Here is a 72,089-nt window from a genome sequence, read left to right as displayed (position 1 = left end):
ATAATAAAGAAGAAACAATGGATGTTAGAACTAGAAAAGACCTCAAAATCACATTAAGGGGCCCCATTATAACTGACGGTTAGAATCCCTGGGGCTAAGATTCAGAAATCTGTTTTTAAAAATCCCTAATGAGTTCAATTGATCCTCAAAACGGAAGCCCATGAGTCACTTCTTTGTCTCCTTCTATTACAAGAAGAGTTAAGGTAGCAAGGTAGCTAAAAGACCAAAAAAAAAAAAAAAAAAGCTCATTCTGACTTCGTTTAATTAGAAATTAGAAAGCTCTCCTGTGTAGATTCTGTAACAGCTGTAGTTTCTAAACAGCTGAAAGAATCCCTCTTCCATCTTGTACATGCTGAGGATCAGAGTGCCAGTTTAGGATTTATGTTTGACATGAATCAGAGGATCTGTGCAATCCCACTGAGTCAAGGGAGGTGAGCCCAGACATGAAGCTTTATTGCCATCGGGAAGAACGTATGCTCTATACGTCCCTCTGGACTCGGGTATGGGCTTTTATTGTTTTCTTTAGCACTTCTCAACTCAGCAGCAAGAAGAATCTGTTACTTGGGACAGATTTAATTTGGCAAAATCCACCCGTTATCCTTATCAGAGTACTTGGGAAGCACCTACTTTGCATAATGAAGTGCTTGGCACTGAGATTCCCACATGCAGGCGTTGGGATGGTTAGGGTTTTGTTCCATTCCCCTGGACTCATGTCCAGTTTGGAAATTGCATTCCGAAGAGTTATGCAGTCATCATTCTTGTCTTCATTCATATCAGTTTCAATTGCTGATATTGTAAAGATGCTCCTTATTCGCCTCTGTGGGTTCAAAAAAGTGGCAGGCTATGGGAAACACTTGGAAACTATCGCATTCACTTGCTTCAATAATGACTGGATAAGAAACATGTACAGGTTACTCTCTATGCCCAGGAATTGCAGACAAAGCAAAGAGAACAGAAGAAATTGGCTCCACTTTGCAAGTTGATGGGTCTATTAAAGAAAAGCATGATTATGTCTTCATATTAATTAGCAAATTGTATTTCACCTATTCTCTATTCTTGCCTCTTGGCCTATACAACCATTAGTTAACCCAAAATCTGCTTTCTACCCATCTCTATCTCTGCCACATGCTAGCTGAGAAATCATGAGCAAGTCACTCACACCTTGGACTCTTAGTTTTCTCAACATTTAAAATGAGAACAGTAATACCTAACTCAAAGAGTAGCTGTAGGAATATGAAGTGTCAGGCACACAACTCTCAATCAGTGTTGCTTTCCTTGGTTTTGAAAGGATGGGTGTATTAGTCCATTTTTGCACTGTGATAAAGAAATGTCTGATACTGAGTAACTTATAAGGAAAAATGTAATTGGCTCCCAGTTCTGTAGTCTGTACAGCAAGTCTAGCAGCTTCTGCTCAGCTTCTGGGGAAGCCTAGGAAACTTACAATCATGGTGAAAGGCAAAGTGGTAGCCATTGCTTCACATGGTGGGAGCAGGGAGAAAGGGTGGGGGGGCAGTGCCACACACCTTTAAACAACCAGATCTTGTGAGAACTCTATCACAAGAACAGCACCAAAGGGATGGTGCTAAACCATGAAGGATCCACCCCATGATCCAGTGACCTCCCTCCAGGCCCATCTCCATCACTGGGAATTACAGTTAAACATGAGTTTTGGGTGGTGTCAACTTGGTTGGATTGAAAGATGCAAAGTATTGATCCTGTGTGTGTCTGTGAGGATGTTGCCAAAGGAGATTAACATTTGAGTCAGTGGACTGGGGAAGGCAGACCCATCCTTAATGTGGGTGGGCACCATCTAATCAGCTGTCAATGAGGGTAAAATATAAAGCAGGCAGAAAAATGTGAAAAGGCTAGACTGGCCTAGCCTCCTAGCCTATATCTTTCTCTCATGCTGGATGCTTCCTGCCCTTGAACACTGGATTCCAAGTTCTTCAGTTTTGGGACTTGAACTGCCTCTCCTTGCTCCCTGGTTTGCAAACAGCCTATTGTGGGACCTTCTGATGCTGAGTTAATACTTAATACACTCCCCTTCTATCTATCTATCTATCTATCTATCTATCTATCTATCTATCTATCTATATCTATCTATCTATCTATCTTATTAGTTCTGTCCCTCTAGAGAACGCTGACTAATACAGATGGGACAGATATTCAAACCATATCATTGGAATATTTGAACTCATTATAGGAATATGTATAAAGCAGTGATAAGACCAATACTCTTTTCTGTAGTGTTGGAGTTAATGTCCAGCTAGCCAATATGCTTTAAATATTTGCTGAAATATATAAATAATTGAGTCCCCAGCTCAATCACATTCTGGTGTTAAGGACTTGTCACTTCCCTTATAGCTTTTCACCATTTGATCTTGAAATACTGGAAAAGAGTCAACATGTAATGGGAAATGTGTTGGAAAGATGCTAGGAACTGTTAAAGAGCAAATTCTTTTGCTATCATGACTGCATCTTCCAAGAGTCACCAGGAAGCAATGGCAGCCACAGCCATCCTTCTACCCCAGAGCTCCTTCACTATGACTTGGGCCCTTTAGAGCTTGGGACTCAAGAGAGTGCTGCAGAAATGGGGTGCCCCTGAGGCCCATCTGCCAGCGTCCCCACTGTGGGCTCACAGGTGTCTCAGGATGGACCCATCCCTCTGACTCTCTTCTTCTTTGGAAACTTTGGGCTGTTCCTCTATGGCCCACTGTGACTCCCACCCCCCTCTTCTGTGCAATTTTTCTCCAATGAAGAAAATGATAATATATAAAGTTTCTAAATCATCCTCTTGGGTCCCCAGAATCAATAAGAGGCTGCTTGAGTTTCCTAAGCATTCGAGGCCAGTAAATATTAGGAAAGAGATGGGGTCAAAATTAAAACAAGCAAAAAATAAGGACACCTAGGAGACCTCTCCCAAACTTCGTAAGATGTTATTTGAAGTAAATTAGGGCAAGGACTCACTTACCTGTTTTTTTTTAATCAATGGAGTTAAAAAAGAAAACTTATTTTTTTGGAGAATCCAACCCTAGCTTACTCTCTGTGCATCCTGTTTCCTTCCTTTAGCTGAGTCCTTGTGACTCCCAGCACCTTCCTGAAAAGTCCTTTGTGGTTTTCCCTCTCCCCTCTTTCCTCTTGTGCCACACAGCACAATAAGACAAAGGTGAATGGCGATTTACTTACATACCAAGTATAACTCCAATAAAATACCTTTCCCAGAATCCCATATTTCATGTAAGAAAATATCTTTGTAACATTCATAAAATATTTTATAGGCCAAACAACTAAATACAAAACAAAATATAAAATCATAAAGATATACAAACATTAGTTGATAAAATAATCCTTCACAGAGAATTTGAGTTATATCTATATAATTTCAATTCTATGCTTATTAGTGAAAATACAAGTCATTTGGATACATTTTTTAAAATTGCAATTATTGGATTCTGTTCCAAGATGGCCAAATAGGAACAGCTCTGGTCTGCAGTTCCCAGCATGACTGATGCAGAAGACGGGTGATTTCTGCATTTCCAACTGAGGTACCTGGTTCATGTCATTGGGACTGGTTGACAGTGGGTGCAGCCCATGGAGGGCGAGCTGAAACAGGGCAGGGCGTCGTCTCACATGAGAAGAGCAAGGGGTTGGGGGATTTCCCTTTCCTAGCCAAGGGATGCCGTGACAGACTGTACCTAGAAAAATGGGACACTCCTGCTCAAATACTGTACTTTTCCCATGGTCATAGCAACCAGCAGACCAGGAGATTCTCTCCTGTGCCTGGCTTGGCAGGTCCCATGCCCACAGAGCCTTGCTCACTGTTAGCACAGCAGTCTGAGATTGACCTATGAGGCTGCAGCCTGGTAGGGGGCGGGCATCCGCCATTAATGAGGCTTCAGTAGGTAAACAAAGTGGCTGGGAAGCTCGAACTGAGTGGAGCCCACTGCAGCTCAGCAAGGCCTACTGCCTCTATAGACTCCACCTCTGTGGGTGTGGTGTAGCTGAACAAAAGGCAGCAGAAACTTCTGCAGACTTAAATAGTCCTGTCTGACAGCTCTGAAGAGAACAGTGGTTCCCCCAGCATGGTGTTTGAGCTCTGAGAATGGACAGACTGCCTCCTCAAGTGGGCCCCTGACCCTGTGTAGCCTAACTGGGAGACACCTCATAGTAGAGGCTGACTGACTCCTCATACAGGCAGGTGGCCCTCTGGGATGAAGCTTCCAGAGGAAGGATCAGGCAGCAACATTTGCTGTTCTGCAGCCTCTGCTGGTGATACCCAGGCAAACAGGGTCTGGAGTGGACCTCCACCAAACTGCAACAGACATGCAGCTGAGGAACCTGATGGTTAGAAGGAAAACTAACAAAACAGAAAGGAATAGCATCAAAATAAACAGAAAGGACATCCACACCAAAGCCCCATATGTAGGTCACCAATATCAAAGACCAAAGGTAGAAAAAACCACAAAGATGGGGAGAAACCACAGCATAAAAGCTGTGAATTCTAAAAACCAGAGCAGCTCTTCTCCTCCAAAGGATCACAGATCCTCACCAGCAATGGAACAAAACTGGATGGAGAATGACTTTGACGAGTTGACAGAAGTAGGCTTCAGAAGGTCGGTAATAACAAACTTCTCCGAGCTAAAGGAGTATGTTCTAACCCATTTCAAGGAAGCTAAAAACCTTGATAAAAGATTAGATGAAGGGCTAACTAGAATGAACAGTGTAGAAAAGTCTTTAAATGACCTGATGGAGCTGAAAACCATGGCACGAGAACTTTGTGACTCATGTACAAGCTTCAATCGCTGATTCGATCAAGGGGAAGAAATATATCAGTGATTGAAGATCAAATTAATGAAACAAAGTGAGAAGACAAGTTTAGAGAAAAAAAGAGTAAAAAGAAATGAACAAAGCCTCCAAGAAATATGGGACTATGTGAAAAGACTACATCTACATTTGATTGGTATAACTGAAAGTGATGGGGAGAATGGAACCAAGTTGGAAAACACTCTTCAGGATATTATCCAGGAGAACTTCCCCAACCCAGCAAGGCAGGCCAACATTCAAATTCAAATTCAGGAATACAGAAAACGCAAAGATACTCCTCAAGAAGAGCAACCCAAAGACACATAATTGTCAGATTCACCAAGGTTGAAACGAAAGAAAAATTATTAAGAGCAGCCAGAGAGAAAGATCGGGTTACCCACAAAGGGAAGCCCATCAGACTAACAGCAAATCTCTTGGCAGAAACCCTACAAGCCAGAAGAGAGGAGAGGGGCAATATTCAGCATTCTTAAAGAAAAGAATTTTCAATGAAGAATTTCATATCCAGCCAAATTAAGCTTCATAAGTGAATGAGAAATAAAATCCTTTACAGAGAAGCAAATGCTGAGATATTTTGTCACCACCAAGCCTGCCTTACAAGAGCTCCTGAAGGAAGCACTAAACATGGAAAGGAACAACCAGTACCAGTCAATGCAAAAACATATCAAATTGTAAAGACCATCAACATTATGAAGAAACTGCATCAATTAACGGTCAAAATAACAAGTAACATCATAATGACAGGATCAAATTAATACATAACAATATTAACCTTAAATGCAAAAGGGCTAAATGCCTCAATTAAAAGACACAGACTGGCAAATTGGATAAAGACTCAAGACCCATTGGTGTACTGTATTCAGGAGACCCACCTCGCATGCAGAGACACACATAGGCTCAAAATAAAGGGACAGAGGAAGATCTACCAAGCAAATGGAAAGCCAAAAAAAGAGCAGGGGTTGCAATCCTAGTCTCTGACAAAACAGACTTTAAACCAACAAAGATCAAAAGAGACAAAGAAGGCCATTACACAATGGTAAAAGGTTCAATTCAACAAGAAGAGCTAACTATCCTAATACAGGAGCACCCAGATTTATAAAGCAAGTCCTTAGGGACCTACAGAGAGACATAGACTCCCACACAATAATAATGGGAGACTTCAACACGCCACTGTCAATATTAGATAGATCAATGAGACAGAAGGTTAACAAGGATATCCAGGAATTGAACTCAGTTCTGCACCAAGCGGAACTAATAGACATCTACAAAACTCTCCACCTCAAATCAACAGAATATACATTCTTCTCAGCACCACATTGCACTTATTCTAAAATTGACCACATAATTGGAAGTAAAACACTCCTCAGCAAATGTAAAAGAACAGAAATCACACAAAAAAAACTGTCTCTAAAACCACAGTGCAATCAAATTAGAACTCAGGATTAAGAAACTCATTCAAAACCACACAATTACATGGAAACTGAACAACCTGCTCCTGAATGACTAAATAACGAAATGAAAGCAGAAATAAATATGTTCTGTGAAACCGGTGAGAACAAAGACAAAATGTACCAGGATCTCCGGGACATTTAAAGCAGCGTGTAGAGGGAAATTTATAGCACTAAATGCCCACAAGAGAAAGCAGGAAAGATCTAAAATCAATACCCTAACATCATGATTAAAAGAACTAGAGAAGCAAGAGCAAAACAATTCAAAAGCTAGCAGAAGGGAAGAAATAACTAAGATCAGAGCAAAACTGAGAGAGATAGAGACACACAAAAAAACCTTCAAAAAATCAAGGAATCCAGGAGCTGGTTTTTTGAAAAGATCAAGAGAATTGATAGACTGCTAGCCAGAGTAATAAAGAAGAAAAGAGAGAAGAATCAAACAGATGCAATAAAATTTGATAAAAGGTTTATCATCACCGATCCCACATAAATACAAACTACCATCAGAGAATACTATAAACACCTCTACACAAATACACTAGAAAACCTAGAAGAAATGAATAAATTCCTGGACACATACACCCACCCAAGACTGAACCAGGAAGAAGTTGAATCTCTAAATAGATCAATAACAGGCTCTGAAATTGAGGCAATAATTAATACCCTACCAACCAAAAAAGTCCAGGACCAGACGATTTACGGCTGAATTCTACCAGAGTTATAAAGAGGAGCTGGTATCATTCTTTCTGAAACTATTCCAATCAATATAAAAAGAGGGAATCCTCCCTAACTCATTTTATGAGGCCAGCATCATTCTGACACCAAAGCCTGGCAAAGACACAACAAACAAAGAATATTTTAGACCAATATCCCTGATGAACATTAATGCAAAAATCTTCAATAAAATAATGGCAAATCGAATCCAGCAGCACATCAAAAAGCTTATCCAACACAATCAAGTCAGCTTCATCTCTGGGATGCAAGGCTGGTTCAACATCCACAAATCAATAAATGTAATCCAGCATATAAACAGAACCAAAGAAAAAAAACACGTGATTATCTCAATAGATGCAGAAAAGGCCTTTGACAAAATTCAACAGCCCTTCATGCTAAAAACTCTCAATAAAGTAGGTATTGATGGAACGTATCTCAAAATAATAAGAGCTACTTATGACAAACCCACAGCCAATATATACTGAATGGGCAAAAACTGGAAGCCTTCCCTTTGAAAACCAGCAGAAGAAAAGGATGCCCTCTCTCACCACTCCTATTCAACATAGTGTTGGAAGTTAGGGCAATCAGGCAAGAGAAAGAAAGAAAGCATATTCAGTTAGGAAAAGAGGAAGTCAAATTGTCCCTGTTTGCAGATGACAGGATTGTGTATTTAGAAAACTCCATCGTCTCAGTCCAAAATCTCCTTAAGCTGATCAGCAACTTTAGCGAAGTCTCAGGATACAAAATCAATGTACAAAAATCACAAACATTCCTATATACCAATAACAGTCAAACAGAGAGCCAAATCATGAGTGAACATCCGTTCACAATTGCCACAAAGAGAATAAAATACCTAGGAATCCACCTTACAAGGGATGTGAAGGACCTCTTTCAGGAGAACTACAAACCACTGCTCAATGAAATAAAAGAGGACACAAACAAATGGAAGAACATTCTATGCTCATAGATAGGAAGTATCAATATTGTGAAAATAGTCATACTGCCCAAGGTCATTTATAGGTTCAATGCTATCCCCAGCAAGCTACCAATGAGTTTCTTCACAGAGTTGGGTAAAACTACTTTAAAGTTCATATGGAACCAAATAAGAGCCTGCATTGCCAAGACAATCCTAAGCCAAAAGAACAAAGATGGAGGCATCATGCTACCTGACTTCAAACTACACTACAAGGCTACAGTAACCAAAATAGCATGGTACTGGCACCAAAACAGGTATATAGACCAATGGAACAGAACAGAGGCCTCAGAAATAACACCACACATCTACAACCATCTGATCTTTGACAAACATGACAAAAACAAGCAATGGGAAAGGATTCCCTATTTAATAAATGGTGCTGGGAAAACTGGCCTAGCCATAGGTAGAAAGCTCAAACCGGATCCCTTCCTTACACTTTATATAAAAATTAATTCAAGATGGATTAAAGACTTAAATGTTAGACCTAAAACCATAAAAATCCTAGAAGAAACCTTAGGCAATACCATTCAGGACATAGGCATGGGCAAGAACTTCATGACTAAAACACCAAAAGCAATGGCAACAAAAGCCAAAATAGACAAATGGAATCCAATTAAACAAATGAGTTTCTGCACAGCAAAAGAAACTACCATCAGAGTGAACAGGCAACCTGCAGAATGGGAGAAAATTTTTGCAATCTACCATCTGACAAAGGGCTAATATCCAGAATCCACAAAGAACTTAAACTTACAAGACAAAACCAAACAACTCCATCAAAAAGTGGGCAAAGGATATGAACAGACACCTCTCAAAAGAAGACATTTATGCACCCAACAGACACATGAAACAATGCTCATCATCACTGGTCATTAGAGAAATGCAAATCAAAACCACAATGAGATACCATCTCACACCAGTTAGAAAGGCAATCATTAAAAAGCCAGGAAACAATAGATGCTAGAGAAGATGTGGAGAAATAGGAATGCTTTTACACTGTTGGTGGGAGGGTAAACTAGTTCAACCATTGTGGAAGACAGTGTGGCGATTCCTCAAGGGTCTAGAACTAGAAATACCATTTGAGGCCGGGCGTGGTGGCTCAAGTCTGTAATCCCAGCACTTTGGGAGGCCAAGATGGGTGGATCATGAGGTCAGGAGATCGAGACTATCCTGGCTAACACGGTGAAACTCTGTCTCTACTAAAAAATACAAAAAACTAGCCGGGCGAGGTGGCGGGCGCCTGTAGTCCCAGCTACTCTGGAGGCTGAGGCAGGAGAATGGCGTAAACCCGGGAGGCGGAGCTTGCAGTAAGCTGAGATCCGGTCACTGCACGCCAGACTCCATCTCAAAAAAAAAAAAAAAAAAAAAAAAAAGAAATACCATTTGATCCAGTGGTCCTGTTATGGGGTATATACCCAAAGAATTATAAATCATGCTACTATGAAGACACATGCACACATGTTTACTGCAGCACTATTCACAATAGCAAAGACTTGGAACCAACCCAAATGTCCATCAATGATAGACTGGATTAAGAAAAATGTTGCACACGTACACCACGGAATACTATGCAGCCATAAAAAACGATGAGTTCATGTCCTTTGCAGGGACATGGATGAAGCTGGAAACCATTCTGAGCAAACTATCTCAAGGACAGAAAACCAAACACCGCATGTTCTCTCTCATAGGTGGAAATTGAACAATGAGAACACTTGGACACAGGGCAGGGAATATCACACTTCAGGGCCTCTCGGGGTTTGGGGGACTCAGGGAGAGACAACATTAGGAGAAATACCTAATGTAAATGACGAGTTGATGGTGCAGCAAACCAACATGGCACATGTATACCTATGTAACAAATCTGCACGTTGTGCACATGTACCCTAGAAATTAAAGTATAACAAATAAATTAATAAAAACAAATAATAAATAATAAAATCTGAAAAAAAAAAGAAACAGCTAGGAGTAGATCCCATATCTTAGGTATGTTCTCACTTTGTTAGGGTTGACACTCTAGTATCACATTAAATGAAGTCTTAAACGAACAAACAAAAAAACTGCAATTATTATCTGATCTTTCCTACAAATGCACACAGCATGTACCTACATGGCTCAAAGCAAAATAATAGCCAATTTTGATCTGAATTTCTTCAGAATTACAATACTAATCTTTCAATTGTATATTTTATTATTATTAAATTAATGTAATTGAGATTAAATGTTAAATCTGAATGAAAACCAACAGGAGACAAAAATGTAAAGTAAATCCTCTTGTATTCAGAGTCTACTCTACCAGATACCATTTTGATAAACAACTTAGGCCCCTTGTCCAAGTGGAAAGTCCACTGTGCAAAGGAAAGCTAGAGACGCTCCCTACAGAAACGCTCCAGATGAAGGGGAGCGGGGTTTCAAAGATGAGGATAAGCTCCTCCAGCCATCAGGCCCCTTGGAGCCTGAAACGCAATGTCCAGCAGGCAGTTTCAAGAATGTGTCTGTCCTTTCAAGCAGAGCACATGGCATGGAAGATGCATGTAGACGCGTGTGTGTGTGTGTGTGTGTGTGTGTGCACGCGCACGCGCGCGCACTCATATGCATGTGTTATTGGGTCACAAAACCCTTTTTGCTGGCCTTGAGGAATCCCTGGATCCCCCAGGTTGTCAAGAGCACAGATTGAAAACCGCTGGCCAACAAAATTTGAGATGTGAGGTGGTTAAACTCAGCCAACCCTCTGAGCTATGACAGACATCAACGGGCAACACCCCACCACGTGGCTTGGCACTGGGGAGCCATTTCCATTTTGGATCCTAACAGAAAATGCCCCTGTTCTATTCAGAGGCCTGCACTTAGCCCTCCTTGTTCATTTGCAGGATAAATGATGAGAGTCCTGCTTTGGCTGTTTCTCTGGATGTTAACTCCGACGCCCACGTTGCCATGACTTATGGCCTTTGTTCATGGCTTATCTTAATGAACTGTTCTTCAGAGAATGATGTTGATTGCATTTTCTTATCACTCACCCTTGACGGCTTTGGGGACACTCCTCTCTCCTGGTTCTCCATGGACTTTGCTGTCTGTTTCGTCTCATTAAAGAGTTCTTTTGCTCTGATTGCTCTCGGTAGACTGTGGTGATACTAAGGGCTCCATCCTCAAGCCACTACATGTGGCTGCTGTTCCCTAAGGAAAATCTCTACCAGGGGAGCCCAGGCCTTCCTGAGGTTTCTTCTCTTGTAAAGTCACAACACACACATGCACACACACACACATGCACAGAAGTGCTTACACACACACACACACACGTATTCCACACCATGGGCTCTCCCTGAAATATCAGAGGCATTCTTGGAACTTCCTGCTGGACTCTGTGCTTCAGGCTTGAAGGGGCTCTTGGCGGCAAGAGCTTATGCTCACCTGGCTACAGGTGATGAGCCTCCCTGTCCAGCACCCATCCTCACTTCTCTCTGCCTTCTGACACTTGCTGTGATTGGTGAGCTTGTGCAGAAACAATAGACCACATGGGGCTCCAGCTCTGCTGAGTCCTCCTTGGAGCTCCTGTGTTTGCAGAGATTCTAGGTTCTCGCTTGCTCTCTGGGCCATGCAAAGCAAGAGGACATATTGATGAGCACACCTGAATCTCCTTCTAAGCCCCATCTTCCCGTAGAACTCCTATCAATAATATCTCACACATTTCCAACTGGCTGACACCTCCATTTATTTATCAATGGATTCCAAGCTCAAGTAAGGGAGATTTTATTTACTGGGACCCTAAATCCTCAACAATTATTCAAACTCCAAATAATAAAGACCAGGCATGTCCTCCTTCTCCCAAATCTGTCATTCTATCACTCTATCCATGCTTACCTACTTCAGCAACCTGAGGTCAATCTCTCTCTCTTTTTTTTTTTTTTTTTTTTCACCTGAGGTCAATCTCAACATCCCCTGCACTCATGCTCTTTACCTCTAATTGATCTCTAACTTCTATCCTTTCTCTAAGTATTTCTTTAAACTTCTCTCTTCCAATTTCAATTACTAGCACCCCAGTTTAGAGCCTACAAGACGACTCAAAATAGCTTCAGTCAACACAGGAACCTACTGGCTCATTTGACTGAAATGCCAAGGGGTTGAGCTCACTTTTCATTTGCAGGCTGTAAGGACCCCTGCGTCCGGCTCGCCCCGCTGCTGTGGACAGGAGCTTGCACGCTTGGTGGCTGTAGAAGGCCCTTCTTACAGCCCCCATCCTGCTCCCCACCTTCTACCTTTTTCAGTTCTTTGCATTTCAACCCCTCATGCTGAAGCACCTCAGGCAGGACAGCCATCCTCTGGGGGCTTTCTATAGAGAAGGCCCCTCGAGAGCATGCACAGAGCCTTGAACAGAGAGGGTGTCCTTCTGGTTGCCATGTCAGATGTTATGTCTTCATGGTGCCTGGGGGGTGACACAGCCATCTTCAGTGAGTGCTGAACTGAACTGATGATGGACAGATTGTTCAAATAAAAGAGAGAGAAAGGCATGGAGAAGGCAGCACACAGCAATATTCCCAGCGAAATCAGACAAAGAATTTGCAAAGTCTGTTAATTAGGGAAAAAAGAAGCCCGCTATCACAATCAATAAATGTGTAAAGGTTGTACTGAAAGCGCTTGAGGAACTGAAAATGCATTATGTGAAAAACTCTCATTGGAAAAAAAGAGTGTGAATCAAAGAAACAAAACAATGTAATCAGATATTGTGGAGAAGCACAATGTAGGTCCAGAGAGGATGTGAATCTGGAAGACTGGACCTCTAGCAGACAAAGTGCACACCAGCCTGCAGAGCCCCGAACCCTGGAACGCAGTGTGTGCCTGAGGGTTGTGTTACCTATAGCTGGGTACATGCAGGTCTCACTGCAGAGTGTGGGTGCTGTTATTCTCAAGAGTATTGGCCTTTTCATAGATTGCTGGGTTAAAAAACCAAAGCAAACAAACAACAGTCCAGAAAGTGTTATCTGAAACACTTGGCTGGACCCCAGGCACAGGAAGCTCTGGTGCTTAGGGGCTGTCACAGCCCCGAGGAAACCCTGGCTCTGCTCTGTCTCTCCTTTGTGATGCTCCCCGTGCCTTGTGGTCACCTAAACCCTTCCTTTCCTCTGATTCTGTTGTAACCATTCACTTAAGGGTCCGAATCATCTGTGATGTTTTGGAAAACATTGTTCCTTCTCCTGACCGGGTTTCTGGCTTTGTTAGACCAGTCATAAACAGTGCGGTCATAAGTAACACATCCACTGCAAACCTGCCTCTCCTCCCTGTTGTCTGCAAGCCCCAGTTAAATGTTAGGACCAATATTAATTCATTTTCAATATTGTTTTCTTAAATTTCGTTACTATTTCTTAAAAACAACTTTTGTCTCCCTTCGGTTGCTCACTCTTGGGTAAAAGGGTTAGTCATAAAACTTGCTCCTGTAATGCCTACTTTAAATGTCAATCTGAGCAATTTTTATTTGGGGCATCAAATTAAAGCGATTTGCGTATTTGTTTTCTCTTTTTCTCCCCACATGCTCAGCACTTTTCCTCACCACAGGGAAAGGTCCCCAGGAACACTGATGGCCACGCTCATTGTCATGAGGGTAGAGTTGGGCCATCATAGCCAGGCTGACCTGTGGGAATGCCGAGTTCCTCCTCTGGAAGGGTCGGTGCAGGCAGCGAGTGTGAGCACAGAGTCCTCTGCGGATGCTGGAGGAAGCAGCCGGCCAGAGAACTGAGCTTTTCCAAGGAACGAGGGAGGGGAGGCAACAGCTGTGACGGATCTGAAGTGGCCCTTGACACGTGGGCTTATTAAATTAAAGTTATTGGCACAGTAACGTGAGCGAGAATCATGCACTGAATGTGAATCCAGGATTCACATCCTGATTTATGCACGCATCCAGCCCTGCCTTGCCAAGGTGACAGTTATATTACCCCGCTGAACTCTGCTCCTCTGTGATCATAACAGGGTACCCCTTGGCTTGCACCCTTGAGATGTGTCTTGTTCCCGGCAATGGATGCCTCAGGACATGGCTTTTCTTTGCTTGTGTCCCCATTTGTTTTTAAAAATTTGCCAGAATGCAATCCCCTCACCTCCCTCAGACTAGTATTAATATTTCATACGGATTCTGAAAAGTTACTTCTACAGTTCTGTCAAAAGTGAGACGTTGAAGGTGAGACGTTGAAGGTGAGACGTTGAAAGTGAGACTTTCTGGTGCAGGTCATCAAAGACCCTGTGAAGATATCAGGAGGTCAGTGAACAACACCGTCAACCTACAGTGCCTGGAGTCAAACATTTCAGATAAATCTCTACCCTGTACCATTTCATGATGACAAGCAAAGTCCAGCCACCCTATCCGCTGGACACTGGCAGATTCTTGTCAATTAGGCCTCAGAACCATCTTTAAATGTTTTCCTGCCACCTAGAGTGATGCTACCTCTGAGCTTATAACCAGATGCTGCCCCCAACAGTGTGGACTGAAGAGACACTGCCAGAATCTGGATTCAGATACGTCCACACTGCAGAGTGCTAAAGGGCACAACAACAGGGCCCTGAGCTGCCTCCTGGTTGTCACATTCATGCACATGTTGTCCTGTGACTCAAATGCCCTTCCAGCCTGGCCCTCCAGCCCTGTGTCTGTCTGGGGACCACCTCTTTTGGCTTCAACATCCATCTCAAAGGTCACCTCTTCTCTAAGCTTTCCTTCAGAAATCACTGTTTTCTCTGCCCGCCATTAGCACTGGACTCCTGTTGGCCTCACACAGCTGGGATGTGATAAACTTGCTTGCTCAGGGCCCCATCATTGCCAGGGCCAACCCGACCACTTCCCTTCAGAGTAGAGAGGCTGAGCATTCCCACTTCCACCTGCTGTTTGCATGGGACCACCTCTATCCGCCCGTCATCATCCCCAGTCCATCACAAAATATGCCACTGTCGAAATAAACAGGGCTGATTCTTGGCCCTTTCTTTCCACTCTTGCCAAAAAGGGAAAAAAGAAGTTCACTTAATAATTGTATTGAAAAATGAGATGAGATAAACTACTTTTCTAGCAATTCAAATTTTCAATCAGTCGAAATGTGCGTGGTGCAGCACCTAGTTTATGTTTCACAGGCAACCCGTTGCCTTTGGTTTGGAATCAATTGAGAGCTGATGGTTAAAACTAAAACAGGACTCCACATTGCACTGTAGACATTTCTCCCTGTGGCTACTTCCCGAGGGACTGTGAGTTTCTGCAGGACCTAGTGAGTAGGGCTTCCAATGGCCTCCTCCTCATCCTGTTGGTGAGGGAGGAAGCCCTGCTCCAGGCTTATGAAGATGGCCAAATACACACCAGCACCAGGCAGATGCAGCTGGCAGTGGTATGTTTGTCACATCCACTAGCATTCCCAGGATGGAAGACAGTGTGCATCATGTAGTCCCACAGAGTCACATTCAGGAACTGAGTAACCACCCAGGGGCTGGGGCAGGCTGGCTGTGTATTAACAAGAGGGTGGGATGACCTTGGTTCCAGAAGGAAGATGCAATTGGCCCATTTGCATAATTTCACAGGCTGGAGGTTGTGGAAGGCCACTGGTCAGGGATCAGCAGACACTGCACCCGACTCCTTGATTCCAAGCAACAGGATGGCTTGCCCAGGGGACCTCATCCACAGGAGCAGATTGGGGAGTTATCTATGGCTATGCCATTCCAGACTCTCCTAACTTTACCAGCGCAGTAGTACCCCCGTAAGTGCCAGGGAAGGGCTGGCGGTTAGTGTGGCTACCCTTGTCATGCTACTTGCATAGCTAACGTTCTACATAGGAAGTCTGTGAAGCTCAGAATTTGTGTATAATTTGTTTTGCCCTCACTTGTCATGCTCCTTCAAATTATAGCAAACAGTTTAGGAAGATCTCATCTTTGGCATACTGAGGAATCTAAGATCAGTGAGAACTCCCTCTGGTGTGTGGCAGGGCCAAGTATTTTAGAGTGGGATGGACATCCACATATCAACAGCTGGTTTTGTTCATCCTCTATTAGTTTTCTGGATAGTCCTGCATTTTCAAAGTAGTCACAAAAAATAAAACTTCAACTAGTTCTAACCATCTATTAAACATGTCCTGGGGCATTTTCTGGCAGAGCTGAGTGCTGAGTCCATCTGGAGGGGGCAACACGGGGCAGGAGCCGAGTGCTGAACCATCTGGAGGGGCATCACGGGGCAGGTATGGCTGGGGCTGCAGTGTTCAGCTGGCTCATGTCTATTTGGAGGCCATCCTTGGCTCTGTCGCCTTTTGGCTTTCAGACCTTGGACAGAGGACATAACTTGCCTCAGTGTCTCTACCTGTAAAATGGGAATGGTCATAATAAAACCTACTTCACAGGGTGACTCTGATAATAAAACGTGAAAACACAAGTAAAGCATTTAACATAGGGCCTGCCTGTGCTAAGTCGGCAGCCACAGAGGCTGCTATCTCCGTGTGTGTAGTGGGTGAATGGTGTACTCCAAAATTTCATGTACACTGGGAACCTCAGAGCATTGCCTGACTTAGAAATAGGGTCTTTGCAGATGGAATTAAGGTAAGAATTGAGATGAGATTATACTGGATGAGAGTGGGCCTCAATCCAATGAGAGTGTCCGCGTAAGAGACAGATTTGGACACAGAGACACAGGACAAAAGAGGAGAATGCCAGGTCAGGAGGGAATGGAGGGGTGCAGCCACCAGCTGCCAAATGCTTACAGGGATCAGAAGCACGGAGAGGTAAGGCAATTTTCTCCTCAGGAGGCTTCAGAGGGAGCATGGCCCCTGGACACATTGATTTCAGAATTCTGCCCTCCAGCACTCCAGTCTTTCTGTTGCTCGAAGCTGTCAATTTCGTTTTTAGGCAGCCCTGGGAACCTAGCAGAGCACAAGACAATATAAAGTACTTAGGGTGCAAAACAAGGGCCGAGCACTCCCAGGAAAGCTGTTCTAGAAAGCAGCGCTAGTCAGTGGCCATAACCCTTCATTCAACAAAGGTTTATTAAGTGCCTCCTGCATGCCAGGCACCCCTGTGTTAACGAATAAAACCAGCTGATTTCTTGGCCTCGAGAGCGCCTGGCCTTGCCCCCCAGTTGCCAAGCAGTTTGCATACCCCACTGGTGCCGGAAGGGCGTGGCCTGGGGAATGGTCTGCTTCCTGGGCACAGGTCCTGGTTTCTGGAGTTAGCTCCGCAAGTGGGTGCTACATGAGTCGCAGCCCCCCTGACCTCAGCCGGCACGGCACAGGGGCATCCCTGGTGCAACTGCCATGGTCCCCCATGTGCTGGGGGTGAGTCCTTCCCCTTCCTGTCTCTCACTCCCTCTGCCCCAAGGAAGTGCTGCTGCACTAGCACTGGCAGGCCTCAGATAAGAAGAGGAGGATGTCCCTGTGGGCTCCTGCGGCTGCTGTTCCCGTTGGGGTTGCTGCCTCCTGTCCATGAGCCATCTCCACCCCCAGACAGGGATGGGCTGATGGTCAGGGCAGCTGCACGCCCTGCCAATGTCAGCACAAAAAATACCAGCAAGACTTCTAAAGGCTCCCGTGATTCTTCAAATACTTAACAAAAAGGTGTAATGTTGTTTTATTATTTCTTCCAAAACCACAGCTGTCATTTTTGTTAAACAAGAAGCCTTCATTCTTTACATCTAATAAAAACAAATAATGCTGAGGAAGAATTTACACTGAAGCACATCAGAACGGGAGACCGGACATCAGAGATTTCACAAACACCGGGACCATGGGTTCATTGGACCTATGTTAGAGTTCTATCCCCTGGAAGTCTACACTCCACTGTCCTGTCCATAAAAGAGGCTTCGACCTGGGAGGTGGACCAGGGCCTGTGTTTGTGGAGATTCCTGGCAACGCCAAGTCTATTTTACAGTCATGGTCCTTGGCTGCCCTCTTCTGGTCAGGTCTGGAACAGCTTGGCTGAGAGGCCCTGGGGTTCCTGTCCCTCTGCACTGGGTGTCGGGGGTATGAACGCCAGCCTACAAGTTAGGGTGAACAACTGTCCTGGTCTGCCTAGGACTGGGTTGGGGGCTTTCTGGGGTGCAGGACCTTCAGTACTAAAATCAGGACAGTCTTGGACAGATTTAATTCGCCCTTCTAGGATGAATACATTCTTGCTAGGACCTCATGGGCCTACGTCAGAGGAGCAGCGGGCTTGGAAATGAGCCTCGGTGTGGTACATTGCTGTGTGACTGCTGCTGGGAACTGTTGGTGCAGAGTTGACTTTCCTCTCTTCTGTTATCCTCTATTAGAAAGTTTTAGCATCCATGTTTTGTTTGCTCTGGGCCAGGGCTTTATATTGGTTATTTAGGTTAATTCGAAGGACTCTTATGAGCAGGTGCTGTCCACAACCTGGACCCAGCCCACCTGCTTGAGCCCCGCATTCTAGGAGGCCAGGCTGTTACAGTGCATCCTCCTGATGTACTGTTTGCTCCCCAGGGAGCTCACGCTCCCAGCTGGCCCTGCCACCCTCAGGAGGGCCCCAGCTACAGCCACTCTTCAGACCAGGTGACAATCTGTCAATGTGTTGGCCTCATGCAAGGTTACACGTCCATCGAGGGCAGGGCTGTGTGGCGTCCTCATTACCTAACACAGTGACCATCTCAGGGAGAAGCCAAACCTCCCAGCCCAGTCATCACCCAAAGCCAAGAGCAGGCCACCTCCGTTACACCAAGCTTTTCTGTAACAGCAGAAGTTCAGCTGTGGCCCTGGCTCTGGCCGCCCCCTCTGATTTTAGAGGCGGGGCAGCTGCCAGCTGCAGGGGCCAGTTCACCATCAGCGACTGGGTCCTGGGAGGCCTACAGGCTCAAGCTTCCCCCGACTGCAAGGAGCTCAGCAAGATGCCCTCTCTCCCCGCCTGGTCTCCCAAGGACCCTGCCTGAGACTGCTGCAAGGGTGGCTTAGGCAGAGACACAGCTGGGATGTGATAAACTTGCTTGCTCAGGGCCCCATCATTGCCAGGGCCAACCCGACCACTTCCCTTCAGAGTAGAGAGGCTGAGCATTCCCACTTCCACCTTCTGTTTGCATGGGACCACCTCTATCTGCCCGTCATCATCCCCAGTCCATCACAAAATATGCCACTGTCGAAATAAACAGGGCTGATTCTTGGCCCTTTCTTTCCACTCTTGCCAAAAAGGGAAAAAAGAAGTTCACTTAATAATTGTATTGAAAAATGAGATGAGATAAACTACTTTTCTAGCAATTCAAATTTTCAATCAGTCGAAATGTGCGTGGTGCAGCACCTAGTTTATGTTTCACAGGCAACCCGTTGCCTTTGGTTTGGAATCAATTGAGAGCTGATGGTTAAAACTAAAACAGGACTCTTCATGGCCGGCCAAGTTCCAGGAGTGGGGACCCTGGCACTTCCCCAGGAAGAAGTAGGAGTTGGGGGAAAGGAAAGTCACAGGAGGTCATTCTCTACTGAGTGGAGTGGAGACCAGGAGGGGGATTAACCTTTTCATCTGCTCACCCAGTTGGCTGTGTGCATGCTTTTGAGGGTAAAAGCAAATGAAGGTCTATAGTTCTCCTGTTATCAGGTCTTTGTGAGAAGGAGCTCGGGGACGCCCCGGGCTGAGCAAGGTTGGATGGACATTTCTTTGTATAGAGTGAGGTACCAGGAATGAAGCCAAAGGCTTTGTGAGTGGCCGGTTCTGATCCCCCATAGAGGACAGAAACCCCTTTAGCCAAGAATTCCTCATCTTGATGCTATAACAACCTGAAAGAAGCATTTGCTGGGCAGATTAATAGCATCAATAATTGCAAGAAGGCAGGGTGGGGGAGGTGGGGAAGATTTTCGGGCCATTTCTTCTAAACTAAGACAATAATTTCAAAGCTCCTTTTTAAAATAGAACCTTTTTTTTAAAATTAAAAAAGAAAAAGAGCCAGCAAATATTTACAAGGGTGAAGTTAAAATTTTTTTTAAAAAGTACCCGTCTCCAAATGTGAACCACTGACCTTAGGTAAACAGGTCAAGGCTGTGGGCAGTTGCCGGGAGACTGGCCTCAGGCATCAGTCTCTGCCAGCTCCTCACAGCAGGGCACCCTGGAACCTGCACATGCACAGATATTCTAAAACAGAGCAAGAAAAAAAGAACAAAAATTTGAGTCAGTGAATACAAACAGCAAACACAGCAAACTTTGATTAAGGGGAGAGGGGAACCAATATTTATAAAAATGACTGACTCCCAGGGAACAGCAGTTTCGAAAGGCCTACAGTTTTTCCATTCAAGTCCTAAACAAAATTACAGACAAATGGTCAAAGTTCCTTTTTATGGCAAGTAAAATAATTTTTAAAAAGCACAAGTTACAAATGGATGCTATGCACAAATGCGTCTTGAATTGTTGCATATGTGGTCCAGCCTGCGAATACATATACTTCTAAGTGTATAACGTATGCATTACCTAATAGAAAACTGAGACGTCCCCTGTACACTAACTTGGCACATAACTGAAGTTTATTTTTCTTTCAAGGCGGTGAAGTTTAAGCATTTTTGTTAAGCAAGGAAATCATTATGTAAATGCCTTTCATATCCTTCCCAGTTTCTTTAAACACTTCATGCCAAGCCTCTTTTCATGTCATTTGAAAATTCAAAGTTGTGATCCTGGACCTGTGAGTGTCTCCTGCACTGTGGTAGCGGGAAGGATGCCCAGGGGTGTGAGCTAAGCTGGGGGCTTTGCTGCCCACTGGAATTGCAGCACACCACTGGCTTCTCTGTCACCATCCTCCCGCTGAGTGGCCGTTCATTGCAGAGAAGTTCCTGGGCGCTGGATTCAGCGACTGATGTGGGTTTGAATCCCAGTAGAGTCCTTATTAATTCCTGTTCCACAGAGCCCTGGAGTGCTGGACAGCGATGCAGTGGGGGTGCTGGCACCTTGTCGTTAATGCCAAGGCAGACTTTGGTAAGAAGCTGCCTCTGTGCAGCCTAACTCATGATTGTCATCTGTCCCCGCCACAACTCTGTGCTGGCCCTAACTCATCTGTCCCTGCCAGAAGCTCGTGAGGTCCTCCTGATGGGGAGGCTCTGGAGCTGGTTTGACCTGCAGAACCTCAGGCCTCGTCCCCGCCTGGGAACTCAGAATCCGCAGGGGACACGCATGCACGTCAGAGTTTGGGAAGTTTTGAGCCTACTAACCACTTCCTCGGTGACATTGGGAGGCACTTCTTTTAGGACTTCAGCTTTCCAGTTGTAAACTGGAAGTAGAATGAGAGAATCTCAGACTCCTACCTTTTAATGAGTGCCTAATGGAACTTGACACTAGGGAGTGGCTGAAGTGTTTGGGAGGAAAGGAGGAGTTCCCCAGCCATGACTGCTAGGTGCTGTGCCCCGCTGCCCGGTTCACTCTCACAAAGGACAATGCCCCCTTGACTGGGCACATGTCCCCTTGACTGGGGAACACCTGGGTACATAAGTCCCAGATGGCTCACACTTGCTATATGGAGATGACAACCAAATCCTCCTGGTTCACATTTCCGGGCTCAAATCAGGAAAACCCACCTGCCTCCAGGCTAAATCTCTAGTCAACTGACTTCCAAACACGGGTGAAGGATTCCATTCCCCATCAGAAGCAAGCTGAGCTCAGGCTAATTGGATGGCTCCTGAACAGAGGGCCGTGGGGCTGGGTGAGGGGGCCAGGCCTTTGGAGCCTCCTGGGTGCTGCAGCTCGTGGGGAGGCAGCGTCATCTGGGACCTCTATCTTTCCCCAGGGGGCTCCCTGGCCGGTGCTGGTTTCTGTCTTCCTTATCTCTGCTCCCTCTTTGGCTTCTCTAAGGGGTCCCCTGTCACTGCTTCTTTATGACAGAGCCCTCTCTCCCTCAGCTTCTTTACGACGGAGCCCGCTCTCCCTCAGCTTCTTTACGACGGAGCCCGCTCTCCCTCAGCTTCTTTACGGCGGAGCCCGCTCACCCTCAGCTTCTTTACGGCGGAGCCCGCTCTCCCTCAGCTTCTTTACGGCGGAGCCCTCGCTCCCTCAGTTTCTTTACGACCGAGCCCTCTCTTCCTTAGCTTCCCTTCCTTCCTGGAGAGCTTCCCTTCCTTCCTGGAGAGCTTCTCCACCCTCTTCTTGGCTAGCGGCGAAAGTGAAAGATGACTAGCAAGACACAGCTGGGACCCTACAGCTTCATTCTGGGCTTTGGGGACTCTGTTCAAAATTTGCCAAATTCATGAGTTGTTTTAGATGAAAAATCAAGCAAACACTTTAAATTTAGAAATTTATCATCAGGTCTGTTCCATTTGCACATTAATTTTTAAAAAAAATCTCTTTAATTCCATTTTCACTTTAAAAAATTCAGAATTGCCTTCTCTGCTATATTGTTGCCTTTTGGTGTCCTCTCATTTCTCTGTTATGCAAGGACACTTAGGATTTGCAAACCCAAATCTACTGAACTTTGCCAAAGGATTGGAACACATTGTCCACGTGATATTCTTTTCAAAATGTTGCCGCATTTGAACCATCACCCTCCCCACCTGTGAATACACAGCTATACTCACATGTAGTTGTTTTGCTGATTGGAAGAAGTATTTGAGAGTAAATCATAGGTGTCATAATCTTTCACTCCTGAGAGCTTTAGCATGTATCTCACAAAAACGAGAGTATTCTCTGAAATTACCTAAGTGCCTTTATTAGTCTCAGAAATTTAAACATCAATACAAAGCTAATATCTAATATACAATCTATAATTGAGCTTTACCAATATGCCAATGGCATCTTTATGGTAATTTTTTCACACATTGACTTTCGTTGCCATGTTCTTTAGTCTCCTTTGTTCTCTAATGTTCTCTAGCCATTATTCATTTTTCACCATATTGGTGTTTGTGAAGAGTGCCAGCATTTGTAGACTCAAATTTGTTGCTCGATTTGAGTTTATCTGCATCATATAATTATTTTACAAGCCAATTCCTATTAAGTTTTTCATATAGAATTAAATTTATAGCATAGTATTTGCAGCTGGGATCTCTCGGTACCCAAAACTGCATGTATCAGTTAGTTCTCACACTGCTATAAAAAGCTGCATGAGACTGTGTAATTTATAAAGAAAAGAGGGTTAACTGACCCACGGTTCCGCATGGCTGGGGAGGCCTCAGGAAACTTACAACTGTGGCAGAAGGTGAAGGGGAAGCAAAGACCTTGTTCACCTGGCGGCAGGAAAGAAAGAGCGAGGAAGAGCATGGAAAACTGCCTTATAAAGCCATCACATCTCGTGAGAAGTCACTCACTATCACAAGAACAGCATGGGGGACATCACCCCCATGATTCAATCACCTCCCACCTGGTCCCGCCCTTGACAGGTAGGGGTTATGGAGATCACAATTCAGAATAAGATTTGGCTGGGGACACAGAGCCAAACCATATCAGTGCCTTTATGTTTAAATGTGGTCCTCTCCATGCAAGTCCTGTGCTTTGTTCAGCATCCTTTGGTCTCTGTTCTCTCCTGAGAGGGAGATGGGTGCTGCTATTGAAGGCCAAGACACCAGTGCTAACAATCTAGGTGGGGACAGGTCACAATGGGCTCCCTCCCTGACCGCACTGGAGTGAAGGAGAAGCTGTGGGCCAGACAGTGTCCACTGCAGGAAGATACAGCCTGGCCCACAGGGAACTTTGGCAGACAGTCCCTGGCATCCTGGCCTCCATGGTCCTGAGGGCTTTCGTGGAATAGCTGACTTTGCACATGAGTTGGTGGGTCCTCCACTGCTTCAATGTTCAGCTACTAAACGAAGCTTCAGATGGAGACCCCAAGGCGCAAAGGCATCCATCGCTTCTCTGTGCATGGTTCCCCCTTTGCCAGACGCTGTATTGTTCACGCTGGTGTGCCCGTTGGTTACCCTAGGTGGGTCGGAGAATTTTCCACATGAATTTGCTCCCAGGAAGAGTGGCACAAGGAATGCAAGCCTTAGTCCTAGTCCTGCCCAGCACACACCCATTTCTTGTCAAGGAGGCATAGCACTTCCCTGCATCTGTCCTGAAGCTCAGGAGAAGCCCCATCCTATGTGTCCAGACAGTCTGTCTAGTATTTAGCAGGACAGGGCTGGCACAAAACGCCCTGAGGCAGAATGGAGGGCCCTCTAAGCACCAGGGAGACCCAGGGCCATGAGGATTTCAGAGCCCGAATGCAGCGTCAGAGACATTAAGTGCCCAGATTGCTGGGTTCTCATGCCTCATGTGAGTCAGAGGGCTCTGGAAGTCTAGACTAGTCCTGACAATAATGTTAGATAACTCAGCAGCAAATAACAAGGAGTTAAATTGCATAGTCTTAGCTGCCAGGGGAGAGGCAGTCAGTGAAGGCTGAGGATTTGGGGAAAGCAGCTTCTTCCCAGACCTGTGTCTACTCCAGGGTGCTGACCCTGCAAGGCTGGATTCTCACCCACTCCTGCTGTGGCTCTCACCAGCCTCGCTCTTCCTGCTTTTCTCTTGTTCTGCCTTTCTGTGCTTTATCCCTTGGTCAGGGATTTGTGGAAACACCTTTCTAGAACCACAGAACAATGGTTCTTTGTTCTTTCTAGAAAAAAGGTTCTAGAAATGGTTCTGTGTTCTAGAACACAGAACTTTCTAGAACAATGGTGCTCTCAGGGCTGGAGTTCTGAGCCCTACACAGGGCCATTTGGCCCAGCACCTGTGAATTTGCACTGGGAAAACCAGCTACACATCTATGGATGCGACCCTGTACATTCCAGTCCAAAAAAGATGATAAAAGGGTTTTTTTCCCCCAATAAAATCTTATTAGGGAATCTAAATAAATCTAATTAGAGAATAAAAGAGAATAACATCTAATTAGGGGATAAAAGAGAATAACCCATTTGGAGATTTTTAAAAACTAGTGATGAAAGCTTCAGCCAAATTAAATTTAAAGGAGTTTACGTGAGTAACAAACAATTCATGAATCAGGCAGCCTTTTGAGCTAGGGTGGGCTCAGAGGCTCCAGTGCAGCTGCGTGATGGAAGAAGATTTATGGACGGAAAAAGGAAGCGAGGTATAGAAATGGCTGGGTTGGTTATGGCTTGGTGTTGGATTTATTAGAACATGGTTCAAAGAGTTGGCTACATTTGATTGGCAAAATTCAGTGATTGGCACAGGTATGGGCTGTAGTCTGTTTACACAGTTATAGTTTATGATGTACCAAAAATCCTTTAGGTGAAATTTGAAAATATGTAAGAAGGCAGCTTTAAGCTCAACTTGATTTGACAGTAGTGAGAAGAAAATTATCAGAAGTAAAAATTGCCAGCCTGGACAACAAGAATGAAACTCCATCTAAAAAAAACAAAATGGCCAATGATTTTTTTTAAGATGTTAAACTGGCTTGGATAAAACCCTTTTCAACACTGGCTGCTCGGCCCCGCCTCCCCCTGCCATCTGAATAAAGTCTTGAATAAATTCCCTGTCTGCTTTTCGCCTTAATTACAGAAGCTGGGAAGTGGCCTTTTCATTTGGTACGTTTTTTGGACCGCAAAGTCTTTCTCAGCTCATCAGTGCCCCCTGGTGGTACGCAGGACGAGGGGACATGAACGAGTTCCATTGTTCACCGGCTGGTGACTGAAGGACATTTTCTCAGAAGCCCTGCACCTCCTCGCCTGTGACTCAGGTACACCTTCAATATTTTCTTGATGACAATATTTACTGATAGATTGTACTAAGTTAACAGCGTCAAGCTCAAAAGAGGCACAGTTAAAAAGCAAAGCCATTTCCCCACCCTCCTAGGGTCCATTTCTTGAGACCCTAACATGTGTTAGAGAGTTTACTGGATTTACTTTTCTGATTTTTATTACATTGTATTTTCAATTGTGTGGAATGGACTACAAATTTCATTTGTGCGTATTCAAAGCACACTGTGAATAAAAGGAGCTCCCAGGAATCCCTGGCAGGAGAGGGAGCACAGAGTGACAGAGCCAGGGCAAAGCAGGAGGAGGGAGCACAGAGTGGCAGAGCCAGGGCAAAGCAGGAGGAGGGCAGCCCTGGCAGGAACAGGTCAGCATGCAGTTTGGATCAATAGGGAAACAGCACATCCCTTCGTCTGCACAGGCTTCTAAACTTCATGTGATTGTTTTCAGCATCACATGAGATCCTGAGTAAAAGGCAGCTCTCACTGAGCCTGGGATATCGTGAATAGTGCACACATGGTTGTTATTATTCACTTGGCAATGCCCTGGTCTTCCTGTTCCCTAATACTTCCTCAGTGGCAAGGAAAGGAAAGCATAGGAAGCCTCTTTGCAACCAGCTGGAGGCTGCGCTGAGGCCTCCGCCATCCTAGGGCCAGGCTCCCAGTGTTCCAGCTTTTTGATGTCCTGGCTATTTCAATTATACCCCACTCATGCAGGGAGTCCCGTAAGTACCCAGGTACATTAATTTTCCCTCAAAGTGCATCTGCAATGCATGGTTGGCTGACATGCAGACAGCCCCATCGCCAGCCAGGAGCCGTGGCAGAAGCAGCCCCGGAGTCAGACCACTGAGGTTAGGCTGGGAGTTGCTTGGACGCTCACTACTGCTTCACCGTGAGGTTCTTCCCTGGACCAACTGGTGTGTGTCTTGCCTGAACTCGGGTCCATTAGACGTTGACTTCACATTGTCCTAAGAAGTTAAATGAAAAGGGTCTCTGGCTAACGGGGGCAGGAGGCAGGGTGTGGGAACCGGCCTTGCGGGAAAGGTGCAGTACGCACACACGATTGACTGAAGAAGACAGCTGAGATTTATACGGAGGATTGCACCTACGCCTCCAGCCAGCCTTACGGTTCTCCCACTGCTGCCAACACTAAGGGTCCTGGGAGAGCGGGCGCTGGCGGCCGAGCTCTGCCCATATCCACCCTCTCACGAAGCCGCGGAGAGGACTCGGCCTGGGAACCCTTGTAATTCAATTGCGGGAGGAGGTGCCGGGAGTGACCCCTCCACCGCGGGCTGTGGGCTTGATGTGAGGGTCATTTCACCCCAGGACAAGGGTGAGCACTTAGGAGCTGGAATAGACACTTCGAAGCCCGAGATGGTCACTGTCTACGGCTGCCTCAGTCCCTTTCTCCCTGAACAACATTTAGCTGTTAAGCTAAATCATCCACTTGGCCCCTTAGAGCCTCGACCTCGTCACAATGAAGTAGATGAGGCCGCAGAAGCCTTTGTTACTTCCACAAGCCGCTGGAGCCTGGCTTTGGCTGAGCCCTGGCAATGCCTGCCACACCCCAGACCAAGGTGATAGGTGGATGGCTGCTGCGATCGGAATGTTTACACCCGCCTCGCCCACCCAAATTCATCTGTTGAAATCCTCACCCGCAAGGTGATGGGGCTATTAGGCAGAGCCTCTGGGAGGTGACAAGGTCATGAGGCCGGAACCCTGCTCGTGCACGGGAGGTCCTGACGCCGGAATCCTCCTCACGCACGGCAGGTCGTGAGACCGGAATCCTCCTCGCGCATGGGAGGTCCTGAAGCCGGAACCCTCCGCGCGCAGGGGAGGTCGTGAGGGCAGAACCCTCCTCGCGCATGGGAGGTCCTGAAGCCGGAACCCTCCGCGCGCAGGGGAGGTCGTGAGGGCAGAACCCTCCTCGCGCATGGGAGGTTCTGAGGCCGGAACCCTCCGCGCGCAGGGTAGGTCGTCAGGGCGGAACCCTCCTCGCGCATGGGAGGTCCTGAAGCTGGACCCCTCCTCGCGCATGGGAGGTCCTGAGGCCGGAACCCTCCGCGCGCAGGGTAGGTCGTCAGGGCGGAACCCTCCTCGCGCATGGGAGGTCCTGAGGCCGGAACCTCTCTCGCGCACGGGAGGTCGTCAGGGCGGAACCCTCCTCCCGCACGGGAGGTCGTCAGGGCGGAACCCTCCTCCCGCACGGGAGGTCGTCAGGGCGGAACCCTTGTACCTGGAATTCATGCTCTTATTAAAGAGACCAAAGAACGCCCTTGCTCCTTCTACTACGTGAGGACACAGAGAGAAGACAGCCACCATGTATGAACCAGGAAGCCCCCACCAGGCACTGAATCTGCCCTGCCTTGATGTTAGACTTCCAGGCTCCAGAACTGTGAGCAATGAATTTTGTTGTTTATAAACCACTCAGTTTTTGGTATTTCGTTATGGCAACCCTAATGAACTAAGACAGTAATTTATTTCCCCAAACCTTTCCAGCTAACATGGGCACTCGAGCGGATTTTCAGAACATAGAACTTTCTGGTTTACTCCCTATTCCCCAGGTACCTACTGACAGCAGGCCCAGCATGGAAGCCAGTGCTACCGTTTAAGTACAAATAAGCTGACTTCAAGTTTACAGGCTGGGAGTAAAGTGAACCTTAATCAAGTAATCAGTCTAGCAGGGTTATAATTACAAGACACATATTCTCTTTTGTGTGTGTGTCGGATTTGAAATTTGGAGGGTGCTGAGGTGAGAGGGAACACGGCGCCTTTGAGGAACGTTCAGTGTGGACAAATGCGGGAAGTAGGGGACCCATAGGGTAGGTGATGGCGAGACAGCCAGAGGGAGCCCAAGAATAGGGTGTGTAGATGGTAAAGGGTCAGTGGTTATCCCGGGAGGAGTGGAAACAAATAACAAGCTCCCTCTGCACACACGTTCAAACCTTGGGAAGGCACAAGAAGGCCATGGAGTGGGTGCTGGGTTGTGTGGCACTGACCACTGCCCATGTAGACAAGGAGACTGCAGGCCAGCTACAACAAGCACCCGGCCCAGCACCCACCTTCAGCAGCCGCCCTCCCTTCTAAGTGCTTGTGTTCAGCCCTACGAGGAGGGGGAGTCTGGAAACGTAGGTCCCGCTTGGCTTCATTGAGATGGACAAAACCACCGACACGAGTGCCTCTCAGCTCGCTTCCATACCCACCTCTTTGAACTTTACTTTTGGGACATATTTTTTTACATTTTTATTTTAGTCCATGGATACATGTGCAGGTTTGTGGTATAGGTAAAGTCATGTCACAAGGGGTTTGTTGTAAAGATTATTTTGTCACTCAGGTATTAAGTACCAGTGGTTATTTTTTCTGATCCTCTGCCTTCTCCCATCCTCCACCCTCAAGGAAGCCCCAATTTCTGTTGTTCCCTTCTTTGTGTCCATGTGTTCTCATCGTTTAGCTCCCACTTATAAGTGAGAGCATGCAATATTTGGTTTCTGTTCCTGGGTTAGTTTGCTACGGATAGTGTCCTCCAGCTCCATCCATGTTCCTGCAAATGACATAATCTCATTCTTTTGTTTTTTTTTTTTAATGGCTGTGTAGTATTCTATGGTATGTATGTACCTCATTTCCTTTATTCTCTCTGTCACTGATGGGCATTTAAGCTGATTCCCTGTCTCTACTGTTGTGAAGAGTGCTGCAATGAACATTCATGTCTGTTTGTCATTATGGTAGAACGATTTTTATCCCTCTGGATATATGCTCCGTAATTGGATTTCTGGGTTGAAAGGTATTTCTGCTTTTAGCTCTTTAGGAAATGGCCATCTGCTTTTCACAATGGTTGAACTAACTTACACTTCCATCAACAATATGTAAGTGTTCCCTTTTCTCCACAACCTCACCAGCATCTGTTGTTTTTTGACTTTTTAATAATACCCATTTTGACTTATGTGAGATGGTATCTCATTGTGGTTTGATTTGCATTTCTCTAATAATCAGTCACATTAAGTTTTTTTTTCTTACGTTTTTTGGCTGCATATCTGTATTCATTTGTAAAGTGTCTGTTCGTGTTCTTTGCCCACTTTTTAATGGGCCTGTTTGTTTTATTCTTGTAAATTTAAGTTCCTTATAGATGCTGGATATTAGACCTTTTCAGGTGTATCGTTTCCCAAAATTTTCTCCCATTCTGTAGATTGTTTATTAATGGTTTCTTTTGCTGTACAGAAGGTCTTTAGCTTTAATAGATCTCATTTGTCAATTTTTGCTTTTGATGACACTCTCATGTATAGTTGAAGTGAGCAGAAATTATCACAGCCTTCAGGAGGATTCTTTGTTATTAACTTCCAAAAATTAAAAGGCACACATGCTTTTGCTAGCAATGTCCTGTCAAGAAATTTTCTTCATAGATGCTCACTCACGTAACCTAATATCTACGATTTATACTGATATGGTTTGAATGTGTGTCCCTGCTCAAATCTCATGTCGAATTGGAGCTGATTGGGTCATGGGTAGATTTCCCCCTTGCAGTTCTTGTGACAGTGAGAGAGTTCCCATGAGATCTGGTGGTTTAAAAGTGTGTGGCCCTTCCCCCTCACTCTCTCTCTTCTGCTGCCATGTGAAGAAGGTGCTTGCTTTCTATTGGACTTCTGCCATGATTTTAAGTTTTTGAGGTCTCCTAGTCATGTTTCCTGTTAGGCCCACAGAACTGTGAGTCAATTAAACCTATTTTCTTCATAAATTACGCAGTCTCAGGTAGTTCTTTATAGCAGTGTGAGAACGAACTAACACAGAAAATCGTTGCCAGAAGAGTGGGGGACTTTGGAGCTGAGTAATGGGGAGAGGTTGGAACAGCTTGCAGGGAGGGCTCAGAAGAAGACAGGAAAATGTGGGAAGGTTTGGAATTTCTTAGAGACATGTTGAATAGTTTTGACCAAAATGCCTATAGTAATATGCACAATGAAGTCCAGGCTGTGTTGGTCTCAGATGGAGATGATGAACTTATTGGGAACTAGAGTAAAGGTCACTCTTACTATGCTTTAGCAAAGAGGTTGGTGGCATTTCGCCCCTGCCCTAGAGATCTGTGGAACTTTAAACTTGAGAGAGATGATTTAGGGTATCTGGCGGAAGACATTTCTGGGATTTCTAGGCAGCAAAGCACTCAAGATGTGACCTGTTTCTAAAAGAGTATGATCATATGCATGAACAAAGAGATACTCTGAAGCTAGAACTTACCTTTAAACAGGGAGCAGAACATAAAAGTTTGGAAAATTTGCAGCCTGACCATGTAGTAGAAAATAAAAACCCATTTTCCAGGGAGAAGTTCAAGCCTGCTGCAGAAATGTGCATAAGTAAAGAGAAACAGAATGTTAATTGCCAAGACAATGGGGAAAATGTCTCCAGGGCATGTCAGAGACTGCTGTGACAGTCCCTCCTATCACAGGCTTAGAGGCTTAGGAGGGAAGAATGGTTTTGTGAGCCACACCCAGGATCCAGCTGCTCTGTGTGGCCTCATGTCATGGTGCCTTGTGTCCCAGTGGCTTCAGCTTCAGCCATGGTTAAACAGGGCCAAGGTACAGCCTGGGCTGTTGCTTCAGTGGGTACAAACTCCAAGCCTTGACCGCTTCCACATAGTGTTGGACCTGCAGATGTGCAAAAGGTAAGAACTGAGGTTTTGAAGCCTCTGCCTAGATTTCAGAGGATGTATGGAAATGCCTGGATGTTCAGCGCAGTCTCCTGCAGGGGCAGGACCCTCATGGAGAACCTGTGCTAGGGGAGTGTGATAGGGAAATGTGGGTTTGGAGTCTCCGCACAGAGTCCCCACTGGGACACTGCCTAGTGGAGCTGTGAGAAGAGGGCCACTGTCCTCCAGGCCCCAGAATGACAGACCCATCAACAGTTTGCACTGTGTGCCTAGAAAAGCCCCAGGCACTCAACACCAGCCTGTGACAGCAGCCCTGGGGGCCGTACCCTGCAGAGCCACAGGGGTGGAGCTGCCTAAGACCTTGAGAGCCCACCTTTTGCAACAGCGTGTCCTGGATGTGAGACGTGGAGTCAAAGGAGATTATTTTGGAGCTTTAAGATTTAAAGACTGCTCTGCTGGTTTTCTAACTTGCATGGGGCCTTGTAGCCCTTTATTTTGACCAATTTCACCCATTTGAGGTGGGAGCATTTATCTAATGCCTGTACTCTCATTGTATCTTGGAAGTAACTAACTTGTTTTGATTTTATAGGCTCATAGGTGGGGACTTACTTTGTCTCAAACAAGACTTTGGACCTTGGACTTTTGAGTTCATGCTGAAATGAGTTAAGAATGGGGGACTGTTAAGAAAAGATCGTTGTAATTTGCAATATGAGAAGGACATGAAATTTGGGAGGGGCCAGGGGAGGAATGATATGGTTTGGATTTGTGTCCCTGCTCAAATCTCATGTTGAATTGGAGGAGGGACCTGGTAGGAGGTGATTGGATCATGGGGGTGGATCTTCCCCTTTCTGTTCTCATGATAGTGAGTGAGTTCTCATGACATCTGATGGTTTAAAAGTGTGTGGCACTTCCCCCTAGCTCTCTCCCTTACCTGACACCATGTGAAGAAGGTTCTTGCATCCCCTTCACCTTCCCCCATAGTGTAAGTTTCTTGAGGCCTGGCAGCCATGCTTCCTGTTAAGCCTTCAGAACTGAGTCAGTTAAACTTCTTTTCTTCATGAATTACCCAATCTCAGGTAATTCTTTATAGCAGTGTGTGTATATATATATATACACACACACAGAAATACACACATAGGCACATACGTAATGTATTGCAGCAGTATTTGTAATCATGAATAACAGGAACTGTGCAACCCTTAATGTGTGGTTTTAAGTGATTTGATTTTTGTAGGCAGTCATAGGGAACTTATAAATTCCAAATATCCACTGATATATTCATATCAAAATTAGGAAGCAACCTCATGACTATCACAGTCTTCACATCTGCAATTTCATCTGCTGTGAGAAGAGTTTCTGGGCAGAAGTGACGTATAAAATACCCCAGCTGTAGATAAGGCATTGGGTCTTTCTACTGCTAGAAACTGAAATGGCTGCAACAGTTACATGGCAATTGTTCTCAACGAGACAGAAATTTAAGCTCTAGCTTTTCTGATCACCCAGCTGTGTGTATAACTGTGTGTGTGTGTTTGCGTGTATGCATGCATGCATGTGAATGTGTACCTGCACATGAGCTAGTAGAATTATGGGCCTGCAGAAGAGGCACAGTTTCAGTGATCAGCCACATCTGCGTTTCAATTCAAGATCAGCCCCTTCCAACCAACCCACCTGTGTCTTTGAGTGTCCACTTGTCCTGTGTGATTAGTGGTGATGAGGGCCCAACCTGGCAGGACTGTAGAGCATCCCTGCAGGCAGCAGCTGCAGAGCTCCTGGCTCACCCCCGGCACCATCGCATGGGCTTGTTGCACTGGGCTTCAAATCCTCTCAATCATAATGTGACACTAATTATGCATTTCTAACTTTGCATTGGTATTATTTTCCCAGGGCTGGCATTGCCAGGTATCACAAATTTGGTGGTTTAGAACAACAGAAATGTATTATCTCACAGTTCTAAAGGCCAGAAGTCCAAAATCAAGATGGCTGCAGGTTCCTTCTGAGGCTGTGAGGGAGAATCTGCTCCAGGCCCCTACCCTCTCCTTGGGGTTCACTGGCAATCGTTGCTGTTGCTTGGTTTGTAGGCACATCCCCTCTGTCCTCAGCCTTCTGTGGTGTTCTCCCTGTGTGCTTCTCTTTGTGTCTCTATGTGTTTAAATTTCCCCTTTTTGTAAGGACACCAGATATACCAGATTAGGGCCCATGCTACTACAGTATGACCTCATCTTAAGTAATTACACCTGCAATGAACCTGCTTCAAAATAAGGTCACATTCTGAGGTACTGGGGGTTAGAACTTCAATATATGTATTTTTAAGGAGACACAATTAAATCCAATGCTAGATTATATTGGTTACAACATCCAGCTTAATATCGGACACTGTAAAATTTATCTTTATATCAAAAATTGGAGATGTAAGCTTGGATCTATGGATTTTGTAATACAAATCTATCTCAGTATCTATCCATCTATCTTTCATCTATCTAACTAGTCACCTCTCTTTCTATCTATTATCATCATCATCTATCTATTTATCATCTATCTGGGAAGACTTTTTAATTAGATATGTTATAATTCACTAAGCAATCACTTTTCCAAGGACCCTATATAAAGCATACATTCATGATTATATGATAAAAGTTATAAGGCTGTCAACAATTTGCTTAGTTTAAGTAACTTATAAATGGAAAAATAAACTTAACCTGTGTTTGTATTATTGTCTTAAGAACAGCAGAGGGCACTCCAAGCTAAACTTTGGAATGTGCTGCTGTTTATTTTAAAGAAGTTTTAAATTGAGAGCAAGCACAAATCAATTAGAGCTCCATCTGTGTGCATTAGGTGTGTCTGCAGTTTCTTCCAAAATAAATCAATAATACATAAATAAATAAATGGGTTATGTCTCTAAATATATAAACAAATTAAACACACAGTATGTGTTCAACTTAAAAAATTATCTCCAGGGTCCTCTTTTTGAAATAATTTTACATTTAACAGTTCTTTAAATAGAAATTGCCTGGATTTTTAGAAGGAAGCAAGGTGTAACATTTTTCAAAGATGTAGGCTAAATTTTTTGAAATGATTTACTCTCATTCAGAGATAAAATATTTTGAGAGACTGCTGTTACTTTTACGTAATTGATTTAATTCATTTGTGATTTCATTTGAATAACTCATAAGGAAATGCCAGAAGAGATTAAATAATTATTAGTATAATTTCTATCACTGTGGACCCTCTGTATTCTCAAATAAATGAGAATAAGGGGTTATGTAGAAAACAGTTTCTTTAAATATTTTTTGGTTTCCTTATATATAAGACAGTCTCAGTTTCCTAAAATACTCAAGATGAGAATGTATCCTCTCAGAGACTGCCTACGTAGAACTTTATATTGTATTCACAGTGTTCTTAACAAGGAGATCTCCAAGAATGTTGCTAATCTAAAAGCCTAATTGGAATTGGATAAGGGGATTTTATTTGCTATTTATTTTCTCATTTAGATCAACTACTGAATGTGAATTGACCAGTTGACAGCTATATAGAAAACAGATAAACTTATCTAATACTGTTTTTAAGTCAATTTATACATTTAAATTAGCTGTCTCCTAGAAGTAACTAAAATAGTCGAAGACAGAACATCCTTCTAAACTTGGTAAATGATTTGTAAATTAAATTATTTAACACAACTGAAACCTTTATGTTACTAAAATTTATTTCTTTCTTCAAACTATTGAGTAAAAATCAGACTGTGTTTTCTGACAGTATTTGATGTGGCAGGTGGGTATAGGTGTATGAAAACACTCTTTTCTCTTTTAGGGAGCAAAACAATGCTGAGTGTAAAGTCTTTCTTTTCTTTTCTTTTTCTTTTTTCTTTTTCTATCTTTTTTTTTTTTTTTTTTTTTTTTTTTTTTTTTGTGATGGAGTTTTGCTCTTGTTGCCCAGTCTGCAGTGCAATGGCGTGATCTTGACTCACGGCAACCTCTGCCTCCCAGGTTCAAGCAATTCTCCTGCCTCAGCCTCCCTACTAGCTGGGATTACAGGCATGTGCCACCACATCCAGCTAATTTTTTTATATTTTTAGTAGAGACGGGGTTTCTCCATGTTGGTCAGGCTGATCTCAAACTCCTGACCTCAGGTGATCTGCCCACCTCAGCCTCCCAAAGTGCTAGGATTACAGGTGTGAGCCAACTAGCCCGGCCAAAGTATTTCTTCATAGCCTCCAACAGCTACCTTTTACGTGATTCAGAGTTAGAAGCCTATGTTGCTACTTCAGATTTATTGAAAAAATAAAGATACTACAATGTTATAAATCATAAACTGTTAAGGAGAGATGAGCCAGAAAGGGGTTAAGGAATGTCAACATGTCACAGTGGAAAATGGTCATCTGTTTTAGACATCTAGTTCAGATAACGACTCTATAGTTTTCAATATGCTGGAACCAGGTTTGTGAGTTAGTGATGACTTTTCACCTATTGCTTCTTCTCTCTGTATTACCTTCCTCATCTTTAAAATAAAGTCTGCACGGGCTGTGCCAGACGAGGTGACCATTTTTCCCACTTCCCTGTTGATGGAGAAGACCTAGACTGCCTCATTTTATTCCAAGACTAACGCTCCAGGCCTTTGTTGATTGGAACAGACTTGAACCAAGGGTAGCCAGACCATGGGCTGGCCCATGTCCATGATCTGGGCTGGCAAACACAGAGGAGATGTGCCAACGTGTATCTATTTTGAGAGGCTGAACTAGAAAATACTCAGAGAAAGCAGGTGATAAAGGTATGCATAGAATGCATGTTGAGGAGGCCATGGGCCAAAAGGAATGACAAAAAGCATATGTTATCACAGTGCATGAGCACATAGAAGGCGTGAGTCTGTAAAATGAAAATAAAAATAAGACCAGCTCAAAATCCTGCTATTAAAAGTAAATTATTGTATGTAAAATATTTCCAACCGTGCCTGGCACACTGCAAGCCCAATGCACATGGGTGCTCCCTTCCTGCTGTTGATAGCCTTCCTGTGGCGGTCGCTACCTTCTCTCTCCACCTCTGAAGAAGGAGGGACCCTCTGCAACACTCAGTGATGTCTGTGAGGGAAGGACCTCAGGCACTCTCTGTCCACACTTTCTCATTACCATTTCCCCTGTGGATGTTGGGGTCACCCCAGCAGCTTGCTCCCAGCATCCTGGCAGGAAGTCAGGACGACTCTTTTCTTCTGTAAGATCCTCAGCATTACCTGGGGTGTCCTTTCACAGGCTCTCCCAAGGGTTCCTTGATAGCTGTTGATGGGTCAAGGCCACGAATCCCTGGGGGTTCCTTTTGTACATCTTTCTGCTTTTACTTTTTAGTGTGCCTACTTCCTGGAGACGATCTGGTGTGAGCTCCGATTGGTTGAAATGGGACTTACTCCGATTTTGTATTTCGAGCTCTTGTCAGTAGTAAGGGCTAAAATGAACCCTCCATGCTGCTACTTCTCTGGGCTCTGACCACGGCCAGATTAGCTAAAGGATAACTAGAAGCTATTGCTAAATATAGAACACAGCTCTTATCTTTCAAGGCGCATCTGCCTACACATTTGGCCATACATTTTTGTATTTCGGAAGATATTTATATGTTCATTTTAAGAGTATTTTTGTTTAATCATAAATTAATGTTAAATGTTACTAAATACCACATGGCACCAGTTGCAATGATTTATATTACTTTAAGTTAACATTTAATTGATTAGTTAATAAATACATATAATTGAATATTTTTATCCATGAACCGCATTAGTTATTGGAAGCACTGCTTAATTCTCCCTATTAATAATTTACTGAGGAATTTTACACTGATATTTGCAGTGAGGTTGTTCTGTTGGTTGTTGCGGTGATGGTTGGGGTGTGTGTGTGTGTGTGTGTGTGTGTGTGTGTGTGTGTCCTTGACAGGTTCTGTATCAAGGTATCATGATTATGTTGGTTTTATAAAAAGAATCATGACATCTTTTGTTTCCTCACCATAGTACAGTCCACTTTAACTGGAACCTCAATTACATAATTTGTAAGGCCATATATCTTTTCATCTCCTCTTTCTGTCACTTCGATGAGTTGTTCGTTGTATTCCCTCTTTCAGGGCTCCTAATGCTTGTTTCTAGAAATGGGAATCATAGCTCAGAAACATCTACAACTTGAGTTATCATATCTGGGTCAAGGAGGTTGAATCTGCTTTGACTCTACTGAAAATTATTTTCACTCTATTCATGGTTTTAAATTAATCCTTTTAAAATTTATTTTCCACATCATTGTGAGTTTCCTCAATGCCCCTCTGCTCACACACTGGTTCTGGGATCGTTGACTCTTTTTATTCTGTCTTTACATATACTCACTCCATTTTCCATTTTACTTTTTTCATGATTTTGAATGTAAAGTCATATCTGGATATTTTTAAAGAATTAAGCAGGGAGGAACAGAGTGAAGCCTGCCATAGGCCAGAGGAAATTTTAATTTAGGTATATTGACTCAGGATGATTTCTCATGACACCTGTTGCCTTCCTTGGTCTGGAACATGTCTCCACTTACTGTTCTGCATTCCAGGCTGCTTGCTGAGCTGGAGACACGTGTGGTTTGTAAGGAGGCAGATTTCTATGGAGTCACTTACCATTCATCCCTCATCAGTTTTGGTCAAGCCGACACCCATGTACATTCATTTGTCTTCCTGCACTCTTCCTGTTGGCTTTTCTGAGACATGGTGTACGCATGCAGTTACTCTTCCTCTTGCCCAGCTTTGGTTTCTTATCAAAAGTGTGGCATGGCATCGGTCTTGTTTTTGAAGCTCATCTTTGCACACAATCAATGTGGATGGCACCTCCCTGGGCTCAGCGATTTGAGTAGCTCTTTATTTTGCATAATGTTTGTAGAGATTCGTGTCTGTGTTTCCACCCCTCTCAAAAGTTTTTTTTTTTTTTCTTTAATCTTCGTTTGCCATTCAGGTAGGTAGAGATGTTTCACACTTCCATCTTCTGTCCAACACTCTCGACAGTTCTATACACTCTGAGAAGACATGACTTTCTTAGACCAATTAGGAAGGTAGTCATGTGTGAAGTCTTAAGAAAGAAGAAAGTTTTGAATTAACTTTGGGAGTGGGATTTGTCAAGGGAAATATATAGATGTCAACAGATAATATTATTGATAATTATCCAGTTTAGAGTGGAGATCAAGAATTTCAAAGGCACCAATCTGTGCAGTTGTGTGATTTTTTGGAATTCTTGGTGTTGCCTAGAGAAGAAAGCAGGCACATGAAATCATCAAGGGCTAGCATTTGATGAGTGAAAGCAATGGGATGGCAATATGGCAAAATAGGTGGGTGCTCCTCAGCAGACTTATTACATGAAACACAGTGTCATTTTCCAGAGTAGGTGCAACAGAGGCACTGGGTTGAATGTATACTCTCATGGGTGTGTGACGTAAGCCTCAGTGAGGTCAAACAACAGGCATAATGGGAGAGAAAGAAGAAATGATGACAAATGGGAGGCTGAGGTCAATGAATGCACGTGTTGGTGAAGGATTAGAGTGGTGGCAGGATTCTAAGCCAGAACATAAACATGCAGGGTGTGACTCAGCTACACGTGGTTGACTGGTGTGGTGGAGAATGAGTCCTGGGAATTTTGAGGCTGCTTAGGACAAGAGAAATAGGGACAGAGAGGAAAACCAGGAGCAAAAACTCTTCAGAGAACAATGTGAGTGTGGAGAAGATTAGAAAATGATTAGAAGGAATGAATCAGAGGGTGCTGGGGGATGGAACCACCCCCAAAACAGGGAATTATGGATAGGAATGCATCAGAGGGCACTGGAGAGATGGAACGATCCCCAAAACAGGGGATAATGAATAGGAATGCATCTGAGGGTGCTGGTGGGAGAGAACCACCCTGAAACAGCTGAGCTCCTAATATCAAATCAGAGGGCCATCTTCTGACAGCAGTACTAGAAATCAAAGAGAACACAAAGAGTTTACTTCTCATGCAGAGATAGGGATCAGGCTCATGAGTTGTGGTGCATCAGTTAGACTCCAGGAGTCTCCTGGTGGTTCAGGGTTGGGGGCTGGAGCCTCATCACACCAGATTCATTATACTTCCAAGGCACTCATATCCTAGGTGGACAGGGCTATGATGAAATTCATTGCATTATGGAACTGCATCCAGGGATTGGAAAATTGGCAGCATCTGTGGGGGATTCAGGCATTTTCCTGTTTATTCTTTTTTTTCCAATGTGTCTGACTTTTGGGACTTTTCTACATCATCTGTCTTTTATGTCAAGGGTGCTCGAGAAAAGAATGCTTTTTCACACACACAAAAAAATCCTAGATCTTTTTTTAATAGCATATTGCTCCAAATTTTCGGTCGCCTAAATCTATTCATCAGACCTCAACTAACTGGTAAATGTCACTGAGTAGAACAAATGATATCTGGAATGTGTTACCTAAAAAGTTATCTATAAAAAGTAACAGAAACCATTTTAATTGATAGCATTATGTTACCTTTAGACGATATAGATTCCTGAGTGTATTTCTTTATTAGGGAAACTTAATTTTAAAATATATTCAAACTGGAAAATACATCTTTTGTTATTACAATTATTCATCTACATTGATTTCAAATTTCAAAAAAAGTACTACCAAAATCCAATTTACTAATTCGAAATACCAATAATCAAATTTCACAACATGATGATTAGCATGAATATTATCTGTCTTTCCCATATAGAATTACTTTATAAGTAGTAATGTGGGCATATTTTCCTTAACAGAGAAGACCTCAGGAGATTTACAAAGAGGATGTGAAGATTTTTTGCTGTCTTATTCTTCTACATAATGAAAGTCCTACCAAGAGTCTTCACTGAGAATTAGGGAGTGAGCATTTGCTTTTTTCCCAAAGTCCGTAGGAAATGGAATATCTTTCTAAAATATTTCCTTATTCCTAGTTCGTGTGTGATACACAAGGCTCCATTTTATGTACTGATATAGAATGTGAGCTGCAGGTGTATTTTTTCCTGGTGTAGATATCAAAGTATTTAACTATTTATGAAATAATGCAAATTACTCTTGCATACTCACCCGCTTTAAGGCGACTTGCATTGCTGCTCCGCCAGTTGCCACCCAAACCTTGTTGTGAAGTTGATGAATCATGTGGTCACATAACCTGTCAAATCGGTTTATGAAGTCACCTCATGTAATGAAATGTGACCCACTGGAGTACATCAATTACTGGAAAGGCTTATTGTGGTGGACACTGGTAGAATGTGTGGTTTTCCCATTAGACATCTCTAATTAGTACTGAGAGGGTCAGGTTTCACATCCACAAGGAAAGACTAGAGCTAGTGTAATTATAAAATAGAGAAAGGAATTCAAATAAAAACTAGTGAACTACAAATCAGACAAAAATTACATATATGAATGTACACGTACTCTCACACATGTGTGATTCTCTATTGCACATCCCTGTGGTTGTCAGGGAGTGGACTCTCAGGCTGCAGAGCCATCTCTGCATCACAGGCCGTGTGGATGACCCCACAGAGTGCAGAGATTTGTGTCCTCACTCATGACGCCCTGGTCCCTGCAACATGTTGCACCTCAACTTCTGGACACCCTGAAGCCCTTCAGGACATGTGTTCTGCACAAGTAAACTGCTGATGAAAGTGAAAATTCCACATCCGAATGGCTACTCAAACCAAGCATAGGCACGCGGTACCTTACAAGAGGTGTGAAATCATCCTTCTCTCTGGTTTAAGTGTCTCTGAATTGAAAGAGAACATTTAAGGAGACTGGAGACTGATTCCTTGCGTCGTTCAAGTTGCCTTCATTCTATTGTAAAACCTATGGCCTCTTTAGCCAGTGACAGAAACCCTAAGGACAACCCAGATATTTCTAGGAAGTCTGCGGTTCCTAAGTGAGGATGAAATGAAGATGTTGTGAAAGGTGAGGGCGAGCCCGCGGCTGTTGTTCAGAGACGCTATTCAAGGCCACCACATTCTGTAGCCCCCTCCCCACTCAATAAGAGCCCGTGCACATGACTATGCGCTAGCTTGCCTCAGTGCCTGGAGTTTTCCTCAGGTAAAGTGATGTTTTGCAATTAAAAATGCTTTCCTGAGGGAGTGGCGACCAACCAGAGGGGAAACGGCAGCCTTTGTGTCTGAAAAGCGAGTTTTAACTGGAACTTCACTTCCAATTACCTGAGTGTCATCTTCTTCCTGTATGAAATAAAGATAATGAAAAATAAGCGCAGTGAAATACTTAACTATGAATCAAACCAAACCTGTAAAAGGTCTGAGTGCTGAAAATTATAAAACACTGATGAAGTCCAAGATCTAAGTAGATAGGAAACATGCAGGGTCCATAAACTGGAAGACTCAACATATTAAAGATGTGAAGTCTCCCTAAATTTATCTACAGGTTTAATGCAATGCCTATTAAAACCCCAGCAAGAACTTTTTTTGTAGAGATAGATAAGCTTATTCTGGACTTTGCGTAGAAAGGCAAAGGGCCTAGAACAATTAAAACTAAAGCAATTTTGAAAAGTTTCACCTGCACTAGGTGAAGAATTCTTAGATGTGACAGTAACAGCATGATCCATACATTAAAAATTTGCTAAATTGAACTTTTTCAAAATTAAGATATATTTGTTCTCCAAAGGACCATAAAAAGGATGAAAAAACAAGTAACAGCTTGGAGAAAATACTTGTGAACAACAGATCTGTCAATGAATTTCCATGTAGAATATATAAAGAAATTAAAGAACTCTCAAAACTCTAAAGTATAAAACAACAATAATAACAACACACTACACAATTAGAAACTTGGCAATAGGTACAAACAGTCATTTCGCTACAGAGGGTGCAAAAAAATGCCAAATATCTTTAGTCACCAAGGAAATATAAATTAGAGTCACTCTGAAATACCAGGACACACCTGCCAGCAAGGTGAAAATACCCACTGCTGGCGAAGCTGCAGGGTCACTAGCTCACTCCTACACTGCTTGTGGAAATGGAAAGTGACAAAGCCATTCCAGGAAACAGTTTGTCAGATGTTTAATTAAAAAATGCTTGTTATACAACCCAGCATTTGCACTTCTGGATGTTTGTTCCAAAGAAAGATTTCTTCTAAAGAAAGGAAATCTATCCATGAATGGTCATAGCAGCTTTATTCAGAATAGCCCTCAACCGGAAACAATCAAGTTGTCTTTCAGTGACTGAATGGTTAAGCAAAGCATAGGCCCTCCATACCATGGAAAACTATTCAGCAATGGAAAGGAAGAAACCTCTGGTACTTGTAACACCTAATATCCAGGGAATTATGCTTAGTGAAAAAGTCAGTCTCAAATTTTATATGCCACATGAGCCCATTTATATAATTTTGTTGGAATAAGAAGGATATAGAGATTGAGAACACATGAGTAATTGCCAGGGAACAGGGATGGAGATATGACTGGCAGCAGTGGGAGATCCTCTAAAGCATGGGTCCCCAACCCCCGAGGCTATGGAGCTGTACTGGTCTGTGGCCTGTTGGGAACTGGCTGAGCGACAGGTGAGCAAGCATTCCCGCCTGAGCTCCACCTCCTGTCTGATCAGCCGTGGCATTTGATTCTCACAGGAGTGCACACCCTACTGTGAACTGTGCATGCAAGGGATCTAGGTTGCACATTCCTTATGAGAATCTAACTAATGCTTGATGGTTTGAGGTAGAAGAGTTTCATCTTGAAAAACCATCTCTACCACCCCTGTCCATGGAAAAATCATATTCCGCATATCCAGTCCCTGGTGCCAAGAAGCTTGGGGACCGCTGGTCTAAAGCAGTGACTCATCTCTGTCTACCGATGGTGGTGGTTCTAACACTCAGGATCAAATTGCGTATAACCGCACACACACACATACAAATATATGCATGAAAAACTGGTAACAAATGAATAAAGACTGTACTCCAGTTAACTGTATTGCGTCAATGCCAGCATCCCAGCTTTGATCTTATTCCAGATTAATATAAGATGTCCTCATTGGGAGAAACTGGGTGAATGGCTCAAGGGACTCCATAGACTATTTTTGAGATGTCCTCTGAGTCTATAATTATTAAAAAACAAAATGTTAAAAAGTAAATATAGCAAAAAGTAACAAGCCAAATGGTTGTTCAAATACAAGGAACATATGCATATATTTTAACTTTAGGAACTCAGGATATAGGTTGCAAGAGTTTTTTAAAAATAAAATACATATTCGCTAATTCCCACCTGCCAATAAGTGAGTAAAAAAGTTGGGGAAAAGATGAATCAACTTAAACATAAAACTAAAGAAAGACCATGATGGAAATTACGGTTATAGAACAAATAATTATTAAATATGACAATGAAGAAATAGGAATGTAAGTAATGAGGTCAGAAAATGTAGTAGGGAAGGGTTATCTTAATCACAGTTTAAGGTTTTAGTTATTTTATATTTCAATGGAATCGATTATGGGCTAAGTATAAATAAGATTCATATTAATCGTTCAATTACTCTAGTGTTTGAGAACCTTTAAAGAGCATTTGGAATTTCTAATTTTGTTGATGGGTTTCTTTGCTGTGCAGAAGCATTTCAGTTTGATTTCAGATCATTTGTCCAGGTTTGCTTTTTTTGTCTGTGGTTTTGGTGTGATATCCAAAAAATTATTGCCAAGGTCAATATTAGGAAGCTTTTCCCTTAGGCTTTCTTTCAGGAATTGTATGGTTTCAAGTCTTATATTCAGGTTTTAAATTCACTTGTGATTTGACATTACTGTGTGGTGTTAGGTAAGGGGTTAACTTCCTTCTTTTGCGTATGGATATCCAGTTTTCCCAACACCATTGCTGAAGAGATTATCCTTTCCTTATGGTGTCTTCTTGGTGCCTTTGTGAAAATTAGCTAACTGTACATGCTTGGATTTATTTCCGGGTTCTCTACTTTGTTTCACTGGTCCATGTGTTGTTTTTATGCCACCACCAAAAAATGTATTGTTTTGATTATCATAGCTCTGTAATGTAAGTTGAAATCAGTAAGTGTGATGTGTAATGCCTCCAACTTTTTTTTCCTGTCAAGATTATTTTATCTATTCACAGTCTTTTGTGGTTCCATAAAAATTTTAGCACTGTCCTTTTCTATTTTTAAAAAATTCCATTTAGATTTTGATAGGGATTGCACTGAATCTGTATATTGCTATGGCTGTATGGCCATTTTAACAATATTAATTCTTCTAAACTATAAACAGGAGCTATCTTTTCATTTATTTGTAACTTCTTCAATTTATTTCATTAGTGTTTCATAGTTTTCACTGTAAATTTTCTTTAACTTGTTTTGTTAAATTTATTCCTAAGTATTTTATTCTTTTTTGATGCTATTATAAATGGAATTGTTTCCTTTATTTTTTCAGATATATTTTTATCAGTGTAATTAAATGCAATTGATTTTGGTATGTTAGTTTTGTATCCTGCTACCTTACTGGACTCATTTACTAGTTCTAACAGTTTGTGTATGTGTGTGCATGTATGTGTGTGCATGTGCGTGTGTGTGTGTGTGTGTGTGTGTGTGTGCATGGAGTCTTTAGAGTTTTCTACCTATGGAATCATGGAATCTGTAAACAGGCCTAATTTTACTTCTTTTCTAGATGTCTTTTATTTCTTTTTTGTCTGAGTGCTCTTTCTAGTATTTCTGGTACTATGTTAAAAAGAAGTGAAAAAGTGAGTATCTTTGCCTTGTATCAGATCATAGGGGAAATTATTTCATTTTTTTCCCAATTTTTTATGCTGTTCACAATAAGCTCTACATAAATGGGGGCCTTTATTATATCAAGAAAATTGTTTTATGTACATTTTTTAGAGATTTTACTATGAAAATATGTTGAATTTTGTCAGTTTTTTCTGCATCTATTGAAATTATGTGATTTTTGTCTTTATTCTGCTAATATGTGTATTACATTGATTGATTTGCATAGTTAAACCAACCTTGCATGCCAGAGATAAATTCTACTTGTCGTGGTATATGATCTAGCTATAGATTGGAAAAAAGTATTTGTAAACCATATATCCGTTAAGAGGTTAACATTCAAAATTTATAAAGAACTCACAAAACTCAAGAGCAAAATAAAACATAATCCAATTTAAAAAATGGATGAAGGACCTGAATTTACATTTTTCAAAAGAAGAAATAAAAATGGTCAAGTATGTAAAAAAGCGTTCAACATCACTAATAATCAGGACAATGCAAATTAAAGTAAAATCACAATAGAGATCATTTCTCTGTTAACATGGCTACTGTAAAAATGAGAAGAGATAACAAGTATATGGAGAGGGTGTGGAGAAAAAACACTGTTGGGAATGTAAATTGGAATGGCCATTGTATAAGGAAACAGTATAGAAGTTCCTTAATTTTTCTTTTAGGGCCATTATATTATCAAGGAATTCTTCTGGTTACATATCCAGAGAAAATAAAACCAGCCCCCCTTGAGGATATCTGCACTGCTGTGTTCATGGTAGCATTATTCACAATGGTCAAGATATAGAATCAGCCTAAGTGTCCATAGGCAGATGAATGAATGAAGAAATTGTGGGGTATATAAAAAATAAAATATTATTCAGTTTAAAAGAAGAAAGAAACACTGCCATTTATATAACAATGAATCTTAGAATACTTTCAGTTTCACATGTTTTGCCTCTTACTACCCCACCAAAAATATCCTTGATGTGTTTTCATCTTTAAGGGTGTATCTATTCTATTTAAAATATATACCTTGTATTCTGGAATTAAGTTTGGGCTCAGCATAACAAAAAATGAAATTATGTTCTTTGCAGCAACATGGATATAGCTAGAGGCCATTATCCTGAGTAACTTAACAAAGGAACAGAAAACCAAACACTGCATGTCCTCACATATAAGCGGGAGGTAACCATTGGGCATTCAAAGTTATAAATATGGGAACAACATACACTGGAGACTACTAGATGGGAGAGGGAGGGAGGGAGCGGGAAAAGGGGTGAAAAACCAACTCTTGGGTACTTATGCTCAGTAGCCGAGTCACTGGTTTATTTGTGTCCCAAGCCTCAACATTACACAATATACCCAGGTAACAAATCTGCACATGCACCCCCTCAATCTAAAATAAAAGCTGAAAAAATCTTTGGGCTCAGCAAAAAGTACTACATAGATAATAAAATATACTACTCACCCATGGGAAGGGAAAACATGCCTTGATCTACCCCATTTGCCCACATTAGGAAAATCCAATTCTCAGATAATTTAAGGGAAGAATCCAGAGTCATTTGGTTAAGTAAAGGCAGAGCATGAGCTAGAACCCAAGTCCCGTAACTTCAGGACTAATGTTATCTCTGTTTTTATGTCATGTAATATCCAGCTTTTCTCTTGGGTCCTTTTGTCCCCTTTAACATCATTCTGGTTGATTCTGCGATCATCATCATCATCCTCATCACCACCACCACCACCACCACCATCATTATCGTCATTATCATTATCTGTCGACACTTTCTCTGAAGAACATTTCAATGTCTCTTCTCCATTAAAAAAACCTCCTTCAACGTCTCCATTGGTTCTCAACATAGAGTTATCATTTAACCTTCCAAATTTCTTTTTGAAAATATTTCCTCAGGAATATAAGAAAAGAAATAGGATAAAAACAGCATAAAATCAACTGTGGCGTGGATGAAAGTACATATAGATACATCTGTCCTCTTTGCCTAGTTGAAATACTGTCTTACTAAATTGACAAAAAGGATGCTTCCACAAATTTTGGCAAACTAGAAATGGAAAAAAAGTTTGAGATGCACATGATATAGATATGTAATGTAATGAGTTCTATCATTTATATTCTTTAAAATTATTTATTTTCAAAGATGTTTAAAATATATCACAAGAAAACCAAGAATCATGAGATTCTTGATTGGGAATCAAGAATCATAAAGAAAATGGGAAATCATAAGCAGTTCGAATAGCTACATGGAATTATTGATGTACAGGCTATGAGATACTCCCGCGTTCCTTTAATAAATGGAAAAGATTTAAAACTGGCATTTTATCATGGAGTTTATGTTTTAATCAGCCTCAAATCAAAGATGAACTGTCATAAATAGCCCGTGGATAAGAATCAAATAAATACTGGCATGTTTTGCAGAGAATAACATTTGGGAAACAATCCCTTTAGAATAGTTGGTCAGCTTCAAGAGCAGGAAAATATGCTAGGGTCATGTGCCATGTGACACTTTCAGGAAGGACTGCGTACCATTGTGTTCAGTAACAGCTATTTGACCCTTTTAACATTAGGAAGGGATCACAGTAAAGGAGAAAACAAAGGCAAGGTTTGGGTCACAATGGGTGGTTTCAGGGAGGGGCTGATAACTCAAAGGCATGCCAGCAGCCCCTCATTTATCAGGCCTTACGTCACTTAAATTAAAGTGATGGGTGATTCATTAGGTGTCCTCTGAGCTACCAGGTAGACTGTCACAGGAAACCCACACTAGATTTCTGCAATACAGTCATTAAAAAGATGCATGGGCCCCCGAGTTCCCTGCTAACTTTCCTGGTTGAAGTCCAGTGACTTACAACTTTCATTCTTCTGGGTAGCAGGGATATTTGTCAGCTGTTATGGCTGGACTTCCAGAGGTACTCAATTTACAGTATCTATAGTGGAGTGAAAATGAATGAACATCTGTACATTTGCTCAGATACTATGTCAGGTGATACGAAATTAGCTGTCATAACAAGTCCATAAAGCCTTAACACACTATTTATCTTGCTCAGTTTATAAAGTACATAAACTATGGTAAGATGATCTGAGCGGGCTGTCTTTGGAGGACGGCGTGATCCAGTAGCAGTGAGAATCTCCTATGGATTTGACCCTGCTGAGAAGTTTTCTTCACCCATATGTTCTGTCCTTTCATTGGCATGCTTAACTGTAGGAAATAGGGCCATCTCTTTAGTTTTCCCCTTGATTCTTTTATCTTCTTTTAAAAATTCATTTTAAAAACGGGTTAGAAGTTCCTCTATTTAAATCTCAACCCTGATTATATTCAGATTAAGGACTGTTTTAACGGAAAAGTATGAGAATGAATGAAACCGCCATTCCAAAGTAGTTTATAAAGAAAGAGTGAGAAGTCAACAATTTAAAAGTCCCCCCCCCCCTTTTTTTTGAGATGGAATCTCTCTGTCGCCAAGGCTGGAGTGCAGTGACATGATCTTGACTCACTGAAACCTCTGCCTCCCAGGTTCAAGTGATTCTCCGTCTGCAGCCTCCACAGTAGCTGAGACTACAGGCATGCACCACCACACCAGCCTAATTTTTGTATTTTTGGTAGAGACAGGGTTTCACCATGTTGGCCAGGCTGGTCTTGAACTGCTGATCTCAGGTGATCTGCCCGCCTCGGCCACTGAAAGTGCTGGGACTTCAGGCATGAGCCACCACGTCAGCAAAAAGACTCCTTCTTTGATGGAACCACTACAATTTAAAAATAACTAGAAAAATGTTCCGATCTGCTTCAAATGAAGGAATAAGGTGATGTGCATTCTTGAGCTACTATTGGACTGTCTCATTGTTGACTCCTGTTGGTTTCAGAATTTCCAGCCCAGAGCTCATAGATGTGAGAACTTTTTTAAACTATGGAGATCAAAAATCTAAAACTTTAGATTTAGTATGGAGAGATTTAGACCAGTGGCTTCACAGTAGGATGTGAACATCACTCAAGTTGCAGGATCTACTGGGCTCCAGGAAAAAATTTCTACACCTTTTTCTGTATTTATTTTAATCTCTAAAATGAGTAGGCAATTTAGCTTCATTGGAACTTAATATGTGGGTTGACCTTGGGCCCATCCTTTGTCAAGGTCAGATGATGGTCTATGGTGAACGGTACTCAGGTATCCCGAGCATGGTGGGGTTATACCACTAACAAGACACGGGCTGCTTTAGTTGTTCTGCATACATTGTATTTTGACGTACTGCAGCTCAGCGGTGCCCATATACAAGGAAAATTTGTTTTCAAAAGTCCTGCAAATGTTGGAACTTGAATAAATTCTTAAAACGCTACACATGAAAAAGCTACAAGAAAATGTCTTTGAATGGGCCCATTGTCAACCATGTTACAACAAAATGATGCCTTCGTTATGATTATGAAGAAGGTGACCCCAACATGATAACGAAAGTATCAAGTAAATTATTTGAAATGTAAATATCGTTGCTACTATTTTTAACATTAATTCTTACCCTTTATGAAGATTATGCCTTGAAAAATGAACTATTGACTATGTGAACCCATCTCAGTTGGCAAAACAATTCAAAATTAAGCATCTGAAACATGATGATAGCACACCTCTACCAATCTTCAGGCAGCTAGACATTATTACTTCACAGAGGCCTTGGCTAAAGTTTATTAATCTAGTGTGGGAAGGCTGCCTTGCACAGAGGGACAAAAGGAAAAAAGGTTTAGTTACCGTATCACATTGTCTTTGCATTGACAAAAATTTACAAATTGGGATAATTTCTCCCATATTGGATGATAATATGACAAAAAAACTGAGATAATTTCTCCCATAATGGATAATAATATGAGTATCTTAAACAGATTTTAGATTGCAATATTTGTTTCAGTAATGCAGTTCTTAAAGAAGTACTCATGTGTGTATGCCTGGGTCAGATCACTCAAAAGTTGATACATGCAACACCAGCAATCTTCTTTAACCAAAACATAGTATCAAATGAAAACAACAAGCATAATAAAACTTACAAAATTATAAGTGTAATCACTGATGAAATGACTGTATTTCCTGGAATTGGGACAGGGTGTTGAAGGTGGCGGTGGGGGGAGGGGGAAGCAAAAAGTAAAGAGAAAGAAAAGAGAAAAGATTCCCAACTAAAATTATCAAGATAGCACCATATGTGAAATTTATCTGCTACATCATTTATAGACAAACTCTGACCAGTTCAAATATTGAAGACAGAAGTGCTCAAGTGCACAGGATACCTTCAATATAGGTAATTTGTTTTGTAAAAGAGATACCATGAAAGCTTTGCAAAATGTTTAATAAGAGGAAAGTTTTAATGAAAATCTTTTCTAGCAAAAAGGATCTATGATACTTAAATATATGGGAAATTTTTAACTTAGGAGTTAAATGTATAGATGAGGGTGCAGTTTTCTTCTATAAGAGGCAAATGTTGCAGCTTTACCAGTAGGCTCTGAGATGGGAGCAGGCTGCCAGCTTGGCTAACTGGGCAGATATTTTTAAATAAATCGGAATGCTTGGTTTAAAGTGGTGGCATAAATGAAGTTGTAGTGAACAAGGCAGTGGCTGATTTTAAAGAGAAATGTTTTCTACGAAGAGCAGGCATTTGAAAAATACATAATAGCTGATTTTCATTGTGTAATTTGGTACAAAAAATGATGTAAATCTGTCACCTTTAAAAATTCCTCTAACTGAACAATTCAACTTGGGAAAAAATCTAATTATGTAAAAATCTTTCACATGAGGATCAACAAGAGATTGGACATCTTCTGGTAATATTTAATTTTAGAAGACTATTCTGTTTCCTTGCAATAATAATTGAATGGCATAGGAAAGAAGGAAAATACTAGGCAAATTTAATCAGCACTCATATAATTGGTATATGAGATTGAACAATTTATTTTTCTTCTTTGCATGCTTGCTGTTAGAATGTAGCCATAAACATACCTATTTCATGTGAACCACTCATCTCTCAAAGTGACATTGGCCAGCCCTGGAGAGACACTGAAGTCACGAATCAAAATAAAGAAAACCTAGAAGCCAGCTTTCAAATGACTAAATCACAAAACATAAAATCAGGAGTTTGAAAGTGTTATTCAATTATATTATTCATCTAAAAATATAATCATCACTTATTACATATTTTAGTGTGGAAAAAATATTTCTATTGACAAATAAAATCATTTTAAAATATATTTTTTGTTTAATCTCTATGAAATGCAGGTAATGTGAGCATTTGTACAATAGTGCATGTTTACGTTTGGAGATCATTTTCATATATAAGAAAAAATTTAGAGTTTTGCCAATATTCAATTCATTGGTTATGTAGGTAATTAACCTACTAATTAAGTCTTAACATTATTCTTTAAAATTTGCACAATCAAAATAAAATTCAACTGATGCTAGATTTTATACTTTTTTTAATAACCAAAATAATTACTGGATGGAGAGAATTGGTTTAATTGATATCGTGCTTGAACTTTCATTTTATGATTCTGAGTAACACACATCATCAAATAGTATTTATTTTTTATACAACTTGAAACTGTTTTCTCTTTGGTATTTAGAAATTTCTCATTCTCTCTCTGTGTGTTTGTCTCTCTCCTCTCTTTTCTCTTATTATCACACTACAGTTGTATTGCTAAGTATTCAAAACTCTTACCATGAAAGCAGTGACTTAAAAGGGAAAGAAAATACTTAGAGAAGACAGTTTAAAATGGGTGTTTGTTTCAGTGTTTGCATCTAACAGGTTATTATTAGTGTGTTAGAGGGGTGTGTTTGTTTCGGTGTTTGTATCTAACAGGTTGTTACGATTGGTGTTAAATGGGTCTGTTTGTTTCGGTGTTTGTGTCTAATGGGTTGTTACTGTTAGTGTGTTAGATGGGTGCTACTTCTTTTTCACTCCCTTAGTTCTTCAGTTTTCTCTTCTGTAACTTGAACATGGCATGAAAGGTAAAGGAAATTATGTATGCATATAGTGCCTGGCACATGCACAATGTACATTAGTCTGTATTATTTTATTTCAAATGATATGAAGAGTAGTTTTTTGTGCAATGCACCACAGATTTTCTAATTAAAGATAACTATATGTGTGTATGTATGTGTGCGTGCCCACGTGCACTTTCAAAAGTTCTTTTCTTGAATTGTTACTACCATCCAAGGAGTTCAGGATGAATATATCCATTTTACAGGTGCCAAAAGTGAAGGTCAGAGAGGAAAACCAGTTCAAGTAACTCAGCCAAGGCCCCAGAACTAATAAGGAATAATAAGGATTTGAACCCAGGTCTTTAGCTTGGAGCCTGACTCTTAGCAATCACACACACAGCATTCAATAATGTCGCTTCCAGGGCTTGGCAGGAATTAAAATGACACACTTGAAGTTATTGGACCTGTTCACACACTCTGGAAAATACATTATAAACTGCCTGTAGGGGAGTTTTTCTGCAGGTAACTAGATCACTCATATTTCCTAAAATTTAGCTTAATACGAGATAAACCAAGAGAGTGTGCATCAGAGATGATGGGGTACATGAATTAGATCATTTAGTTTTTCTTTCTCATCTTGATTTACTCATTTTTATGTAAATTTTAGTAGTAAAGAAGTACTCTTTGGATAATATCTCTACAAATAAACACTCAGAAATCACTGAGAACTAAATAAATAAGTGATTGATAAATAAGTAATTATTTTTCACTTGGTTTCCTCATTTACTTTGGCATTATTTTAGGGAGATTTAACGTAAAAATAACTTTATCATGTAAGTGTAGAAAATGCAAAATAAAGTTGAAGATAAAAATTAAAAGTAGCCTTAAGACTACTGCGTATGACTCATTAATTTAATAGCTTGAGGGATTTCTTCTAGGTCTTTTTTCCCACATAGTTTTATAATCTTGATGTCATATTTTATGTAATTTTTCACATTAGTTTTCCATGAAGCTGTAACATGATGATTTTTTATTTTATTAGATTCTCTTAATTTAATGGATCCAACACAATGACCAATATACAATTGTCAAATACTGAGTGCGAGTGTTCACTCTTTACTATTGTAAATAATTTTTCTATAAACATTTTGATGCTTAAAATTCCACTTGTTTTGTTTCTAATTCTTTCTTTCTTTTTTCTTTAATTATGTTTTGTAGAGACAGGATCTCCCTATGTTGCCCAGGCTGGTCTCTAACTCTTGGGCTCAAGCAGTCCTCCCACTTTGCCTCCCAGGTAGCTGGGACTACAGGTGTGAGCCACTGCACCTGGCCTAATTGTTGAGAACTATAAAAGAAAAAGACTTACAGCTTCAAAGGACCTGAGCCATTTTGGATGAGCTTGATACACATCAACACATTGGTTTTTATGTGTGTGTTATAATCTTCCTCAGATAGTGCTCTTGTTTTAAGTCTTTCTTAACTTTGATAAGAATTCTGATGCTTCTTCATTGATTTGACTTGAGATTAGAACTTAACATAGCTAGCATCAGCCACAATTTAGAGCATTTTGTTTTAAAGCAAAACATCAAAAACAGACTCAGATCTCATCCCCAACAGCCACACAAACTGGACTAAAGAGCACCTGGGAAACCTCTTCTCCATAATCCGTTTGGTGATCACAGAATAGGTCATGCTCAAACTGCATTCCTTCTGATCTACAGAAAATCCATCTTTACCCATGCCAGTTCCTGAAAAACTCATATTCCTCCATTTGTTTTAATCCCAGCACTTTAGGAAGCCGAGGCGAGTGGATCACCTGAGATCAGGAGTTCGAAAACAGCCTGACCAACATGGTGAAACCCTGTATTTACTAAAAATACAAAAAATTGCCGGGTGTAGTGGTGCGTGCCTGTAATCTCAGCTACTTGGGAGGCTGAGGCAGAATAATCACTTGAACCTGGGAGGCAGAGGTTGCAGTGAGCCGAGATCACATCATTACATTCCAGCCTGGGCAACAAGAGTGAAACTCCATCTCTAAATAAATAAATAGCGAGCTTTTTGTTTTATTTATTTTCTCTATTGCTTCCCTGTTATCAGTGTGGCTGGTTTTTTTGTTTATCTTCGTTTTACCATTACTTGAACTCACTTCAAATTTAATTTGCCATTCCTTTTCTTTCTTTCTAAGGTAGATGTTATTGATTTGACATATTTCCTGTTTTCAATGTAAGAATTTTAATCCTATAAATGTTCCTTTTAGCACTGCTTTAGCTGTGTGCCACATATGTTTGTATGTAATTGTTCTTTCTTCTTCTTTTCTTCTATATTGTCATTTAACTCACAATATTTTCTAATTTTACTTCTGATTGCTTATTTGACCCCTGGGATATAGAGAAATGTGATTTTTTAAATTTCCAAGTGTTTGAGAATTTTTAAATGCTATAATTGATTTTAAGTTTAGTTTCACTGTGGGCAGAGACTACACTTTGATTGCATTTTTTTAATGTGTTGAGATTTGCTTTATAGTCTAGAATGTGGTATGCCTTAATAAATGTTTCACATATACTTGAACAGAATCTGTCTTTTGCTATTGTGAGTGGAGTGCTGTAAGTTTCTATGAATATCAACTAGGTCACGTAGTGCTTTTTTATGTCTTCTATATCCTTATTAATTTTCTGTCTGTGATCTATTGATGATTAAGGAGGGAGTGCAGAATTCTACTTTTATAATTAAGAGTTTTCTGTTTGTTTTGGTTCTGTCCATTTTTCTTTTATTATTTTGAAGCTCTGATACTTAATTCTCACACATTTAGATGCAATACTAATCTTTATCAATATATTCCTTTTTAATTATGAAATGCCTTTATTTCTTGTTTTAAAATGTATTTTGAGACAAATGTGACCACTTCAGCTTTCTTTTGCTTAGTGTATGCATTATATATATTTTATTTATTTTTAATACTATCCTTAAAAAATTCAAATTGCTTTTTTCATAACGATCTCTGCCTTTTATTTGTCTGTTCAAATCTTTTGCATTTAATGTGCATATTAACATGGCTAAATTTAAATATATGTTTGCTGTTTAATTTTTCTTGGCCCCTTGCTTTTTTTTTTCTTATTTTCCTTCCCTTTTTGTACTAAATGAATAGTTTCACTTTATCTCCACGGTTGACTTATCGTTTTACCTCCAGTGGGGCACCATCCTTTATTCCACTTGTTTCTCGGCCTTTATACCTGAGTCTTTCCCCTCCTCTTCATTATTCTTTCCATCCACTTGTTTTCTCCTGGATTCTACCATTCGTAAGCTCTGGAGGAGATGTTTCATGCTCACCCACAAGAGAGGGATGTAGGCTTCCTCAGGCCTCTCGCAGGTTTCAGAGATGATCATACACGTGGTTCAGTGGGACATGATCAAGAACACTGAATGACTACAGGCCTTGCCATGAGAGAAGTCATGTCTATGAGTTTTAAACTTCTAGTTTATCATTGGCGTTAAATTACGAAAAAAAGGAGTAAATACTGGGCTCTTTCTGAAGAAAAGAATCTTAAATTTCAGTTTGAGTTATTTTTCTTTTGTCTAGAGTATACCAGACAATTTTACAGTTTCTGGATCTATCTTCAAATCCGTACAGTTTTAAAGATTTTTAGTGTGTGGTTGTGATTGACTGGTTAGCTGCTTGTTTTGCACATGTGAGAAAGACTTAAAACTCAGTCACCTTGTGCATCAATTTTAGCCACCAGAAACATGCTTTGTTCCTTTTCCCAATATAAGCTGGGCTTCTGTTTGGCTGTGCATCTAAATGCCATTGTGGCCACCCACAGGTGCCCAGACAATGTCCAGTATTTGAAATTTATAGCCATCAGGACCTCCTTTATAGCTAACATAGAGAGAGAGGAGAAATGATAATTCATTTTTCAGTGTATTCTGTTTAAGGTTGAATTATGAGTCCTTCAATTTGTAGATATATGTAAAATTTTAGTTTTGTTTTACAATGGTTTGGGCCACAACAATATATCAGAAACTCTTGATTCTGGGTCTTGCCTCTGGAATGATGAAGTACAAGACATTCAAATGTTACCTAGATTTTATAGGAAATGATTCTTATCTTTTCAACTTCAATAAAAGGGGAAAAGGAGAACACAATATAAATGTATTTCAACCTTAAAATTGTTTCTAATGACCACAGTGGATACAACAGTATTCTATAAAACATTTTGCATAATGTTTTATAACATAATAAATATTGCATATAAGCTTTCTTTCCCTTTCTTGGAGGCTAGCAAAAGTGAGTTTTAATATTAAATAAAGTGTAAAAATTATTCCTTACATGAAATGACTTAGTTCTATCTAAATGCTTTAGATTCAGAAACTGAAAAAGAATAATAATGGATACAAGAAACAAAGTCTAAATAAAATATATGTCCACAAGATACAACTGAAACTATGTGAGAGAAAAGTTAGTTAACAAGATGTTGGTAATATCACAAAGGAAAGCTTTTGGTACTATTTTTAGGAGAAATACAGATTATTCAGTAGATGCCGTATGAACAACTGGATAACATCTGAAAAGTAGAGTGGGATCCTACCCTATATCCTTCACCAAAATAAGGTCCAAATGCACAAAATGTTAGTAGAAAAAGTAATGTGAAACAATAAAAATGCTATAAGAAAACATGATGGATTTTTAAATATTATCACATAATAAAAAAGATTTCTAAACATGAAACAAAACTCAGAAGCCATGAAAGATAAGAACTGATAGGTTTTATTCTATGAAATAAACAATTCATGGTTACAAATCATAAACAAATTCAAAAGCCAAATGACAAATAGGGATAAGTAATCATAACTCATATATCACAGGACTAACATATAAGAAACTTATATAAATCAGTAAGATAAAGATTAATACAATAAAAATATCAAAGGAAAGAGAGATTTTAGAAAAGAAAATTTAAATATCTTTTTATATGTGAAACAAATTATTCATTAAAATAAATGCAAAGTAAAATTAAAGTAAAATACTTCTCACATGATCAGATCAGCAAAGATTTACAAGATTGATGCCATTTCCTTGGTGAATGTGGAAGAACAGTCACTTTTCCACATTTATCTAAAGTAACACTTAATACCATTTATGAAAGATGATTTGTCAATATCTCTCTGTGTTGAAAGTGCACATGCCCTTTGACCCAGCAACGCCTCTTCTAGGGATCTTTCTTAGAACCACCTCCTGCTTAGACTGGTGGCCATGATGCCTCTCTTGAGGGAAAGACTATGGGTGGGTCCAGCCCATGGGTGGCAAAATGTGGAGTCTTCACTGCTTCCCCTTTAGTGCCATTTGCTTTTTAAACTTTTTTTCGTTAATGTTTATGTAATTATTATTTAAAGGAAAACATTAATACAAAAAGAAAAGAAGCAAATGTTCTGCCTGACCTTGTCAACCACACCTGGGCATTAACTCTTAAAATTCTTGCAGTTTGCAGAGAGGAAAAGGAAGTAAGAATGCACAAGAGATGCAGGAGTCCATCACGGCCAGCCTTGGGTCAGAACTTGGACAGATGCATTAGTTGAACCATTGGCTAAATGGCCCTTATTCATTTTTGGGGGCAAAACCCTCTAGGAATGAGTGTATAGAGACCTGTAGAAGCAAAATGATTTCTTTAATTTGGTGAGGGCCTCAGTGCCCCAATCCCACCTCGCACCCTGTGTCTGCTCAACCTTACTGTCTTCTTTACTTGTAACTCTATGTCTTAGTGCTGAAGTTTATTAAAGTAGAGCTTGCAGCTCTTTTCATAGCATCTGGTCGCACACTCCTGGGCCTGACTTATTCTCACCTCTACCACACAGTGGCCAGATCCTGAGGGCAGGGTCCTCTGATGAAAGCTATTGTACTAACTTTATAGCTAACAGCAGTCAGGGTGAAGGGACAGAGTTTCCCTAGGACTAAATAAAAAATGGGTCTTCCTTTCTTGGTTGGTTTCCCTAAATGGCCTTGGATAGAATTGTTCCTGCATTCCACCCTCCCTTCTCAGACAGATGTGCAGGAATGTTTGTTTGTTTGATACCATGAATAAATGTAGACACCACTCTAAGAATCCGTAAAGAGGCCATGCTGGGAGAATTGGATGAAAGACAGAAACATTTAGTTTTTGGTAGAAAATCTGGATTTTTTTCTAAACATCTGGTATTATTATTGGAAATCTTTGTTATATACCCCTGGTTCACCAATGCCTTCCATCTGGCATTCTAGGTCTTCATAGGCTTGGACCAGGGCTGCTTCCTGCCTTTGCACTGGGGGAGATGAGTTTTTCTCGTGCTTTGCTCTCAGTGGGTAACCGCAGCTTTATTATCCCTTTATGACAACTGAGATCTCTCAGGTAGCACTGATTCTCATGAGATTCAAGTAAAGGAGAAGGGACCAAAAGAGTCAGAAGTATTTAGATTGCAAATTAGAAAATCAACTCAAACTGGTTAAAGCATAAAAGGAAACCTGTTGGCTTACACAGATGAAACATCCCGGGATACAGTTACCTGAAGACACAAGGAAAGTCACTGTCAAAATCTTGCATCTTTCTCTAAGGTCTGTTTTCCTTGAGGTGGCTTACATACAAGCAGGTCTTCCCATTTGCAGGAAAAAGTGAATCCCAATTGCTCCAGCCTTACCTTTTATCACCTTGGCAGCCTCCAATGGAAGAACATACCTCTCGCCCCAATGCAATTCCTAGGTTCCAGGTCCATTGATGCAGGACCTGCATGTGCCCCCACCCTTGACAGAGTTGCTGTGGCTGGGTGAATGGTGAGACCTCACTAGCGAGACTCAGCCTCGAATCCAGCTCCTGACATGTATGCTGGGCTGACCATTCCAAGCCATGGACTGAGAGGGACCAGGTTGATACAATACCTTTTTCAATTTTATTCTTCATTTCACCTTCATCGAATCCATTTCTTTTTCCAACCAGGCGAGATTCTCTTTGTTCAGATTCTGGGCACATAGTGCTTTCTGTTTTTAACTTGATAAAAGACTTATGAAAACTGGAAAGTATTTATTTTACCAATGCTTGGCACATAGTGGGTTACATAAATTCCCAATATTAAACTACTTTTTGTGTCATCCCATGCCATGCTAAAAATGGAGCCTCAATTGGCACAACCATTAAAAGAGACTCGGATAACCAGAATACCGTCAACATTTTAACACATAATTTTTTTTTACTAAATTATTAAATATATGTATTTGCTGTTTGCACTTTTCATTTTCTTCAGAAAATAGTTAATGCAAAATATCTTAAATTATGAAAATTATTCAGGATTGATGCAGCAACTTAGGTGCACAAATGGATGATATAATTTAAAGTAACATAAGTGCTACACTTTAACGTGCAGAAATCCTTGCATTATCTGTATTTAAACAAGATGGAATAACAACGGATGAAAACATGCCAGCTGACTGCTTTATTTAATTAAAACATGAGTATCAATCAGCCACCCACCACTACCTTTTCTGTTCTTGCATAGTCATTATACAATGAGAGACCATTGCATTTCCCCAACACAAAGTGGTCAGTAATGTTATGTAGGGAAAAAGAAAAAAACCTGATAAGTCAAGGCATTAAAGTGAAGGGGGCGGGGAGATCTACAGAAACCACTTAAGCACACTCATTATTATGGCTATTGCTACCTCAGGCCACTGGAGACTTTATAATTTAGTCGGCATTATGCAGTTTGAAGTGTTTCATGTTCTGCATGGGAGCAGGCTGCAATTCAAATATCAGTGGCCATGAAAAATATGCACATACGTTTAGTAGGAAAATCTCCAAGGGGACAACAGAGGAGATGGGCATATGTCGTCGCTGTGTGATGGAGAGTTTCTGTGAATTAATCATCTGGACATAGTTTAGCACCATTTTTCATTTTGCCAGAAACATCTCCCTTTCATTTGTTGGAGAAGCTTATTATACATGCACATCCTGGAAAGATAATAAGGCCATGGCCTCTGATGCTTAAATGCAACAGGGTTGGTTGGGTTGTGTTCAGACACAGACAACGTTCCCATTGATGCTGCCATTCTGATAGCAAGAGTAATTGCTTATTTTATCTAGTTTAGGGAATTGTGACTCTTTCTACCCACCACTTTATTACATCAATTACTGCAAACCATTGTCTTGTATAATTTATGGGGATGAATTCAATTTCATTGAGATCATCTTTTAAATGAGAGACATCCTTTGTTCATATGCTTCCAAATATTAAAATGTTTATTGCATTTTCTAGGAACGCTTCATTTTCTGTGTGGATTTAAACATCTGGCTAGACATGTAACCTGTGTGATTTGTTTGTATAATTCAAGGGTTGGAGTGGGGGTGTTTTGCCTCCCAGATAAGGTATTGCAGAGTGAAATACCTAATCTTTAAAGTGCAGTTAACATAAATGGCAATTTTTAGAAATGGATTCCTAATGCCTTTAAAGCAGAGGGTGAATGTGCCTGTCAGAATTCTGGCCTGCAGTTATGCCATTTGGTTGTTGTTTTGCTTTAGAAGTACTGAAATGTACTGCTATGGTTAGCAGTATAAGTGGAAACCAGAGCAATTGCTTTTGACACTTAAAAAGGATTGTATTGACAGTTGGAAACACGTTGGGGATTTGAGAAGAGTACTTTTCCATCTGTAATACTTGGTGTGATCAAAGATCACACAGCAGCCTCAGATTAGTGGAAATGAGGCTGCAGCGAAGGTTTGCCACTCCACATGGAAGGAGGGCTTGGTTTTTGATTCACACTAATCCCCATCACGATCTAAGTGGAATTTACGGTAATGGGGATATACTTCTCAGGGCTCCAGCCAACGTATATTTAAAGAGTCCTAAAGTAGATAATAATATAGCGAGATTTAAAATTTCCTTTTAAAGTTAAATCTTACTTTCCTAGTTTCCATTTATGTATTGGTTTAATGTTTCTAGCATATTATATTTAAGTCTCTGCATTTCCTATATGCATTTACAAATATGTGCATTATAGGTGGTGATATTTTAGATAACAGGGGTCACTGCTTTAATTCTCACTGAATCATAGCTAACAAAGTGATGTAGGAAATCATCAGGCTGCAGGTACAACTGAACAATCAGATTTGGGTCTCAGAAGACCTGGTATAATTTATTATTCCTTCTCTCTCTCTCTCCCCCTTCTCCTTCCTCTCCATTTCTCCCTCTCTCCTTCCCTCTTTCCCTTCCTCCCTCCCTCTCTCTTTTCCTTTCTTCCTTCCTCCCTTTTGACTACAGATTTTATACACGTACATATACATATTTTTAAAATAAAATGCCAACTATGTGTACTCTACCTTCTTTATGACCTTGGGTTATCTGATGCTTTATTTCTATCTCTGTTAAAGGAGGAAAATAATCATATTTCACTCACAATATTTAAGTAAGAATCAAAGACTCTAAGATAACAGAAACCACTAAATAAATTTGCTTCGCGAAGATCACAGGAAAAACAGGAAACTACAAGGAGAAGTGGAACAAGCTGGACCTCCGCTATGGACATGGGGAAAGGTGACTATCCAGAAGTCAAGGGAAAAGAGATCTTTCTTTATAAAATAAAAGAAATGCCTGAACCACTAAACTGGATCACAAGCTTGATCCAAGGATGATACCTGACCCCGCACAAGGAACTCTCAGGAAAGGAACACTTCAATAAGGATGATAAGGATACCGTGTAGTTTTAAGGGAGGCCTGAGCCCTAACTCATGAGTTTGCTTCTAAGTGTTCTCTCAGCCCATCACCAACTCAACTTCTGACCTAATCACCCCCCACCCTGTGAGCCCAGCTCCTACTTTCAACCCCAACCCCAGATTGAAACCTTATCACCTACTTAGGTAACACCTCTATCTCCAAACACCCTACATCCGATTCCAGTCTAACCTCATCATCAAACATTACCCATATTCAAACTCCACATCTTTGTCTTTCAAAGAAATGCATTCAAAACCATATATACACATATATCTTTGCTTTTACTTGTAAACAAGGCAACCGTAAAACCAAATGCCTCTATATTATAAAGTAACCTTTCTCAGGATTCCGATTTTCTAAAAAACAAATATTGTTAAAGTTTCTGAAGTATTTTTAATATAAAACAAACACAAACAAATAGAACTAAATGCTTTGATTTAATAAAATATTAAGGTATGTTTTTTAAAAGGCTGAAAATTCCACACTAATATCCTTTTTTCTAAAACCCTTTTTCTAAAACATCCTTTTTTAAAAAGGCGAGTGGTGCCTGACCCAGTAAATCTTAATCTGTCTCCACCAAGGGATTCATAGTGAGTGGCAGGGCCTCTGTAGGGGCAGGTGGCTTCAGAGGGCAGGACAATACTCCCAGGCAAGACTTTCCAAGGGAAGCCCTGATCCTACATGCCATGCTCCAGAAATGTGGTCTCCTCCTGGGCATCTTTCAGATGGAATTTAACAGTGGAGCTGGAGATTTTGGAGGTAGTGGCAAAGCCCTACTTTCCCTCTGGCGATTGTTCTCCAACTTGTTGGCAAGAAATGCCCAGAAAAATCCTTCCGTTGATGTTTGGAATTGTGATTACAAAACATCATGTCAAGAACATCTCCAAACACGCACATGTACACATGCACATGCACATGCACACATAAATGCACAAACATGTATACACACATGCATAAACATACATATACACGTACACACACATACACTTCAAACTTCACGTCAGTGTTTCTGTCTCTAGAAATTGTCGTAAAGCAATTTGTAAGGAGAATAGAAAAGAGATCCATGCTTGCCCAGTTAAAGCCCCTTTCTTCTGGATAATGTACCGTATTTGAGAAATTCCTATTCCATCAAGGAAATGAAATTATTTTTAAAGTGTTAAAGACAGTATTAAAAATAATATCTTCCAACTATGGTAAAATTTTGGAAGTAAGTGTTTGTGTTTTTTTCCATTATTTAAAAATTCTAGTTAGCTATTTTTTTTTTTTTTTTGAATTTCAGGTTTGTAATGGTCTTGTCAGAGAAGTTTAAAATTACTGTCATAACAATAAAAAAAGAAGGAAGGTAGGTAAGAAGGAAGGAGGGAGGGAGGGAGGGAGGGAGGAGGAGGAAAGAGTGGGAGGGAGTATGGAGGGAAGGCTGTTTTCCTGGAAGAGGAGATTGGCAGACTGTGCACAGTGAGTTTAGAGAAATGAGAATTTGGTTTGAGATGCAACTTGGTATGCATGCTTTCGTGGTTACAGTAAGTGAGCTGGTGTCCACAAACTTTGTCTGGAATTAACTTTCTGGGTAGCTAGGTAACAGAAAGTAGCAGATGGCTAGTATTGCTTGGGGGTTCAAAAGTGAGATTTGAAGCCAGAGGACTGAATTCAAATCCTAACTCTGATGCTATTTGTGTTGTCATGGGCAAATATATTCACCTTCTCCTGCTATAATTTTCTCAAATATAAAATAAGAGTGATGCTAATTTGTAAAACAAATAAAATAAGCAATAACTTTAAAGGATATTTGCTGCCAACTTTCCCTATCCCATTTAATTTTCAGTATCCACAACTGTTGGCCATTTAATTTCAAATCTCTACACAGCTGTTGGTAAAGTGAGATTTCCACCATCTCTCAAAACATACAACCTTGGGAGGCCGAGGCAGGTGGATCACGAGGTCAGGAGGTCGAGACCATCCTGGCTAACACAGTGAGAGACCCCATCTCTACTAAAAATACAAAAAAAAAAAAAAAAATTAGCTGGACATGGTGATGGGCGCCTGTAGTCCCAGCTACTCAGAAGGCTGAGGCAGGAGAATGGCATGAACCTGGGAGGTGGAGCTTGCAGTGAGCTGAGATCGCACCGCTGCACTCCAGCCTGGGTGAGAGAGTGAGATTCTGTCACACACACACACACACACACACACACACACAAAGCAAACAAACAAATAACAACCACATCCCCTCTTCAGTGAATTTCAATGCAGAGACTGAACTACTGCTAACCTCAGCAAACATAATTCCTCTGTGTTTGTTGTTATGGCAAATCACCATAAATATGCAGCAGTCTTCAGGAGTAGCAATGCCCAATACCTTTGGGTGAGCCGATTTTTTTCAACAAAATGGTTTTCAGATGTTTCATAGTAGAGAATGGTAGCTTGTTGCAGATAGTTTCAGAAATCACAGAACTGAGAGCAGTCATATTCCCATAACCCTTACACCATGGGGACCTGGGGGCAATACCTTCCCTTCAAAAGTTCAAGTATGTGAAAGTAGCAGAGATCTTAAGCTATGGGAGTCATGCATGGGATGTATGCTCTATGTGCATAATGATGGTTTCGGATGGCATTTTAATTTTTGCATATGCAGCAGTCAAAGTTGTTTGGCAAACCAAATGCGATATAAAACAGTGGAGGAGGATGAGGAGCCATGTGATGCATCAGAGTAATTCTCTGCCAGGTTAGAGCTGCCCACTGTGTGAAGTCAAGATGGGCTGCCTTAATTGCATGCTGAACACCGCTCAGCACTGGCTGACCGAGCTTATTTTAATAATATTAAATATGCATGGAATCTGTGACCACCAGAGAAAGTTAATTAGGTGACTTGTGGGAGTGCTAAAAAAAAAATACAACTACATGACAGAGGTAAGGAAATGCTACCATTAAGAATTTGGTAACTGCAGCCCACACTTATTGTCTGCTGCAGAAAGACTTTGCTAAGGATAAGGAACCCCCACTGATGTGAGTATACAGAATTAGCTTATTATTTAAAGATTACAAGGTGCTTTGGTACAATTAAAATTTATTCATTCAGTCCATTTATTCTCAAAAGAGAAGACTGAATTGTTCCCAGGAAATATTTTTCTAACACAAGACATTGCAGCAGTTTGAGAGTGAAGACTCTATTCAAGTCAGAACCATTAAAAATTAAATTTAAAGTACAGACATCTTGTAGCATTGTCAAGAAAGGGAATGTGGGTGCTAAGAACATCTCAGAGTCACTAATTCTGGCATCTCCTTCAAGTTCCTTCCTCCCATGTTTGCAGTCTAACACTGGGTCTCCTTGCTCAACAAGTCGGATGCTGAGAGACTGCCAGCACAGTCTCCAACATATCCTGTGATTCACAAGACCATCTGAGGACATGGAGAAGGAAATGCAGCTCCCAGGTGTGGCTGTCAGAACCATGGGATCTCAAGGCACTGAACATTCTTTCCTTCAGAAGCCAAGGAACTACCCAGTGTGTCTCAGGACTCTGATATGACAATTAACTCACATAGGATAAGGTCTCTTGGTTGGCCTTAGAGTCCTAACAACAAGCCCACAATTGTGTTGCATAATGTTTACAGCGATAGAGGGCCCAGCAGTTCGCACCAGCTGCAGTTAGGGACTGGTGATTTTACACTACCCTGAGCATATTCCAAGATCATAACTTGGGACTGTACAGTTGGCACCACTTACTAGTGAAGGCAGGCCAGATTCACAGTGATAGCATTGGTATAAGATGCTGGGTAGATGCTTGGTGCACTCTAATTCCTAGATGGCCATTCAGCCTTGCTGCAGTTCTTAGATGTCTTTAAGAGCACACGGGCAATTGCTGGACTAGGGCAAAGGCTCAGCAGGTCATGGGACTCAGGTTTTCTTTACAGAAGGAAATTCAGTTGGGCAATATTGCGGTTTTTGAGTTTAATTTGAAGGAGAATTCTCAGTTGTTAAGTTGTGCAGAAAAGGGGGATGCTTCACTTCTTGGGGTGGCAGTGCTCCACAATCTTACCATGCTATGATGGACATTATCGTGATATGATTGGCATTACCATAGTATGATTGGCGTTATGACAGCACTGAAAACATAACAGCATTTCTCAGGGCTAATGGCTTTGGGTATGAAGAAAAATTCTGAATTGTATTTTGCTGTCTCTCACAAGATTGTAAAAATTCAGGATGGCACCAGCACCCACTGCTTTTCTTCTGTAATTGTTTTTGGTACAGACAAGAGACCAGGGCTCTAGATCAAGGTAGCCCTTGGATGGAGGAGATGTCGGAGCAAAGACCATGGGATAACTATAATAAGGATTCTCCTTTCATATATCCCCATGTGGTGAAATGCATTCTAATACTCGCTGGGTATGTTTTGTCATCTTACATGTACATTAATTTTCTGGGCTCATCAATAAACTATAATCACACAGAAATGAAGATATGCAACAAATTAGTCCATTGCCCTAAAACTATATGCTCCCAATGTAAACAACAATTCAAAGGGAATTATAGGTTTATACTTTTTATAATTTTGTATAATAATATTTTAATAAATTGTCCTGAATTTTATAATTGCCAATTTTGAAATTTAGTTCTTTTACTGGTTTGTAAAATTTATATTTTGATGGGAGGACCTTACAAACACTATCTTTGCTATGTTTCAGAGCTTAGAAGCAAGGTTGGTATTATGGATTTTGCAGATGCCCCTATTTGCGAACAAGAGTAAGTTCCATTCCACCATCTATCAGGGGATGGTTGTGGTGTATTTTGACAAATTTGATATGTTTTGTTGTGGAAAATGGGAATGTAAACTCACCCAGAGGGCTGTGGCTTAATATTCTCTGAGCCAGGATGGGATGGAGACAGGGGGCAGCTAATATTCTGCCGAGCCCAACCAGTAGGCAGTGCCACCAGCAACAATGATAAAACATGAGGTTTAATGGGACCTGCTGCCTGGTGGGATTGAATGCATCTCTGGCAAAAGGCCCTCCATACTAATGAAGTTAAATGCTTTAAACAAAAGTCTTTGGAGGACTTTGGAGGTGAAATTCACTCCCACTTTTATCACGAGTGAGAGGGAGAGCAGTCCTGGTTTCGTAAAAAGCTCAGCACTATTCAGCACAAGTTTGGCTGAGGGTGAGAGAAAAATTTCCAAAACTTGTAGAAACCTAGAGCCCACTTATTCTTCCACACTGCTGGAAGCCCGGTGGGGTTATCAAGCTTCCAGGCAAGTGCTGTGGCTCCATTTTTTCACACTTTCCTTTCCTGTGCTCTCCCCACGGAGCAGGCTTTGGCCCTGGGCTGACTTCCGTGTGGATACAGGATGTCTGCTGCTGTGTTTGGACTCATCTCTGCACAGCTTGTGATCCAGAGGAAGGGAAAAGAGGTCTCCACCCCAGTCACCTCTTCCGAGATTCCCCATTTGGGAGCTCCAGGCTCAGGCTTACCCTTGACACTGTGACTGTGGCTAGGAACATGGAATGTGGTGACTGGCTTAAACTAGCTGGCTAGCTCTTGTGGGTCTTTTATAGGAAGGATAAAGAAATTTAGATGGGAATGCAAAATATTTTCCACTGACCCTGAGAAGGGGCCAATGGACTGAATTGTTGAAAGCAATGAAGAGCAATTACGATAGTAGTAATAACATTAAAAATAAGAAAAACACTTTGAGAAAGTCTCAGAAATGGCAATATCAGACCTTGCATTGGAGACCCAATTTAATTGGTTCAGACTGTGGAACAATTTTTGTCAAAGGACATTGTAGAAATCAACTGGGAAACACTCAGCAATTAGTGGAGGTGGATAGATTAGTGTAATGCCAACAGAAGCAAACAATCCACAAGCTTAGTGATGAGATCATGGAAACAGCCAGGCCAAAGAGTTCCACTAAAACCACTAGTGTTCTGGAGGAAAAGGAAAACTCCACATATGACTACGGATGCAGGATCAGAGTAGAAACATCATGCGCAGCACACTGTGGGGAAAACTGCATTTCCTGAATGGTCAAGCTAGCCACCAGACAAATGGACAAGAAGAAAGAAAACAACAAGCAAGCCCCAGGGAGTTATCGTTACCCAGACTTACTACAATAGATTATACAAGGTGTCCAGTTTTCAACCACAAATCCTAAGATATGCAAAGAAACAGTAAAAGGTGACCTAATGCACCTTAGAAAAGTGAGACAGCAGAAACACTTGAGAGGGCCCAAATATTGGACTTCGCAGACAAAAACTTGGATGAACCTTTCTAAATATATTCCACGAACTAAAGGAAATCATGTTTAAATAATTAAAGAAAGGTATGTTGACAATGTCTTATTAAATAAAGAGTATCAGTGAAGAGATATAAATTATTAAAAATAACCTAATGGAAATTCTAATTTAGCATTATAAGTGAAATAAAAATCAACTAGATAGGTGCAACAGTAGATCTGAGCTGACAGAACAATCCGCAAGCTTCAAGATACATTGATAAAGATGATGCAGTGTGAAGAATGGAGAGGTGAAAGAACGAAGATTAATGAGCACAGACTCAAGAGAAATGTGGGACATTAAATACACCACAGATACATAATGGGAGAGTACCAGAAGCAGAGGAGATGGAGAAAAGAACAGAAAAAGAACTTCCAAGAAATTGGCTAAAAACTCCCCAAAATTTGGCTGAAACAGAAACGCAAAGAAACAAACACCTGCACATCCAAAAAGTTCATCAACCTCTAAGTAGAATAAACATAAAGAAATCCACAATCAGACCCATAAGTGTCAAAACATTTAAAGGAAAAGGCAAAGATAAAATCTTCAAAGAAGAAAAAGAAAATTAACTCATCACAGTTAAGAGACCCTCAAAGAATTAGCAACCAGTTTGTCATCAGAAACGGTGGAAACAGGTCAGTAGAATGATATAAAAAGAAAAATCTATCAGTCAAGAATTTTTTATCTAGAAAAATCTATCTTTCAAAAAAATAAACACAAAATAAAAGCAAACCCAGATATACAAAACAAAGATGATATTTTACTGTTTAAAAAAATCTGCTATATTAGTTTCTACAAGCTGCCGTAACAAATGACGAAACACTAGTTGGCTTAAAACAAAAGGAATTTGTTGTCTCACCATTCAGGAGGACAGAAACTTAAAATTAAGGTGTCAGTGCAGCTGTGCTCCCAGTGAAGGGTCTAGGGAAGAATCCTTCTTTGTCTGTCTCCGCTTCTGGTGGCCCCAGGTGTTCCTTGATGTATGACAGAACAGCTACATTCTCTGCCTCCATCTTTGCATGGCTTTTTTTTTCTTTTTTCTTTTTGGTTTTTTTCGTGTCTCCAAATCTCCGTCTCCTCATAAGGATCCTAGCCCTTTCAAAAAGCCTCAATATATTTATAAGGCACTGAAATCATACAAATCATGTTCTCTGACTATAAGAAAATTAAAAATAAGTAACAGAAGCAAATTTGAGAAATTCCCTAATGTGTGGTAATTAAATAAAATTGAATGGGAGATAAATCACAAGAAAATTAGAAAATGCCATGAATAAAATGAAAACACAACATTCAAAGTGTATGAGTTGCCGATCAAAAAAATTGCTTAGGTAGAAACCTGTAGCTATCATCACCCATATTAAAAAAGGAAGCTGATGTCATCTCACTAGCCTAAGCATCCACCTTAGACAACTTAAAAGAAGCAAGAAAACTAAATCTCAAGCAAGAAGAAGGGGAAAGTGAAGACTGGAGTGGAGCAAATGAAATAGAGACTAGAAAAATAATAGAGCAAAAGGATAAAACCTAGAACAGGCTTTTTGAAAAGGTTAATAAAATCGACAAACTTTCAAAAGACAAAGAAAACGAGGGGAGACCTCAAATTACTAAAAAACATGAATGAAAGCAGGAACAGCACTTCTGAATGTCTTGGGAGAGAATGCTATGAACAGCTGAATGATAATGAATTAGATGTATTAAATGAAATGGACAGATTCCTAGGAAGAAACTAACTACTGAAACCGACTCAAGAAGAAATAGAAAATTTGATAGACAAGAAGAATGTGAACTTGTAATTTAAAACTTCCTACAAAGAAAACCCCAGCTCAGATGACTTCATTGAAGAAATTTACACAAGGTTAAAAGAATTGCCATACACACACACACACACACACAAGATATGTAAGGTGATGCAAATGTTAAATAGCTTGATTTAACCATTCCACAATATATACGTACATGAAAACATGTTGCATACCATACATATTTGTGTATAAATATATATACACTTTTTACTTTTCAATTAATAAAGACTAGCTTGTAAAAGAAATAAAACTAAGAATTAATACCAATCCTCCACAAATGGTTCCAAAAAATTAAAGAGAAGATAATATACAGAGACTGATTCTAGAAATCAGTAATATCTTAATACCAAAACCAGGCAGATAATAAAAAAGAATGATATCTTTTATGAATATATAAAAAATCTTCAACAAAATAACAGCAATTTAAAGTCAGCAACATATAAAAAGGATTATACATGATAACCAAGCAGGATTAATCCTGGAAGTCAAAGTTGGTTTATCACACACACAAAAACAACCTATGCAATAGACTATATTATTAGAATAAAGGTTAAAAAAAAAAAAACACAAGATTACCTTAAAAATGCAGAAAAACATTTGACAGAATCCAATATTCTTTTAGAGTAAAAGCAGTAAGAAATATAAAAATAGAAACTCACTCAACTTGATAAAAGGCATCTACAAAATTTCCATAGCTACCAGAATATATAATGTTGAAAGACTGATTTTTTTCTCCCTAAAATACTCTTTTTTCCAGGTTTTTATATTGGCAAAATACACATAACACAAAATTTGACATCTTGACTATTTTAAATGTTATTTTAAATACATTCACAATGTTGTGGAACCATCAATGCCATCCATTTCCATATTTTTTTTTTTGTTTTGTAAAACCAAAGCTCTGTATTCGCGAAACAATAGATCCCCACATTCCCCTCTCTTTAGCCCTTAGCAGTCACCATTATACATTTTGTCTCTATGATTTTGACTACTTTAGGTATCTCATAGCAGTGAAATCATACAGTACTTGTCTTTTTGTGATTGGTTTACTCCACTTAGCAAAATATCCTTAAGGTTCCATGTGTAGCATACTGTAGAATTTTCTTCCTTTTTAAGGCTGAACAATATTCCATTGTATATATGTACCACCTTTAACTAATATATTCATCATCTATGGTCACTTGCATTACTTCCAGATTTGAGTTATTGTGGATAATACTGTTATGAACATGAATGTACAAGTATTTCTTTAAGACCATGCTTTCAACTCTATTTGGCATATATCCAAAACCAGAATTGCTGCATCGTATGGTAATTAATACTTTTAGTGTTTTGAGGAACCACCATACTGTTTTCCACAGTGGCTGTACTATTTTACATTCCCAATGAGAGTGAACAAGGATTCCAATTTCTCCACATCCTCACCACCTCACCAACACCTTGTGTGTGTGTAAATGTGTGTGTGTTTAGTAGCATCCTAATAAATGTGAAGTGATATCTCATCATAGTTTTGATTTGCATTTCCATAATGATTAGTGGTGTTAAATGTCTTTTGATGTGCTTAATGGCTATGTGTATATCTTCCATGGAGAAATGGGGAGATGACTATTCAAGTGTTTTGCCCATTTTTTAATGGAATATTTTTTCCTTTTGTTGTTGAGTTTTAGTTTTATATATATTCTGGATATTACTCTATTAGGCATACGATTTACAAATTCTATTTCAGTGCTGCCTTTTTATTTTGTTTACATTGTTTTCTGATGTTCAGTTTAAAAGTTCATGAGATCTAATTGGTCTGTTTTTTCTTTTGTAGCCTGTGTCTTTGGTGTAATATGAAAGAAATCATTGCCAAATCTAGTGTCATGAAGTTTTTGCCCTACGTTTTCCTCAAAGAGTTTTATAGTTTTAAGTCTTACATTTATGTGTTTCATCTATTTTGAGTTAATTGGATATGGTGTTATGTAAGGGTCCAATTTCATTCTTTTGCATCTGGATATATGGTTTTCCCAGCATCATTTATTGAAAATTTCTCTTTTCTCATTTAATGGTCTTGCTAAACTTGTCAAAAATATTTTATAATATATGCAAGAATTTATTTCTGGATTCTCTATTTTATTCCATCAGTATATATGTCTGTCTTTATGCCATTACCACACTATTTTGATTACTGTGATTTTAAAATAAGTTTTGAAATCAAGAAGTTTGAATTCTTCAGCTTTTTTTTTTCACTATGTTTTGACTATTCAGGGTCCTTTGAGAACGCATAGGTATTTTATGATGGGTGTTTTTGTAACAAACATCACTGGGATTTTGATAACTCCCAGAAATCTAGAACAAAACAAGAACGACCATTGTGTAACTCCCATTCAATATTGTACTAGGAGTTCCAAGTAGGGCAATTGGGATAAAAATAAATAATAGGCATTCAAATTGAAAAGAAAGAAGCAAAGCTGTCTCAGTTTGGAGATG

This window comes from Rhinopithecus roxellana, chromosome 3 (genome assembly GCF_007565055.1).
Source record: "Rhinopithecus roxellana isolate Shanxi Qingling chromosome 3, ASM756505v1, whole genome shotgun sequence".
Classification (NCBI taxonomy): Eukaryota; Metazoa; Chordata; class Mammalia; order Primates; family Cercopithecidae; genus Rhinopithecus; species Rhinopithecus roxellana.
Note: the sequence above shows the minus strand (reverse complement) of the source record.